The 72,089-nt window shown below is 42.2% G+C and overlaps 2 protein-coding genes across 2 annotated transcripts; one reads left to right on the top strand and one right to left on the bottom strand.

Moving 5' to 3' along the window:
* Nucleotides 1-8,800: 8,800 nt before the first annotated feature.
* On the top strand, nt 8,801-25,638 carry onecut3a (one cut homeobox 3a; the record flags this gene model as incomplete). The annotated part of the gene is made up of 2 exons (XM_083969673.1): nt 8,801-9,839; nt 25,346-25,638. The coding sequence occupies 2 exons, from the start codon at nt 8,801-8,803 to the stop codon at nt 25,636-25,638; spliced, it is 1,332 nt and encodes a 443-aa protein (XP_083825799.1).
* An 895-nt stretch (nt 25,639-26,533) lies between these two features.
* On the bottom strand, nt 26,534-48,760 carry atp8b3 (ATPase phospholipid transporting 8B3; the record flags this gene model as incomplete). Its single annotated transcript, XM_083970092.1, has 30 exons — nt 26,534-26,690; nt 26,807-26,937; nt 33,026-33,187; nt 33,658-33,788; nt 34,033-34,171; nt 35,136-35,360; nt 36,216-36,299; nt 36,382-36,605; nt 36,727-36,913; nt 37,463-37,586; nt 37,691-37,766; nt 37,899-38,010; nt 38,331-38,498; nt 39,622-39,734; nt 39,838-40,026; nt 40,629-40,785; nt 40,901-40,932; nt 41,511-41,719; nt 41,818-42,011; nt 42,102-42,190; nt 43,258-43,416; nt 43,509-43,600; nt 43,939-44,009; nt 44,641-44,713; nt 45,983-45,993; nt 46,035-46,133; nt 47,090-47,203; nt 47,354-47,439; nt 47,909-47,973; nt 48,654-48,760. 30 exons carry the CDS (start codon nt 48,758-48,760, stop codon nt 26,534-26,536), a joined length of 3,780 nt encoding a protein of 1,259 aa, XP_083826218.1.
* Between the last annotated feature and the right edge of the window lie 23,329 nt (nt 48,761-72,089).

Raw genomic sequence — 72,089 nt, forward strand, 5'->3', positions numbered from 1 at the left:
AACATACTGTACTGCACATTTCTGAGTGGGAAAGCAATCATAGCTAGGGGAGGAAGGGAGAGGGGTCAATGGACCGATACTTGCTGATACTCACTGTGAGATGACAGTGAAAAGAAAAGGTAAGAGAGACTGGGATAGAAGTGGGTGCTAATTCCTACTTTTCAGTTTAAATAAAGATTGGAGCTGGATAAAAGCCATTTAGGGAGAAATCAGACAGGGCATGCTATGTAGGACAAGAGCTGACTGCAGGGAGGTGAGTGGTGGGATCGATACTCAGTCGATGCGCTCAACACCCAGCTCTGCACACGCACACGCACGTACACAAACACACACACACACACACAGTGGGGCATGTGGTATTGCCGGGCATCTGCATGTTTGCGTGTGTATGTGTGTGTGCGGAGCAGTGACTAATGGAGAAAGGCAAAGAGCCGGAGAGAAAGAGTGCATGCAATATACACTTAACTCTCTTTTGAGTGAGGGAATATTAAACACAGGCTGCTTGTGTGGACTGTAATTTGTAGTGATAAAAGTATTAAAGTAAAGCACTTGGACAAAGATGGAAGGGTGGACAGCTGCAGAGATGGATTTATTTTCGGAGGCACGATACAGTTAACAAAGATAGATGTTTCAAAAGAGCGTCTTCAGCCCAAACTGAAGCCCAAATACGACCGCAATCACTCTGCATTCTGTCCTCCCCTCCTCTCCTCTCTTTCTCTTTTTCTTCTTCCTCTCTCCCTCTTTCTTTTGCCTTCTCCCTCCCTCCTCCCCTTCTCCCTCTTGTTCTCCTCCCTTCCTCCCTTCCTTTCTCCCTCACTTTCTCTCTCTCTCTCTCTCTCTCTCTGTAGAATTGATCGACTATGTCTCCTCAATCCATCTCTCCCTCTGTCGCTTAGCAACGGGTGCTCTATCGGGTGTGGAGGGTGGGAGTTTCACTTGGGGAGGGGAAGAGTGTGTGTGTGGGGGGGGTGGGGGGATGGAAGAGGGGTAGCAGTGGTGGAGGGGAGGGGGGGGCATGTATTGGTGGGTGGGTGGTTGCTGGTGGTGGTTGGGTAAGGGGAGGTGGTGGGGGGGTGGGGACGGGGGGGGGGGGTGTTAAGCAAAAGCCAATTGTACTTGATTCCACATTTATTCTGACTGATGCATGTTTCACTTTCATATGGTGTGTGTGAGGTTTTTACTCCATCACTGATGAATATATATATAAAAAAAGATTTACAAGGTAGCAAAACGATACTGGCGGAGATATTTTTCACCATTTATTCCATCTAAAAAAAAAAACACACACACACACACACACACGGATACACACATCTGCAGTTGTAGCACACCAAAAACATGTTTGATATCAGAGCCAGGATGACTAGTAGTAGTAGGTCACACTGGCTCTGTTTTTGTGCATCTGAATGTTACAAATCCGAGCGAGCAGTCCATCACTTTCCCTGAAGCTGTGTCACTGTTTCATACAGTGAGCCGTCTCTGAAAATACAAAGGCACACTGGTGTGAGCCTGCACTATAAATTTATCTACGCCTCCTCTTTTCTGTCTCTACTGTGGACAAAAAAACAGGAGACGGGATTTAAAAAAAACTTCCAGGCTCATACTGGAAATATATTTTTTGGAGAACATCAGCACACCTGCTGAAGAATTTTTTTTTACATGTTATACTAACACCAGAAGCAACTGTGTTACTTTGGTGCAAAATTAATAGAATAAAAGCTGGGGAGCAACGTAAACCCCTCTGGCCATGAGAATTATTGTTGTGCAGGAACACACGGGTATAATTTGAAAGAAAAAGCTATTTAAACTGGTCTACATACAATCCCTGAATTAACATGCATAAGGGAATAAGAATAAGTGTTGTGCAAGAGGCATTGTTCTGTTTTTAAGACCGTATCCTTTTGATCTACACTTAATGTCTGATCCCCTTTGAGGAAGATGTGTAGGCTATTCTTTAAGCCTAATAAATCCAGCGTTAGCAGTACTTAAGAGGGGAAAAAGCTGTGTGGTTTAAACCAGGAGGGCAGGAGGAGAAGAACAATGAGTAATGCTCTTAACCAGCTTGTGAGATAACGCATACATATTACAATCTATAATCATTCTAATCTGCAATCTATGATGCAGAATAAATGTATACATATTACACACAGCCTATATAGGCCCATAGGCTAATATGCATCCACATTAGAAACTAATGATCACTTTAATCCAGTATAGAAATAAAAACGATGTGAGTGTATGTGGAAAATATTACATTGACAATAAACAGTATAGAACTACACACGCACATTTGGACCGTGTACATCAAATTATTTCAATATTTGTAAGCGTTCAGTTATAAATGAATTCCTATATACAATTCTGCAAACCAACACACACGCACGCACAATCGCTTTCTCTCTCACACACACTCCAGCATTTACCTCAACATCTATAGCTCACAACAATTACACTGCACTTATATCGTCAGTCAAACACAGACAGTCGATGGATTGTAAAAATGAATCCACAGCAGTTTCAGTTCATTTGCATCCCTTTACAGCTCCAGTCAATTCAGCCTCCATTCAATTTAAAAAGAGAGTTCTGTCAGATGTGTGTGTTATTTATCTATCCATCCGCACATCCACATACTATCTGTCCATCTTTCTATTGACATACACAATGTTCTGAACATACACAAATCTATTTATAGCCTAAACAACACAGCACACAAAAGTAAAAGCAAAATTCTGTCACTACTTATTTACAATACAACATGTACATGTACTACATTATGTAGGCTGTGTGTGTGTTTGTATGCACATACATAATACATATATTACATTCCTATATATATATATATGCACACACACACACACACACACACACACAAACACTCCCACATCCTCCAGCATCCTGCAGTCATGAATAAAATAAAATGAGTATTTGGTCATAAAGTGGTGGTCTTATTTTGGCAGCAGTGTTTTATGTCAGGTGCTATCCAGTGAAATGAAAACACATAAGGATGGAGAACACGGCACGAGGCTTCACAGGCCTGACTCTCAACTCTTATTTCTCTTATTTATCATTTTTGTTGACAACGCAACAAACACGGAGCCGTCTCATTAGCACTCTGAGGCCTTGCCAGCTTCAGCTGAGGTGTCCGAGAGAGACCGAAAAAAAGCTAAATTAATCCCTATAACATTTTGTAATCCAGCCCAATCGGATCGATAGTCTATTGAATGTGTTTGTGATTAGTAGCCTTATTGATTGCTGTGACATCATGTGAACGCACCTGAGTGATGGTTATTTTGCTAACAGCTTGTCACAGCCCAAATAAATCTGTGTGGGGGATCCAGTGACCTTTATGACAAAAAATGTACATATATATTTTTTTCAAATTGTTATTTTTTCAAATTACGTTTCTTTCCAATAAATGACAGCACACAGATAGACAGACGAGGAGCTCTGTTTGGAGACATTTGTCCTTTGATCAATTGGACGAATGGCAGAAAACTGAACCCAAACAGTTTTATGAAGGACACAGCTCCACGGGAAATAAATGTAAAATACGGTCAACTACAAGAATAAAAGCTGTTGCGACTATAATCTCTGTTTTATTTTATTTTATTATGAAACCCTGCTTTTTTCTTTTACAAAAGCAGTGTTTTTACAAGCTTTTCTTCAAGAGTGTTCTATATAAAATTTAGATCGGTCTTATTTAGATTTATTCTTTTAAAAAAAATCTATCAAGAAATATCTTACCGTATCGATTATTGATTAGTCTTCTGGTGGGCATGCCAGGCCTGCTTTGGCACCTGTTGTCCCTAAATATTTTTGGAGCCGATCCTCACACGTGGCCTGCTGTATTTAAGTGTCCATTTCTATATAAGTTGACTTTCATTTTGAGTGAAACCAAGAGCAGAGAGGAGGATGTGCGTCCAATTCTTTCTGCCAATCGATCAGACTGCGGATAGATCGATAAGGCACCAGGGCTATTGATCACCACGGTCCTCTATTGCTGGGCGCTTTCAAATGCAAATGTACCAAAATAATAATCTATGGCAACACACTAATTCCTTAACAAACTGCAGGCAAACGCTTTACAAACACAGCGACTCGATGTGCGTTATTTAGGCCTGTTAAACGTGGCTGCAGAGCTCTGGCTGTGAAACTAACTGTTGGAGCAGTGGGCTGCCGTTTAAAGATTTAACAGGACAAACATGTAACATTCAAAATGCAAGGAGATTGATTTGGCCTGTAGCCCACTGAAACTTAGGAAAAAATGTTTACAGGCAAAGCGGTGAGTTAAAAGGGTCTGGTGACAATAAAAAAGAATAAAATATGACTGTATTTAAAAGCTAAAAATACTATATATATAAATTGTTGTTTAAAAGCACAGACAAATACTCTTGTTCAGAAATAACTCAAGTTTTTGCTGTTTGTTGTTTTTGCTCAGTTGCAATTCATATAAGAATTATTAAGTTAATCTTTCTTTCTCCGTCAGTTAAACACACACACACACACACACACACACACACACACACACACACACACACACACACACACACACACACACACACACACACACACACACACACACACACACACACACACACACACTGAAGTGGACTGAATGAGTAGAGCCATAATCAAACAAAGCAGATGTTGTGGAGTATATTTCTCCCAACAAGGCCACATGAGTGTGTGTGTGTGTGTCTGTGTGTATTGGGATGAGAGCAGCAGCGCCCCATCCCGCTGACTTGCTCAGAGGCCTGATCAATGCGACATTACTAAACACTGCTACTTAACTTTTGCCAATAGCCAGATTCAAGTAAATATACTTTAGAATACATTAAGCGTGATGCATCAGCCACGGAGTCATTCAAGAAGTCATGAAAAGATTAGTCTGTCTCTATCGAGTGATTCCTGGGAAACAGACAGGCTTGCGGGAGAGTTGGCCCAGTAATACCTTTCATTACCGCCCTGTGTTTCATATTAATGAGATGAAATAAAAAACTGATTTTAAGTAAAGTATATATACAAGTTACATATGGGGTTTTGCTGCGAAATATGTTATTTATATGTTATATATGTGTTATTTATTTTTTATACAAGGAAATGTATTGCAATATAATAACTTATTATATTTAACAAAAAAGATACATCTAATAAAAGAACGATAAAGGAAATATACATTTAAATGTAGTGCACTGAGGTCAATTTAAAGATTCATGTTTAAGTTTTCAGCAGAGTGCTCTATGGTCATTTCCTGTCGGCCTATAATGAAACCGTTTGCTGAGACAGGTCAAACACATAACAGCAGAGACCTAACTTAGACCATTGGAGCTGAATGCATTTTTGGCGCTATTGATCCTTCAGAAATGCATTGAGCGCAGCTCCGGGTTCAACATTGATTAGTTGATCAGTAAACGACAGCAGTGCTTAAAGATAAAAAACAAACCAAAAAAACAAAAAGCTGTGGTGGCTTCACGAACTGTAGGCTTCTACCAAAGTCCTATAAAAACATGATATTAAAAACTTTTAGAAAAAAAGGGGGATTTTATGTTAACAAATGAATTAAAACACACAAAACACTGCTGCACGTTCTCTGCACTGTGTATGGGGTTGTGTGTGTGTGTGTGTGTGTGTGTGTGTGTGTGTGTGTGTGTGTGTGTGTGTGTGTGTGTGTGTGTGTGTGTGTGTGTGTGTGTGTGTGTGTGTGTGTGTGTGTGTGTGTGTATGTGTGTGTATGTAAAGTCGATGCCAACGTGCGTAGTGCTGAGGCCACCGCCTCGCCCGCTGTTATTAATATGAAATAAATCACCGGGTCTCTGCGGCATCGCCCCAGTCACACCGCAGATATCGACACAGTTAATATTTCATATTGTATTTGCCATAGGATATGCTTATTTAAGTATTCGAAAACAGTACATTAAAATACAAATTAAAACCGAGCTCTAGGCGGATACATGGATTTTTTCGGGGAGGGGGGGGTGGAAGGGGGAAGAAAATAGCTGGGTTTACTTTGCATCACAATTTTTTTTTTTTGGTTTGCTTTTGAACCAACTGGCCGAGCTGCATGAACACAAGAAAACAACATTGATTGGAAATAGGAAAAGTACAGTGATCAGCTCCACACGCCATGTTGACCCTACTGTTTTCAATCTGCGCAGAGTTTAACCTGACCTCGCGTGGCGGAGTGGAGCCCAATAAAATAATACAGGAGACATATAGAGTCAGAGGGGTGAGGGGTGAGGGGGGTTCTGTTATGAAGTTTACAAGTTCTTGGTAAAAGAATAAAACTTTTCAGCGCGTTGTTTTGGGTTGTAAACCCTGGTGAATTAGGAGCAAGGAGCGAGCAATGAAAGTTAACATCCATCACCACCGCGACCAATAAGCTGCTCTGGCCGGCTGGCTGAGCACAGATGACGGATTCGCTGCTGTGCGGGCTTCGGTAATTCATTTTCGATAGCAGTGGTTGCTGGGATCAATACAGGGACATTAACCCAAGCGGACACTGCTGTTCTCCTGATGGCACAAGCCAAAAGCCACCATCCCTCGTTGGCAATCAGCAAAGACACAGTTTTTAGGGTCATTATTTTCTATCTTTTTTTGAGGGGAGGGGGTGGGGGGTGAGGAGCTGTGTGCCAAGGCCATGATATCACAATTTATCAGTGAAGTTATGGATGGCCATGACCTCACTGTTGGTAAACACTGGTCAGGGAAATTATTTTATGCAATTTGCAAATGATTAGTGATGCCACTTCCTGGATTGTTGGACTATTTTTTTCCTCAGCTCCTGGTCGAAATCTTAATGGCCTCATTTTACATAACTTCGGTGTAAATGCCAAGGCTCTTCACTTGGTAACAATGTTCACATTAGTTCACAGAGCTACTAAAGGCCACACACACATACACGCCCCCTTCACACCTCACACTAAAGAATCACACACTTCAATGTGTCCAAACATGTTGAAAACACTTCACATGGGTGTTGATGTGTGTGTGTTTTACAGCTTCCTCATGTGTCACTTGTGTCTCAGCACATGTCACCCTTTAGACACACACACTCCTCCACAACCTGCCACAACACAACACAATCCCGTCATACAAAGGCATGGCTGCTATATTTTCTACAGAGACTGTCACGCTGTTTATTAAAACCAGTAGCTCATTCCAGTGATATTTATAGACAAAATAACATGAACACCTTATAAACTAAACTCACTATCATCACAAAACCAGTCCACTAAAACCCACAGTCTTATCTGTTAAAAAAGATGTTGGAGTATTGGTGCTGCTCCACATTATATTCATGAATTCTTAACATTGTGTCCACCCTGTAAAAAGTTGTATCTGGCATTCAAATAACAGGCCTTAACTCGGTATTAACAGGAGACTGAAGTCTATTCTGACAACTTCAATGACGCTTCACACATCCCTCAATTTCCACCAAACAAACGCAACTTATTATTAGTAAAATTATTATTATTGTTGTTGTTTACCCCTTTCACAAAATCCAGTCCCTCCGACTCATCGTGCTGCTATAGGTACCGACCTATCGATGCATCTCCTGATCCATACATACTCTGACAGTGATGGATTGCTGACCAGGATTGACGTCAGCGAGCAGCAAGTTTCATGCCGAAGTTTGGAAGGCATGAAGTATTAACTATGTGAGAGTTGATGTGTGTGAGAGTTTGATTTTCTCAGCCGGAGTCCAAGTCGTGAATGGAGGGTCGAAGCCCTTAGAAGCGATAATGAGATGAAATCAGGGGATTTATTCAGAAGCCTAATATTTTTTGAAGATTGAAAAAAAAAAAAAAAAAAATCAGTGATAGGAAAAAGGCTTAATGCAAGACAAAGACATTTGTCTGGTTTACTTTTCAGAAATTTGAAAAGATAGACGCAGATATAATTTCACTGGTATACTGGTAAGAAGTGTCAAAGGTCATCCACGCGGTGGAGCGTCATGTTTTAAACAACATCTAAAGAAATGGATATCTTCAAATTCAGTACTTATGCATCTTCAATTTTGCCCGTGTATAAGGATCGAAAACAATAAAAAGCGGAGGCTGTGAGTTATGACCTCCCCTTCAAGATCAGTTGTGGTTTTCTAATTACGCTCGTGGCCTGATGTGATACATGTCAATTAATATTTAACTTTCAACACAGACATCACATGCGTTGCTGGCGCCGTGTCAAAAGCTTTTATCAGAGAAAACAAGGAGTGAGGTCTTCTTATCCATCTGAGTGTAAACGTTGCACACGCTGCAGAGGATTGCATCTGTGTGGTTTATCTTCACAAGTGTCTAATGCAATCTTTTTTCAGGAATCCGAGGTTCAGTTTGCGACACGAACAACCCCATGACATAGGGGCCAGTGACGTCAGATTGGCCCTAGACAGAATGCGCGAGTGCGAGGATACACCTCGGGGGCGCGCACATGCGCACAGGCTCGGTCTCATCCTGACATGAGCGCGGGCACGTCAATATACACACAGAGAGCGGAGCAGAGCTTTGGGTATAGTGGAAGGTGCTCTACAGCGGAGGAAACCCAGGCAGGCGCAGACACCTTCACGCACTGAGCAGAGGTTTTTTCGGTTGGCAGTTTGTGTGGCGGCCGGGACCCGATCTTTTAAAACCATGCTGGATTGACTGCAGAGAGGCAACTACAATCAATGGCTCGGCTTTGAAATCGTTCAAAATTTATTGGAAAGGAGTGTGAGATAGAGCGACAGTGAGAGAGAGAGAGGGGGAGAGAAGCGAGGGAGAGAGCGAGAGTGGCGAGAGGGGTGGAAATAAAGATCCTTCCAACAATGGAGCTTACAATGGAAAACATTGGAAATCTGCACGGTGTGTCTCACTCCCACCAAACGAGCGACTTAATGAACTCCCCGCACGCGCGCCAGTCGTCGGCGTCGCATCGGAACTTGGTGTCGCACGGGCGGTCAGCCATGGTGTCCAGCATGGCCTCCATACTGGAGGGAGCGGGGGACTACCGCACAGACCACGCTCTGTCTGGCCCCCTGCATCCCGCTATGACCATGTCGTGCGACTCCGGGATGAGCCTGAGCAGCACCTACACCACGCTGACGCCGCTGCAACACCTGCCCCCCATATCCACCGTGTCGGAGAAATTTCACCACCCACACCCTCACGCTCACCATCATCCGGCGCATCAGCGACTCGCGGCCGGGAATGTCAGCGGCAGCTTCACCCTGATGAGGGACGACCGCAGCCTCGCCTCCATGGGTAACCTCTACGGCCACTACCCCAAAGACATGTCCGGCATGGGGCAGCCTCTGTCCCCTCTGTCTAACGGCCTTGGGACTTTGCACAGCTCCCAGCAGACTCTCAGCGCCTACGGTCCCGGAGCTCACCTCTCCAACGACAAGATGCTCTCCTCGGGGGGCTTCGAGTCCCACGCAGCCATGCTGTCCCGAGGCGAGGATCACCTGGCCCGGGGTCTCGGGGGCCACGGGGCCGGGCTCATGACATCGTTGAACGGCATGCACCATCACAGTCATCCGCACTCTCAGGCAAACGGGTCCATGCTGTCAGACCGGGACAGGCAGACGGTGGTGGGAGGCGGGCAGGGAGGTGGGTCGGGGCAGGTGGAGGAGATAAACACCAAGGAGGTGGCACAGCGAATAACGGCGGAGCTCAAGCGCTACAGCATCCCACAGGCCATCTTTGCTCAGAGGATCTTGTGCCGGTCCCAGGGAACCCTGTCTGACCTACTGCGGAATCCTAAACCGTGGAGTAAACTCAAGTCTGGCCGGGAGACGTTCAGGAGGATGTGGAAGTGGCTCCAGGAGCCCGAGTTCCAGCGGATGTCAGCGCTCAGGCTTGCAGGTGAGTGAGGAGACAGCTCCCAACCTGAGTGATGTGGAGGGATCAATTAGAAGTCAATGTGGCGAGACTGTCAATACCTGCTCAAACAGACATTACTAGAAGTTATTAGTCGATTGTATCGAGTAAAACTTCATCATGACAGTTGGGGTGTTAAATGTTGGGGGGAAATCTATATTTTGATTGATGCTACGATCCATGATAGTATAAACACACGCCGTGCAACACTGGAGGTGTGATAAACAAAAGAGCGGTGGCTTCTCTTAAAAGCAGAGCTGGTGCAAACGCAGACTGCACAGCTCGTATGACTGTTTTTACGCAGGTAGCAGAGCACTTTTACGCACGGATACAGCATGAACACACACACTCCTCTCCCTCTGGCTCACCCTCATCCTCTCTCTCACTCTCACACAAAAACAAAACACAGAGAGACACAGACCAAACAAAGGAAATTAAAGCAGGATGTGACCAAAAATCACAGCATCTTGCAGCGCTGTTACCCCAAAAGTAAAACACGTTTACACTTTGAGACAGCGCCCGCTCAAATACACAATTTTATTCTGTATCAGGCAAAACCTATTGTAATGCTTTGGCACTTGCCCTGTCAAAAAAGCGCGTCGTGGCAAACGAGGATCGTCTGAGGCCTGGCCAAAGAGTCGGAAGAGCATGACCTCCTATGGATCAATATTTCAGGTCCAGGGGTCCCCTTTCAGAGTAGCGTACTAATAAATGATCGATTTGGATCAGAAAGACAGAGACACAAACAGATGCGTCTTTGTCTGGCCTCAGTTGTCTCCTGTGCACTCTGGGATATCTCGTCTCCAAAGCCAGTCTAGATATCCAAACGGCATTTAGTGTGGTTCCTTTTGGACCCCACTCTTATACAAGTGGGGTCCAAAAGTCTGAGAGGTGTCAGACTTTGGACATCACTGCGTGTGTGTGTGTGTGTGTGTGTGTGTGTGTGTGTGTGTGTGTGTGTGTGTGTGTGTGTGTGTGTGTGTGTGTGTGTGTGTGTGTGTGTGTGTGTTTGGGGGTCATTTGGGTTGGGGGCTGGACATTCCTTCTGTTCAGCAAGAGGCAAAGTGTGTCACAGACTTTCCTTCCCTCCGTTTTAGCTTTGTGAATCTTCCTGATCCATCCTTTTGGTTTTTATTGCTAAAAGATTCAACCACTTACCGCTGTGGTTTGAGCCCACACCCCCTCCCCCTTTTAAATCCTTTAACACTTACAACCTGCTTAACAGAACGTAAATGAAAGCGCGAGACGTCGCAGTGGGGTTACAACAGATGAGAGTGAGAGGTCCCCTCTCATTGATGTTTGTTTAAAGGCCCTGTTTAGACGTGCTGCGCTTCCAAACGTCAATCAGCTCTTCTGTGTCGTATTTCAGCGCACAGTTCAATTAAGCAGATATAGTGGCATATTTTAGTTCCAGTCAATGCCCTATTGAAAAGCACTTAATGGCATGTAAATTGTTCCTTTGCGCATTTAGTGGGGTTCTGGTAAATAAAGATTTAAACACTCCACAATTGTCTCTTTAAGTGCCACTGCTGTTAAAGCTAATTGGGCTGTGGGGTTTTATATCTTCCACACTCGGCATCAGGATAAAACCCCCCAATTCAACTGACGTGGTGGAGTGGCACAGTCCTGTGCAGTGCACACCTACTGCATGTTTTCATGTGGTCAGGCCCAGGACAGCCTATATGTGTGAGCTGTGTGTACGTGCGTAATCTTTTCTTCTCTGTGGCTGTGGAATGGAAATACAGGGGGTGCAGACAGATGGTTTTATAAATGATTGTGTGAAAGTACATTTCATCATAACCCCCGAATTAATTTTTCTAGTTGAAGAGCAGATTTTGTCTTTTGTGTATGAACCTGCTGTCTCGGTAGGTTTGAGGGGAAATTCCAGTTTGGCTAAATGACAAATGACATGTATGTAAATGCACGGAGCAACATTTTACTTATTGCATTTTAAAATCACCATTATCCTGGATTCGCATGTGGGCTGAGAGTGGGAGTTTGGGGGGGGGCTGGGGGGGCTGAAAGTGAGGCTGGGCCATACTCGCTCGGCCACATCAATCAATAAATTCAAATTACTATTCCAAATTCATCACAGTCACACAAATCAATGCAGCTGCCCTGCTTAGCTAATGTGAAAATGCCAGTGTCTGCACACACACACGCGCGCGCACACACACGCACACACACAGGACAATCCACTCCTGAAACGAAAAACAGAGCAGAGACAGGCCTGTTTGGGGGGGAATGTGTGTCCTTCACGCTTAACATCTCCCAGTGCAACGAAGGGCAAAGACCCACATCCTTTCCCACCTATTGTTTTCTTCATATGCAGGACCATAACACCAAGGCCAGGCGAGCAGTCAGGCTTTTTATGCATATCCAGAGAGTCTTAAAGCACATCTATCAGTCGACTATAGTATTGAATAAAAAAGGCAGCTTCATTGTAAAGCTGCACAAGTAAGAAAGACGCGGGCAAAGTGAGGTTTGGGAGGCATTTAAAGATCGCATTAACGATGAAAACAATTCGTCTTTGCATCTGTGTTGAATTCCACACTCCATCTCAATGTATTTGGTTGGGTCAATACAGCCCTGATCGATAAGGATAGCCAGTGCATCTATCAATTATCCCGCCTCAGCACTCTCTCCCATTGGCCTCTCTCCCCTGGAGCAGAGAGGGGGAGACGGGAGCCGGAAAAGAGGGGAAAGAGGACAGCTGTTGTGGAAAGGACAGGCAGAGAGACAGACAGACAGGCAGAAAGACAGACAGAAAGAAAGAGCACTCCCTTTGCTGTAACCATGTTCTATGCACTCTGACTTATTGCTATTTGGGGTTATTCAAGTGATATTCACGCTTTTTTTCTGGACAGATGCTGCAGAAAACATTCTATTATATAAACTAAAACTATACCCCAGAAATGGCGCGTGTGTATACTGTCTCTCTCGTGGGCATGAAGCTTAACGCAGGGTGGAAGCAGAAAGCCTTTCACATGTCTAGATATGTCTTCTCTTGTCTTGACAGTGATGAGGTGCCATGGTATGAAAAAAAAAAAAAAAAAAAAAAAAAAAAGCGCAGTTGGTGCATTACCATTTGAATGGCCGGAGCACGTGCCAGGGTGCGTAGGTCAAGACCCACAGGACACGGAGGAAAAACATTGTAGGGAATGAGGGTGGGAGGCCTCTATTCATGTTTCAATGGACTACACGCAGTTTACACAGGCCTAATCCTGCAGCTATACCCCCCTCGGCACACCCCACCCCATCCACCAACCCCCATCACCGTCACGCTGCGCCCTTTTACCTTCATTTTCATAGGTGGCCTAATTATATTTTTGTTTGAGTTGACCGGTTGCCTATCTTATAGGTAATTTATTTTCAGGCTGAGGGTAATGATTAATGATTAAACGAGAGGTTTGATCGTACTTGGTTGCCTCAATCTAGTAAAAGTAGCATAATTTAGAAGACAGAATGCTTTACTGCAAATAAAATGGATTTGTTTAGCTGTAGGTTTTTACCAGGAGTTAATAACAGCTTTTTATTTCCCTCTGCACAGCATTAGTGTGAGGAAGCGTCTGGTTTTTATTCAGCGGGTCAGTTTGAGGGCACTGTCCATGGTGCTGAAACATCCGTCCGTCCACTCTGAACCGCAGGATCTCGTCTCTTGTTCTGAGGACAGTTCAAGGTGGTAAACCGGAGTTTTACCCAATACATAGTTAATAGCATTCTTGTAGGCCCTAAACACCATTATTTCATCCAACAGCTTCCACCCATCGATCAATATTACAATCCACAATCGCGTCAATCACACCCCTCCTGCATCCTGCTTTCCAGTCCAGCACGAAGCCAGCCGGGGGTTTCCATTTAAATCACATCTCCAGCTCCCTGGCTTGTTTGGGTTTTGCTAGTTTTTTGGGGGGCTGCTGAAATACAAGCCGAGGTCGTCCTTATTTTTGGGATGCTCACAACAAAATATCCTAAAGCAGCAACAACAGTCAGTAGTGATGCTCTTTTTTGGTCATTTGAGCCAGGATAATGGGTTTAATTGGATAGGGCATTAAGATGTGATTGATGCGGGATAATCTAAAACAGGATTTTTTTTCTTGAAGAGATGGCTTGATGTTAGCCTGCGAAATGATCGATTGGTACTTTAATAATTGATGTGTGAGGGGAAGATAGGGGGAGTAAACAGTGCAGCTGCGGTTTCAGAGCCTCGTTGTTCGTTAAGCACAGCAACGTGTGCTGTAAGTACTGACACACGCATGTACAAGCATCGCCTTTGAAATCCTCTGGTGGGAGAGCAACAGTCATTTTCTTGAGGTTATACCTCGAGGCTATTTTGCTTAAATCCCGGGTTCAGCATAGCTCATACCAGATGCAATGACATCTCGCGCCTTGCATCGTTATCTACAGCCCTGCGTGGAGAGGCAGGATGTATGTGGTGGAAGGGTAAACTCAATTAATGCAACTTTAAATTAGCATAAATCTTCATGTTGTGGGCTGACATTAATATTCATACACCCTGTAATAAGATCCATTTTGCTGTGTAGAAACGCACTCGAAGCTTCTCATCCTGCATGCCTGCATAGGACAATATCATAGCAGCATATACAGCCTGCATACGTGTCGCCTCCCCGTTTCTTCTCTCCTGTGTGTATGTGATCGGGATGTAGAGTGCGTCTGCGCCACATTGTTAAGGCCGATCTGGCGAGCCCTGAATCTATATCGATTTCCATTCCCCGGCCTCTCCTTTCCATCTCTGGAGCTGCGCCATGCAGCCATGCAACCCCCTCCATCTCCACCATGCAACACCATTTCTCCCATTAACAGCTCACCCTTCATAACACACAGCAGAATGACTAATGAGCGCGCGCTCTGCACTCACGCTGGCCTTGTTGCAACACCTCGCCGCGTGCCCTGGTCAAACACAGTCAAATGCTGACTTTTAGAAACAATCTGGGAGCTTTAGCAGCGCCTCTCTATTTCTGTGATGGAGCAGGATTAGCAGCATGAGACGACTTAAAGTTCACAGTCGTTTAACCCCCCTCTCGCTCATTATACGTCCCACCCACACGGCTCCATCCTGCACACAACTGCTCTGACCAAGTCGACCTTATTATTCAAAATAATGTAATTTTAATAGAAATCAGATTAGTCCGACTGGCTGAGGCAGGAGGCTGCACTGTCCTGTCCTCCACATCCTCTCTCTCACACACACACACACACACCTTGTTCTAATTCACACGGGGTGGGGAGGGAGGGGGGTATTGGGGAGGGCGCTTATAGCAATTAGAAATGCAGTAGAGGTCTGGACTCTGTACAGTCTCGAATACCGTCTCTTCTATTTTAGATGATCAATTCCTACGCTACTCCGTCGCCCCCTCGCCAAACCGGATCGATAGGAGAGAATGACCTTTAAATCAAATTGCTGGCAGAGTCGACTGAATGCACGCGGCTAGCATCAAAGGGTTAATGGCACCGCGTGCACCAACCACCCCCTCTTTCTAGGCAAAAAAAAATTACAAAGGGCCCAAAACCCTTAAGATAATCATAATTAAAATCTGATTATTCGTCGTTGCGCTCTGGAGTCAAATGGCTGCACAAACAGGGGGAGCTGAGATTTGGGTGAACGCTGCTTGGGTCTCTCTCTCTCTCTCTGTTTGTTTGTTAGGATAGATGGCTGATGAGAAGACAAATCAAACTGTGGCTTTTGACCCGCCACAGTGTCTGGTGGTTTACATAAGAGCCAGAGCAAGTGACGGTTCCAAAGAGCAGACTGTTGTGCAATTAAAATGTTGACCAGAGCCACATCAGCGCTGTGTCAGTAGAGCTCAGCCCGCTGTTATGTAACGACGGGATGCCCCCAAAAAACTGGGTCTGCTCCGTGCCACACCACTGCAGGGAGCCACTGGCTTCCCACAGATGATGAGTACAAATAGCAAATTCAACAATTAATTTGGCAACATCTTTTCCTCTCCTCATAATTTGAACAACTGATATGTCAGCACCCAGATAGACCTTGTGATGCAGGTATTCCTTCTCCCACGGATAAGTAACGGATTACTTTTTTTTTCTTTCGGATTGGGGGTTGGAGAGCGGTTCCAAGTCTGTGTCCATCGGGGCCGAGGCAGCAGCAGTGATACAGCGCTGTGTCCACACACACACTGGCCGCTTATCTGACGTCCTGACAGGCCATCGCTTATTAAAGGCCCGATAATGGCTTGTTTAATGCGTAGGCTAAAAACACAAGGACGCTGTCCACACGATTAAAGAGAAAAGAGGCCGCGGAGAGGTTTCTGTAACAGCAGGGACTTAGTTCATCTCATAATACATGTTAACATCCAATATTTCTCAGATGGAGACAAAATAATTCAGTTTATTTCTATTTATTTCTTACGCTGATGCACGTGTTGGTAAAAAGAAGCGGCCATATTTGGGGGCAATAAGAAGAAATACGCCATTGCAGGAAAAAAGAAAACGCCTATATATTTTCCATATTACTTTTTTTTTAAAGGCACTTCTTGAATAAAGAATAACTAAAGGATTAGGTGTTGTAGGAATTTGACGTTGTTACATCGTAGTGCGTAAAGTGTAAAGTATTTGCTTAAACGTGTAAAAATGACACTGTGGGAGAAAACACAGAAACGTTGAGATTGTGCTGGTGACAGATCGAGTCTCACGCCGGGGATTTTAGAAACGAGAGTCTGCAGATGGTTTGTATGGAGCCTCTGTACCTAAGTCTTTTTTACAGGGTCGATCACAACAAAACACACACACACACACACACACACACACACACACACACACACACACACACACACACACACACACACACACACACACACACACACACACACACACACACACACACACACAGATTATCGTACCCACAGATGCAACCCGAAACTCCGGTTGGCCAACCCCTCACAGATCAACAAAGGAACAAAACGACTGTGAAATCAATTGATGAATGAATCGATGTCAGCCCATACAGCCTTTGTATTACACGTTATTAAATCTAACGAACTGGCTGTGGGTTATTCTAAAATTATTAACCTATTTATTTGGAGCCGAAAATGCTGACTTATTGTTTCTGCAGTCATTTAGTCAGGATTTCTGAAAAACACGGCGGCAACCTGTGTGTGTGTGTGTGTGTGTGTGTGTGTGTGTGTGTGTGTGTGTGTGTGTGTGTGTGTGTGTGTGTGTGTGTGTGTGAGAGAGAGAGAGAGTTAATTACAACATTTTCCCAGAGTTTCAAGTAAAAAAAAAAGAAGAAAAAAGATTATTATTATTATTATTATCATCATCATCACTATTATGCTAGTATCATTACAGTAAGATAACTGGTGAAGTAGGCTTTATTCTTAATTATATATTATCTTCTTAAATAATTTAATTAATCGAAAAGATAATTCAAGACGTCCCATAAATAAATAAATAAATAAATAAATAAATAATCAATAATAGGAATCAGACAAAAAAACAAAAAACAACAATCTGACTTGCAAAAAAAGGCTCAAATGGAGTTTCGAGTAAACGCTAACTAGTGACTATAAACTATTTAAATTAAAGAACCCGTGCAATTTGCAACAGAATAATAAAAACACGACACTTTATTTATTTCAATCGAATATGCTGCGTTTTGCATTGGAGAAAATCGACCATATAAATGCAGTTAGCTCGGTGCAATAAGCGCCGGGTTAGAAATATTTGAGTTGACTCTCTCCACATGATTGAGTGTTAGAACTGTATTGGATTGAATCTCCAAAATTCCTGCATATTAAAAAGCTGTCTGTCTGTCTGTGTGTCTCCTCGCAGAGTCAACAGTATCGCCTGACTGCAGATCAGTTGGCTGATTCTCTAGCGAGAAATCAGGAGTAGCAGCAGAGGTGTCAGCTCAACACTTTGAGAGAATGAACATACATCTCCTGCCTTGTAACTTTTCGAAATCTGTGCGCCTCAATCTAAACAAGGAGGAGGGCAGTTGACCTGACTGACCTCGGTGTACCCGGCTAATCCCGCGAGATTTAAAAAGTTGATAATTAAAAAAAATAATAAAACCCAAAACATATTCTTTAAATATATAAATGCATATAGGTTTACATTCTTAGATTTGTTTTTTCAGGCACTTCAGCCTTTCTTTCTCTTTGTTTTTCGCCATCAATGCGCATCGGACCAATTTACGCAGCTTTAAAATGTGTGTGAACTCTCTTCAGTAAATTAAAAAGGAATTTAGAGGGAGTTTGGGTCCTGGCACCGGTCTCAGATCCGCAGGAAGCCCAGACATGCGAGTCTATTGACCGGTCAAAAAGCCTCTTCACCCACCGCTCTTCCACCAAACCCAAAATGCTATTTGTTTAAAAGTGAATCTATTATTTTAAATACATGATATAAATTATTTTAAAAGGTTTATGATGCGAATTTTTAAAAGTAGTTAATTTCTTGATTTGTCCCCCCTACACGTGGGCTTATTAACTGGTGATATTCATTTTTAAACAGTGAACTGAGATTCTGGCCATACTCGCCAAATATGAGCCACAATTCAGTCTTAATTTATCAAAGCAGGCAAAATGAATCTCCTAATAAATTCATACATTACAGAAGCGCGCGCGCACACACACTCACGCAGTCACACACACACACACGCAGTCACACACATACACACAGCGGTCCCACACCTGTTGTTGTGGGAAATGAGAGCATGGGCCTGCCTGCCTGTCTCTTCAAAATAAAGCATCATAATCATTACCTCTATCACGCATAACTGGTCAAAGCAATTATAAATAAAATCAATGATAATGGTGGGTAAGAGTATCACACTAACAATGGACCCACTCATACAAGTAAATAGCACATGCAGACCAAGGCTGCTATTAAACAGGCAAAAGAACGAATAATAATAATAATACTGCGGGTTACAATTCAGTGATACGTTTCTCTCAATCATGCGCTTAAATGGCTGAGTGCATTTAATTATCTAAAACCTCATAAGGCGCGTGATCATCACACACAGCAGCATTTACTGGTTATTGAGTTTTTTTTTTCTTTAATACTGGTTGCTAATAACAGGTGGCGGTGAAAACAGAAAACAGAGCTAAATAAAATCATATGAATCATATTTCTCAGGTCCGTATTTTACGTAATCTGACGCAGCGCACACAATAGGACGTGTTAACTGACACACTTATTTCAAAATGCAAAAATATAAATTCCTGTGCATGCACAACTGTGATGTAGATGATGCAGCAAATTTAAAAATATATTTTTTTTTTAAATAAGAAAAAAAAGAGCACATGCAGCTGGAGTAAAATGTTGCAGCCAGAGTGTTGGAGGACCGAGGTGCCGTGTGGGCGAAGGAGTAACTGGGTTCAGGTTGAGTGTTATTGAAGTGCTGAAGAAGAAATGCCTCGCAGCTGAGTCGCTGGAGAAGGCAAACAAACAAATTGTGTCGCTTTATCAGTATATTAACACCAATTCTCACTCATTACATTAAGGAGTATTGAGCTGGAAGTGTTTTGGCCTGGCGAGGGAGAAAGAGAGAGAGGTAGAGAGGTAGAGAGGGGGGAGAGAGAGAGTTGGCACTGCCCTGCAGCCTGAATGGAATAAATGCCACGGTGAACAGGGAGAGGGGGCCGTGCCGACGCACGCGCTGCCATCAATCTTTAGGGCAACAGCCCATAACAGCATGGACGTTACTTAATAAATAGACCTGAAGCTTAAACATCAAATTGGCCAATCATGCTTCTTACAATATGGAGAAGAGAGCAACTACAAGCACACTGTATAGATTATTAGTGAGGACTGGACTGGACAGGACTGTGTGTGTGTGTGTGTGTGTGTGTGTGTGTGTGTGTGTGTGTGTGTGTGTGTGTGTGTGTGTGTGTGTAACGCGCCGAACCGTAACCGGTAAACATGTTTATTGGTAAATTAATTAAATCAACAGACTTTCACCTCGTCTTGCGTTACAGGGATCACAAACAGTGCCTCATGATTGGATTTCACACCGCGGGGGAGACTCTTTGAAAAACGAAGAGCAGTCGAGAGAGAGAGAGAGAGAGAGAGATAGAGAGAAAGTGAGGGGGAAAAAATCACAGATGCAGATGTGTAATGATGGTTTCATAGGCACAATATTAGGCGGTTTGACTTTCTCATTATGAGCAGGAAGGGCAGCGGTGATCAATAAATGATTAATGCTCAAGATGGACTCGCATCTGTGGGGACAGAGGAGTTACCCCCCACACACACCTTCCCCAACACACACACACACACACACACACACACACACACACACACACACACACACACACACACACACACACACACACACACACACACACACACACACACACACACACACACACCCCAAGACAGGCTGGATCCTATAGAGTCCGCGCAGGTGAATCAGGTGATGATCGTTTCCTCTTCAGCTTTTCTCTGATTTGAAATCCGCAGAGAAAGCTGGATCATCACATCACATCCTCCCTGCCTTGCTGCTGGTGTTCTCCATCCCCATCCATGAATCTCCTCTCCAGAATCCCCCCCCCCCCCCCCCCCCTCCTCTCCTCTCCTCTCTCTCTCCGAGGCATAATTAATTGGACGAACTGAATTTCACACACGAATTATTCACGAATCTATCGATCGATATTGAACACCCAGGGCCTTTCTCTTAACCTCGCTTGGTTTGTCGTGAAGCAAAGAATATTAATGTCATCAGTGGAAAAGAAATAGGCCCAAGTTCTACTGTTTTCATCCCAGCAGAAAAGCACAGGTTGATAGAAAGAGAAGGGAAAACATTACTCATTAAAGGAATTTGATATGAGACAAGAAGTCCAGGAGCACAAGTATCAATGCTGTAGATTATATTCATCGTGGGGTGTAATATCACAGTAATATCAGGATAATAATGCAGCAGATTAAGATGTATGTTAACTAAAGCAGTAAAGCCACAGATGAATATGTCTTTGTTGGCCAGTCTTTGTATGTGTGTGAGGAGCCTGAGGGATCCATTCAAAGTAGGTCAGCTCCTGTTCACGGCTCCATATAGCGGGTTATAGAAATCACATCTCTCTCTGGCCGTGCAGCAGCGGGGTGCACACCTCACACAACACTCCGCTCCAAACCGGGATCTCTGCTCTGGTCGGGGCTGCTCTTTGTGCATGAGTTTATGTCCGTCTCTCTGCTCGGTGCCTACTGTAGCTCTAAAAGCTGCAATGATCGATTTTTTTTTCTTTTCTACGCTGAGCTTGGTTCAGTAATCAGGGCCCCCTTCCTCACCGATCGATCGATATTGATTACTAAATCCAGCGCCTGTAGCAAAGGCAGCGCACTACGGCGCCCCGTGCAGCCGGGCCACGGCGAGAGCGACACCTGCCGATCGAAACGGCACAAAGCAAGCGGTCGATGAGGTGGCAGGACGTGACTCGCCGGCATAAAGATGTGGACAAGAGAAACTGCCTGGGACCCTCTGAGCTCGTCGAGGAGCCTAGGAGGAGAAACACTCCTCCCAGACTCACTTTTATGTGCTTAAATATTACATTTATACATCTATTTTTCTCTCTCTTAATTTCCACGGCGGTTAAAAGAGAATAAAGTCCTAAAAATGCCACTTAATCTTGACCAGCAGTTCGTTTCCCAAGCATTTCCTCCACAGATTTCTTGACTTCTTAAAACAAATCCATTCATAGATTTCAGAAGATCCCCCTTTCTGTAGCCAGAGAGACCCATGTGGATTTTACCGTCTGAAATGCACAGTGACAGTGAGACTGTTCATGAAAGGGAGAATATTTTCTAGTTTAAAGAAAGTAAATAAAATTAACATAATAACAAGAGAGACTATTAAATGCAAACACTGGACATTTTAAGGTGTAACGCCATGTTATACCTTGGAATGTCCAAACTCCTGTATGTGTGTGTGTGTGTGTGTGTGTGTGTGTGTGTGTGTGTGTGTGTGTGTGTGTGTGTGTGTGTGTGTGTGTGTGTGTTAGTGTGTGTACCTGTGTGCAAGGTCACTCATCTGGATGCAAAAGTCACACTGAAGTGAGGTATCCAGGTCGACCAGAAGCTGCAGAAAATAAATGGAAAGTTAAGTTGGACATTGAGATAGAAATTCATCCATATCTATAATAATATTGACTGTATTAATCTGGCAGGAAAAACAGCAGAAGCTGTTTTAAAGGCTGTGTCCAATATTTAAAAAAAAAACTCTGTAAACTAAGACATTATATGTCATAAAAAGTATTTTTACATTTTAGAATAAATTGAAACTGTCTGGATTTGGGGAATTTATGGCCCATGTTTATTTTGAGGATTCAGTAAATGTATTTTATTATTTATTTATTTATTTATTCATAATCATTATTATGGTTTATCATTTTGCCAAAGATGCTCAATGATGAAGCAAAACGCCTGACAGAATAAGTACTTGCTGCTCCCTGTTGGACTTCAAACAGGCCTGGCAGAGCCCTGATGAGGGTTTAAGCTCAATGTCCCGCTGAGAAACGAATCCTCTTTCACACAAGTTGAACCCAGAGGGGACGGTGTGTCTCTGCTGAGCAGTGACTTTTCTGTGGTCACTGTGGAGCTCTGATCCACTGCAAGTCTTTAAATGTTTTGATAAGTCCAGCATCCTCCCGTCTGCCAACATAAACTGCCTGAAACTTCAAACAGTGATCTGTAAACAAGGGTTTTCTCCCGTGTGAAATTTTGGTATTGTTCAGTAAATGATAAATGTTTGATTGGCTTTGTTGTTGAAGAAATCGTTTGGAAATGGCTATTCCTCCACCAAGGCTGTACATTCCCACATCTCATAACTACTGTACAGTGCTATCTATTTTTGTCTTGGATGGAGATGTTCTGATTTTTTTTTTTTTTTTTTTTTTACTGGTAGCCAGTTTCACTTAAGGTGATAATAAAAACTAGAGTATTTAATTTTGCTTTGGAACAGCTCATTAGAAAATGAGAAAATTAACCTGTAGTTTAGTGTCGCTTTTTAACCACTGGGGAGAACAGTGGTTTAATTTTCAATTTACCTGATCTAATTCAATCTCCACTCACTTCGGCATGGAGAACCAATGATGATAAAAAAACACAATAACACCAACTACAGCAATATATTATGTATGTGTGTCATGATTAGAACAACTCCGAGTAATTTAAGAAGCATGCATAGTTGAATGTTTGTCAAACACTGTATGAAAAAGTCAGATATCTCCATGAGGCGGGGGGAGGGGGGTTCAAAGAAGCTGTCATATTGATGAATGACAGATAAATCAATTTTCCTCTAAATCTATCATATGAGTCGGCCCGCCAGCATTTATCCCTGGAATTACTGGGTGACATTTAGTTTGGTTTGTAGTTATAGGTTCATCAGGACACACAGATGCCGAGGGTTTAAAAAGTGCCTCTGATGTCATTATACTTGGAGCGACTTCGTTAAAGAAAAAGACGACAACAGATGCAGGGGAAGTTTGGATTCTGGGGAACGCTGGGCCTCATCGGTGCCAACGATTTCCTCACAAAAGCTTTATGTGGATTCTTGTGGCTTTAATGGTCTTGTCCTGTAGCGTCTGACCTGCTGAGACTTAACTCACTGTGACACTGAATAGTCTCAGCAAACCATAAAATGACATCACCATCCTCCTCCTCCTTCTCATCCTCATGACTACCCTTAATATTATAATAAATCACCGTATAACACACTATATGATGATATAGATACAAGCGTGCGTTTGTACAATTTTGTATGTGGCATATTAGCGTGTGCGTGATGTATACATATATACATATATATATATATATATATAGCTGCAGTGTTGATGTGGAATATGAATATGATGGATAGGCCTGTGTGCAGGTTAGACATCTGTAGTAAACAGATTGGACTGCAATGGCTGATCAATGGGCTCTGTTCCACTGTAATTAGACACACAGCGCCACTGCTTGGCTCCAGCCACTTCAGCATAATCACAGCCCCCCCCCCCCAACACACACACACCCACACCCACACACATACACACGAAGAACACAAGAGGAGAAAGAAGAAGAAATTCTGTCCTTACATGAATCAAGACACACACACACAGTGTGGGAGTGAGACATTATTGAAGGCAACTATGAAAGTATCAGACAATACCAACGGCAGCAGGTGGAGACCCCACAGGGATGGCATCTCTCTCTCTCTCTCTCTCTCTCTCTCTCTCTCCAATTTGCTCTCATTTTATTGAGACAGTAGGGAGGCTGAGAGGGACACACAGCCCGTTCTGGCAGGATTCGATCCTCAGCCAGCAGGGGAACATGTGGCTGCAGAGGTGGTGCCTTAACCTTCCACCACCACCACCACCTCCTCCTCCTCCTCCTCCTCCTACAACACCATCTCTGGGTGCCGTTTCTTGCCTTTTTACCCTGAACCTGTCAGCTGCCCTCCACTCGTCTCCTACAAATACTTTGAGTTACAACACACTTACCCACAATACAACACTCTATTAACTATTAATTTCTGTGTTCGCTGCTTACAACCCCACCACCCCCACGGACCCCCTCCCTAACGTAAAAGAGTACACTCGGTGTGTTTTCTTTTGAAAATTGCCCAGTGTATGGGAAGGGGCTCATAGCAGCCGGTGCATGCACCTCTTGAGTGTTTGGGTTTGAGGAGGGAGGGGGGGGGGTTGAGTGGGTTATAAATACCCTCTCAGAGCTCAATAGAGTGGGCTCCAGTGGGCTCTGTTTGAAGTAGCAGACTGTAGACCTGCTGGGGGGGATTCTGACCTCAGTCCCTACAGAGAACCCCCAATTCCTACAGCAAAGTCGGTCAATATCTCTCTTTCTCCTTCACTTGCCGCCCCTCCCTCCTCTTCTCAGCTCTTCTCTTTGGGTCTTACACTCTCACACACTCACACACACACACACACACACTTGATCTCACTCCTCCACCTTTTCTGTTCTTTTCTCTCCAAGCTTTTCTTTCCCTGCGTTGGTTCCTCCTTCCTTCCTCCTTTCTTTCTCTCTCTCTCTCTCATTTCCGAACACACACAAAATGCTTACTTTTGTGCAACAGTCACTCAGTCCCCCATTGCGACTCAAACTGCATTAATATTGAATCAAACAGCAGTGTCTCCAGCTAGCAGGCAACAGCCAGTCCCCCCTCACCCTCCCCACCCCATCTTTCTCTCACCGCAGGCTGGCTCCCTGTCTGCACTCTGCAGGATGGAAGGAATATTCCCACTGGGCAGGAGGCATGGATTAGCTTTAAATCAACTTTAATATGGCAATAGAGATGGAGCTGTAGAATCACTGCTGCATCTCTGATGTATAAACTAAGTTTTGTGTTTAAGTGTTGGATAATGATATATTTAGTTATTTTACCTCCCTCCACATCTAAACTTTCTTATTTAATCATGAGAATAATCACTTTTGTATATTTACCTTGCTTTGTGTTCTCTTTCCCCTCTTTGCCTCCCACTCTTATCTCCATCCCTCCCACCGCTGCCATCCACACCAAGCCTGCAAGCGCAAAGAGCAGGAGCAACACAAGGACCGCAACACGGCGCCCAAGAAACAGCGCCTGGTCTTCACTGACCTGCAGCGACGCACGCTCATCGCCATCTTCAAGGAGAACAAGCGTCCATCCAAGGAAATGCAGATCACCATTTCCCAGCAGCTCGGACTGGAGCTCAGCACCGTCAGCAACTTCTTCATGAATGCTCGCCGCCGCTGCGTCGACCGCTGGCACGATGACCACGGTGCCAGCCCCGGGCAGCCAGGCACATCCGCCACCACCTTCTCCAAGGCCTGAGAGGAGGAGAGGACCTTCAGAGGGCCGGGGAACCAGGTTGGAACAACAGGCAACATGGGAAATTGGCTGTGAAACCTGTCTATAACAACCCTACCTACATCCTGGGCCGTCTGAATGTGTCCTCTGCCTGAAAATCCTTTGTGCCATGCAATCATCTTTTTTGTCAGTCAGAATTTCAAGCTCTCACCTGAAACAAACAAAATCTAAAAAAAAGGTGAAACAGTGAAGTCAGGCTCACTCTGCATTTCTCACATGAGGACAATCATTAATCTGTCTTTTTTTGAAAGAAAATCATTTTTACAGCATCTGACAAAGAGACACCAAAGATTTGACGTTTTTGTTGGACGGTATCCGAGTTATGCTTCACCACCCAAGTAACCACTGATTCCAGTTTTTTTTTCTTCTTCTCCCAACTCACCTCCTTTGTGTCTGCCTCTTTACTCTCTCTCACACCCCCTCTACGCCGGCACACGGAAGCAACAAGGGCGAAAGAACGGCAATAAATCTGACAACAGAACAGCACATAGCCTTATTATCCAAGCCCCATCCTGCACACACAAGGCCGTCATAAAGAAAACAACGCAGCCTATGAAAAAAACAACAAGGCTTTCCAATTCTCTGCTTCTACCTCCCCCCCTCCTCCTGTAGTCTCCTTCATTCCTCGGCCAAAGGTATTCCCTGATGGCCAGCCATTTCAGAGAGCAGCTCAGCCTGATCATACGGCAAACTAATGAATTGAAAAATTAATCAATGCAGACAGAGAGAGCGGGGCCTTGACCCCTCCTGAAGGTGAAACGCAAGACGCTCGGCAGTAGATACTCAGGTCTTCCAGGCCCAGGTCTATATTTTTTGCACAGATGTTGGAGGCCTGTAGGGAGACATGTCATTGTTACTCTTAGCCTGAGCCGAGAGTCTGTGTTTCTCCGACCAACAGGAGAGGCGGGTGAGATGTCTGGACATGCTCTTTGTTCTGCTGGGAGCTTTTCCTCTGATCAATAACTGAGAACCAAGCGACAACAACACGCTCGGGCATCCAGCCAACTACATTACAGCTGCATATGAAAAAATCAGAAAGCGAGAGGAGCACATGGAACCCAGTGGAGATGGGGACACAAAGGCCTCACTACTACCACAGCAGCAGCAGCAGCAGCAGCAGCAGCAGCAGCACACCTCTCTCACTCCCCTGTCCTGTCTGCGCTGACAGAGCCACAGTGCCCCCTGCTGTTGATAGCAGAGACCTGTGTCCAGCAGAGCGAGGGGGTTCAGAGCGGAGGAGAGGGAGGGAAGAGCCACTAGATGCTGAGGAGAAGTCATGGCACAACACATTCAGGCCCTCACAGCTCTTTGAAGGCAGATCAATAGCTAACCATTATCCTATTGTTGTTCCTCATCCAACCAGCACTGGTGAAGCCGGAGGAGGGGGATGGTTAAACTGAACGCTGAAAACACAGGGATTTAGCAAAAGGCAGGGATTCACTTAACCAATCCGAAATCTTGTAGTATCTGCAAAATACAAACAGAAATTACACAAAGGGGGGATAGAAGAGTACAACGGTAACAGCAAAATATGACAGACAGGCTTACTATAGGACAGACACTTTTGAGGTGCAGTGAAGGTTTCATTTAGATTATTTTGGGAGGCTTCACATTTGAGCAAATCCTTCGTCCATTTTTCCATCCCATCTGTTTGCAAAAAAAAAAGAAAAAAAAGAAGCTTTCAACAGATGTGATTCAAAGTAAATCTCCTGGTCACTCCCACACAAGGGTTGTCAGTAGCTAACCACCACACTCAGCTGATAAAATGCTACAATAATTAGTGCCAATGCTTACTGCCTTAATGCGAATCAGAGAATATGGTACTAGGGTTCACACACAGCTACAGTGCGCCCCACTGATGACGGGCGGTGTGTGCCATAGCCAACCAACAATCAGCTTTTATCTGAATTAAAATATACTTTTTTAGTAAAAAAGAAGAAAAAGAGAGTCAGATTTTAAGGCATACAATAACCAACCTCAAACGACAAAGATACCACACACATACACGCACACACACACAGACACAGAGACACAGACACAGAGTATGTGTTACCAACAAAAAGAAAATGTCTCCAACACATCACTGGACACATTTCGAAGCAGAAGAAAATATCTGTCATTCTATCTTTGGTTCTCTACCTCCTCTTCCCTCTAATCCCATTGCCCCCCTCTCTTTCTCTCTTCCTCTCTATATTGATGCGGGTATTTAATTAGTACCATAGACACAAAGTTTCTATTTCTTGTTACTATTGTGCTCTGTTGTGCATAAGTAAGGCACCTTGTTGATAAATCAAAAACAAAAAAGGATGGACTTTTTAAAAGGAAAGAAAGAGGGATGCAAGGACCGAGGCCAATGAAGGACGTTTTTCCTTTTTTTTTTGGCATTCTATGTGAATATAGACTCGGAGGAGACATTTACCGTGAGAGAGAGAGAGAAAAAAAAGAAAAAAACAGGGAGCTGCTGAAGAGAAGAATAAATGACGGACGCTTTCTCTCTTTTGGCATTTCATGTCAGAACTGTGGTACTCTCAGCCCCCTTTAAGCTGAGCCCCAAGAATGGGGTCAAACGGAGGGGGACAAAACAATGACCTCCAAATGTCCTGGCTGATTCAGTGTGTTTCATTGGAGGGTGTGTGGGGGTTAAAGCTCGGGACTCAATAGTTATCTGTATGGTCTTAAGATGCAACTGTAGCATTTCCAACAATGTAGTTAGATTAGCGGTGCAGATTAGATAAGAGATGGTCATTGTATAGGAGTTGATCGGGAGGTACCGACTAACTTCACGTTGCTGTAAGCAGTGAGTTAAGGTCGCCAAAGGGAAGAAGAGCTAACATTGATTTGTGGTATACAGTTCAGTGAGAATAGGTAAATAGCTAGATTCAGCTCTAGGTATTAGGCTGACAAAATGGCATTTGTTTGTAGTGAGAACCAATGTGGCTACCTCACTAAGCTGAGTGGTTTGTGAAACCGCCACTAATACCAAAGATACTGCAGCCTACCGGTCCCAAGCTGCCTAGGGGGACAAAATAAAATGAAAAAAATGAAAAAATAAAAAATAAAAACAGAGCCCCCCCTCTTTGCCCAAAACTGTTACAGACACAGATACAGACACAAACACATAGATACATGTTTCCACTAACAGCGCAGTCAGACTGCATCGTGCCACATAGGAGGTGGCTGCCTTGCAGACAGAGTTGAGTGCCTTTTCCCTTCAACCACGGGTGGGACTGCACTGGACACACACATGTATACACACGTACACACACACACACACACACACACACACACACACACATACACAGCCAGGGAGGTGCATGCATAAAGCTGCACACACATTTACAAACATGCACTCACACACAGACAATGCACCCATAATTGGATGGACAGAAAAGGGGGGCAAAAGAGAGGGACGCAGAGTGGGGGCTGTGTCAGCATTTTCTCCCATATTGACTTTCCATCTTGATACACTAGAATACAAGCACTTTATCATGTAGAAAGTCTATAAAACATTTTCTATACACTATTTATTTGAAACAAAATTATATGTTACTCTTTAATCTGTCAGTCTTTGTTTCTGTATCGTTGATCTTCTAGTAGCTCACAGCATTTTTGTGTTTCTTCTTTTTTCTTCCCCCTCTGCCCCGTGTGCTTCTACTCTCAGCCACTTTACCTCTCTCACATCAGAGATATTTTTGTGTAACAGAGAAAGAGGGGAGTAAAAAGGCAGAGGCTCTAAGCGCTCGGAGGGCTGTAGTTATAAAATCTTACCACTAAATGTCTCTCTCTCTCTCTCTCCACTGCGTGCAAGCACAGAGGCTGCACTAGAGAAGTGTGGAGGACTCACTGACAGTTTATAGACACAAAAATCTCTCCTCCCTCCACCTTGTCTGTCCAGTCGACCTCTCCCCCTGGCTAGTGCTAAGACTCGGTAGGCGTGTGTTGACAATTAATTCTGAAATACCTCAAAAACCTTTCATGTAAACTTTATGTAATTTAAACTGAAAATAATACTGCTAATGATAACAATGATTATGAAACTATGATACTATGATAGTTAGTTTTGGAACTTGTGACTTGAAGCTTTATACTGTTAAATTCCTTTTATTTGTTTGCTCATTTTTCTCGTACGTTCTCTTTGTTTGTTTTTGCTACGGCATGTACTTACTGTTTTCATAAAGGAAAAGACATTGTGAATGTTTCTGTGGAGGGTAACATGAGAAAAGAAGAGACAGAAGAGAAGGCTAGAATAGAGAGAGAGGGGCAAGAGCTACTCACTTCAGATGTTTAGTTCAAAGCTCTTTCATAGGCAGGTACATTTAAAGGAAAAAAAAAAGAAAAAAAGAAAAAAAAAGAAATGATAAAAATATGATTTGGGCTGAATTTTAAACCAAAAAAATTTGATGTTAAACCAAAGGAGGAATAACCTTTTACTCATTGTTAGCTTTCTTCTGCCTTTAAGTTGTCTTTTCTCTGAAAAAAAAAACAAAAAAAAAAACAATTTCACAGTTACTTTTGAAGGTTCCTGGGTGTGTTCAAGTGCTCCTGATGTTCTTAGAATATTAAAGACCAGCACCTCCTATTGAAAAGAAGGTGCGCTTTTTTCTTTTGTGCATGGATATTGTATAACTGTATAGAAACCAACAGGAATGACCTGTGATTTTGTGGGGAGAGGAGGAGGAGGATGGAAAGACTTGGGAGTGGGTGGAGAAAGGGTGGGGGATATTTTGGTAATCAAAACAAAACAAAAAAAGGGTGGGAGGATTTGGGTTTAGGCGTTGGAAGGGTCCTTGTTTTTAGATTTTCCGTCACTGTTGGATTCACTGGTTGTGTGCATGTGTTGTTGCAACCCTTCCCCTTTCCCCATGTTTCTTTGATGTATATAAATCCAGACAGTAGGGGGCAGTGTGTGCTGGGGGAGGTCAAACTCCTCTCCTCCCAATCAATAGCATTCAATCTTCATTCCTCAGCTTGTGGTCCTCACTCGGGTCCTGAAATGTGTGTCTTGCTTTTCCAAAGACAGGCTGTTTACTTGGAGTTAATCAGAGGGACACACACAGGCCCGAGCGGCCTTGAATATACCTGTATGTCTGTCTACATGCTTTTCTTCAATCTGTGTATGTGTGTTCATTTGTACCTACGTGGAAGACAACGTGTTTTCTTTTTTATGTTCCTTTAATATGGGTTGCAATATTTGTCATGCGAAAATTTGAAACCATTTCTTACTGACTGACCGACCAACCAACCATAGTACCATTTGGCAACTGATCATCCCACCAGAAATGTCGTCAGCATTTGCTGTCAAACAGCATATGTGTGTGTGTGTGTCGTTTCACTGTGGGATCGAATAGGTTGCCGGTGGGGCTGATGTAGACACCCCCAGTCGCACTGTGCTCTCCCTCTTCTGTTACCTGTTAATCAATCAGAACCAAGTGTCTTTGTGATGGTAGAAGACAATCAGTTTCAAAACAAGAAAAAAGGTAGAGAGAGGTGCAGGCCAGTGGGAAGGAGGAAGGGCAGGATGTTTGAACAAAATCAAGGGAAAAGAGGTTGTCTGAATTGTGACGAGCTGTAGTGCCCCACTGCCAAACGACTGCCCCACCCCGCCCCATCCCGCCGCCTGTCACTCCGACTCCTACGCATCCATCTTTCACTCCATCACAGCCAAATCTGACTGTAGAATTCGAGCTCGACGTGGTACACGACACTCCAAAATTAAAACTCATCCGACCTTTTAAATTCACTCCCTCCTCATCCCCCTGTCACTCTTCACCCTCCTGCCGATCGTAGTGCAATGCAGGAGTACCGAAGGAAAAGAGAGCTGTGGTGCAAAGACCATATTTCCCATCACCTGCCACATTTTCCTGCTAATCTAATGATGATGTAACCAGCCGCGAGGAATAAAAATGGCTCCGGCTGGTGGCTTTTGCACAGAGAACTATGCAAACACCTGACCCCCCCAATCTTAATCGTTGCTGCTGGGTCAGAGTGTACAACCCTCAACCCCCACACCTCCCCCTGACATTTAGACACTCATATTTTATCCTCCATGACCCTATCCCCTGTCTCCGACCCCTGTCCCCCGACTCCCCATGAGCCTACGGCAGGCAGAGCATCCCCAGTCACTCAGGGTACAGTTGTGAGTGGCTGGGGAGAGAGGAGCACTACAGCGACCACGTTTCACTAGACTGATGTCGTATAGCTTTACATGAATGCCCCAAACTGCCACTGACATCAAAATGGAGTCCATGTTGACGTTTGCAAGCCGATCCTCCCCCGCTCATGGCTCCATTGTTTTACAATGTTTGAATGTCTTTGTCCCCAGAGCCAAGGAAGGGCCACAATCAATGCAAAGACTCTTACATTGTACTTAAGTTTACAAAGTCGTCCGGAGACGGTGGCTTATATTGCACTCGGACAGACGAACAGACACACAAACAGACACAGGCACATGCTGGAGAGGGTGAGTCTGCCTTTTGAGAGTGTTTGCTGAAACCAAAGATGAAATCAGAGGTATGACAATCTGGCTACCAAACCTAGAAGACAATGTTTAGCTCTCTGGGCTGCTCTACGGGTCCTGTGATTTACCGGCCATGTGGACATTCCACCTATTGCACTTAAACACACACATAACATACACACACTCTCTGACACCACACACACACACACATACGCACACACACACACACACCGCCACCGACACGAGGGATACACCCACTTACGACATCTGGTCAGAAAACCTCTTTTCCCTCCTCCCACTGCAGAAGCCGGAGAGCCTGTGGAGGACTTTTAGTTTCACTCTAGCTGAGACTTTTGAGAAGGAAAAAAATCTGAGTAATAACTGTTACAGAAAAATAAAAACTTAAAAGGATAATATGGGTAAAATTGCGTGTTTTGAAATAAATTAACAAATAAAACAATTGTAAAACAAAGCGCTGCTGTCAGTTTATTGTGTTTGGTTTGATCTTTAAAGGGAATCCCCATGTGACCCCAGCAGATGGAAATTAGATTTTTACCACCACAGATTTATACAACAAAGAGTAGAGATGTTCATACAGAGGTAAATTGTCTATACAAAAGCAATAAAATAGATTTGTGGTACATAATGTATTTTGTACATTATAGTATTTACTATAATTGGAAAATAGTAGCTGCATAAAGTGCTGGCTCCACTAACAACTACAAAAACAAGAAAAATTCTCAAAATATAATCTTTTAATTCACCATTTGGATTCGATGCTGCACATATGATCCATATCCTATTAAAACTCAGTTAAGTGCCATTCAGGGGGATATTATTGTCCGTTGTGTGAATTTGGCCTTGTAAGTCTGTGGGGTTGCAATTCGCAGTCACCTTCTCATCCACCGGTGCTGCTGTGCTGCGGATGCAGGTCCCAGAGGTGATAAGACGTCCAGGCCCGGCATCCTGAGACACGGCATAAGAGGAACGGCGGAGAGACGACCCTCTCGTAAACTTCGACCTCAGCACCACGGGATGATGGGACACACTGTGGACCTACATCACAGGCAGGTGCGAGTGTCATCAGTGACCATTTACACATTGCAAATGTTTACACTTTAGGGAAATGCAGCCTCAGTAACTTGGTCTACAGCAAACAACCTCACAAGGCCTGGTTCACAAACTCAGTCATTTTACATAAAAATGTTAAAAAAAAACAAAAAAAAAAAAAAGGAAAATTCATATTGAGATATACTACACTACACAACCCCAGAATTATAACGGAGAAAAATACTGAAAATAATATGCAACAAGTGGTAACACCTGCGTGAGGCTGCATTTTGTTTGGAGACTTCTAAGTTTTCAGTAGTTTGGGAAAAAAAAGCTGTGATGGATCAATAACCTGCTGTAAGCTTAGCTGTCACAAATTTCAATGGATATCTTTGCCAACATCCACTGATACTCTACCTATTCCCCTTATTGTCTCAATTGACTTTTTCTTCTGTTTTTCCATTCAGTTGTCTCACCTTGTGTTTGGCTTGGATGGTGAGGATGACATTGAGGGCATAAGCGGTCATTGAGGGCAAAACGGCCGTCCAAGCTGTGAGCAGAGCTGTGAGCCACACAACTGGATCGATGAAGGCCTTATCAGACACGCCTGACGAAAAGCACACACACAGAGCAATCAAACCCATTCACAGACACAGTGGCAGATCCTTCATTTCAAAGAAACCACATTAAATGATCATTGAAATGGACATTTCATGCTGTGGTCTATGTTTTTATCTGTCCTTTTGATAACGTTTTTTTCTCTCCATTTGAAGCAAATCCAGCAGTTCGTGCAGTACTGGGATGTTAAAATGGCCACAGCCAGAAGGCCTGTGATCAGTAGAGACGTGTACCAATAAAGATGTAGTCGCTGGGTGATCTCTGAAACAAGCGGGCGTTGTGTGTGATCCTGGTGAAGATGAAGAACAGCAGCACAGAGACACACACAGCTGCAATATTGAACTTTGTCCAGTGTCTGGTCATCAGCGTGATCTGTCAGAAAAACATCAACACTGTCAGCAAGGCACATGTGGACCAATCAGAAAGCTTGTGGGTAAAAACACATTTCTTTCATGTTAGCCATGTTCAATGTTTTTTTTTTATATTTTGCAAACTTCTTTTTGATAATAAATTAAGAAAAATGTTACAATACAATTCATGACTTTTCTGTATTTGCAAATCTCACTAGAGCTTCAGCAGACTCCAGCCAATTACAATGACCAACACACACACATACACAACTCAGGTAAATATTAGATTAAGATTGAACAACAGAAACAACTGAGCAAACCAACAGCCTGTGTAATTAATGACTTTTCACATTACATATATATTGTTACCATAGGCATTATGTATAGCTCCTACTATAATGTGGCCTCTTAAAATGAAGAGAACAGACACAGCCGTCACCCTCTGTCCCAGATTGGCCTTATGATTAGCAACGTCTGACAGATTCCTCCTATATTTACTCTTCAGGTTACCACACCATGTTGTGACAGTGTATGAGCTTTTGTTGTTCACCATCTAATACCTCATAAACACACAGACAAATCATCTTGACATCAACCACAGACACAGAGCAACTAATCACACACAATTCAATCATTCAAGTTGTCATGATGATCAGCCTTACTTTGGTTAATCCAGCTACTGTTTAAAAGAGTATATCATTTCTAAACAGTTTGTTGGCTTTTGAAACTCCCTCAACATAGTCAACACAACAGTTTTTTTAAAAATAATATTTTTGTGGTTATATGTACACACAGTATATATGATTATTTTGTGTTAAGCTTTTTTGCTTTTCATTTTGTCACATGTACAGATGCGTCAATTACACATGATGTAATAAACTATAATTTAATAATAAAATTACATTTAATGATATAGTTAGCATCATTATTACATTTAAACTTTTGATGGTGTGGTTTTTCTTTGAATGAAAAAATGTGATCCTGACCTCAATTGTGGCGACAAACATGGCCGCCATGGAAACAGTGACTGCCATGGTCTGGAGGTCAAAATCTGTGTTGTAGAAAGCCCCAAGTGGGATGAAGAAGAGAACGAACGACGTGTAGACAGCGTACAGGAGTGACAAGGAAAGTATCAGAGGACTGGAGAGCTCCTGTTTCTGTCCACACTTGTACAGCTCAGGCCACTTCAGGCTGCTTTCTGCACTCACATCCTACAACACAAAGAGGCAGCCTGAAGAGTTTGATGATACATATATACTGTATATACACACAGCGCGGAAAATAAGTATTGAATGCGTCAACATTATTCTCAGAAAATATATTTCTAATAGAGCTATTGACATTTTCACCAGATGTCGGCAACAACCCAAATAATGCACATATACAAAGAAATCCAAACATTTATGTCCATAAATCAAGTTATGTGTAACAAAGTGAAATGACACAGGGAACAAGAATTGAACACAAGAAGAAAGGGAGGTGCAAAAAGGTATGGAAAGCCAAGAAAGCAGCTGGAGTCTGTCAGTATTTAGAAAGTAAATCCTGTCCCCTATCAGTGCAAAGTAATATCTGCTGGTTTAGTCCAAATTGACGCCTATGAAAAGGTTTCTCATCACCAAGGTGTCACACAAGAGGCATCTAATGATGGGTAAAAGTAAAGAGCTCTCTCAAGACCTTCAGAAACTGATTTTGCAGAACATACTGATGGCATTGGTTACAGACGTGTCTCAATGCACTGTTTTATCCGTTAGTGCCATTATCCACCAGAACTGAAAAGAACATCATTTCACCATAAACTGGCCACAACCAGGTGCTCTTCACAAGATTTCTGACAGAGTCAAAAGAAACTAAGAAGAGTTGTCCAAGAGCCAAAGAGCTTTAGACAGACCTGGAATCAGCAGATACAGTTGTAAAAAAAAAAAAAAAAAAAAAAAAAAAGAGTAATGCACTCATCCGACATGGCATCTATGCATGCTCATGCAAGTCTATTGACGCGTTCAATACTTATTTTCCCAGCTGTATGCATGCATATATGTATATGATTAATCAAAAAATCTTTGTCTCACCTGTTCAAAGAAGGCCAAACACATAACAGGGCTCGCTGTGTAGAAGACTGTGTAGAAAGCGATGAACCATGTCTCATACATAGACTGCAAGTGAGAAGCAGACAATGAAGATATTTTCTCTGTGTTCATCGTCCTTTCATTATATGATTTAAAACAAATAGCTAACCTGAGCACTGAAGCCATTGAATAAACCAAACCATATGTGCACAAGAGCAAAGCCACAGGTCTTAAACAGGAAGTAGCGCAGGAACAGGGAAATGCGCCTGTATGACCAGCGCCCATGAATCAGCAGCAGCCTCTGCAGAAACCTGAACTGGGACAATGCAAAGTCTGCGTTCTGCACTGCTTGTCCTCCCTCCACCCCTGCCAATCCTACACCGACATGAGCCGCTGGTGGACAATGGTAAGGAAAGAAAACATCAACACAGACAGCAGTGATCGGCAGTTTGTCTGCAGTTTAGCGCAACGACCAAATATTTTCTCTGTCTTGTTTCCATGCCGTTTGACTTACTCTTGATCATGTTTACATCATTGGCACCATCCCCGATGGACATGGTGATAGAACTGGTGTGTTTCCTGACCAATGAGACGATGGCAGCCTTCTGTCCAGGTGTTACACGGCAGCACAGCACCGACTGACACTGTTTAGCCAGGTGCATGAATGCAGTCCCCCATTCTGGTCTCTGGTCAAACTCTGCCTGGGGTACGACATCATCATCAAGCAGCTCAGTTTGTGACATATTTGTATTAAATCATTTTTTAATACCTTTAAAGGGAATTTAGAGGAGTTGCCATTGTTGTTTTGGGTATTGTTTGTCTCTTTTTAAGATGGAAGTTTACCACTCAAAAGATGTTCTTCATTTGGCCTGTGTGGTAGTGATTGTATCAGATTTGACTGTCAATCATACTCTACATATTACATTAGACTTTGTTTCAAAGGTTACTTAGCTATGTTATGTCACTTTTTTCCACCAGAGCCACCACTTCAAACCAGAATGTGAAAACACAAAATCTGTTCATAAATTGGAAGGCGTCATCATGCCCTTCAAATCTGGTGTATGTTTATTAACAAAGAAAATAAAAAAAAATTGATGATGCCTAAAATCATTATGCTTAAAATGACCTCTCAAGTGTCTGATAGAAATGACACAGCTTTTCTTGAGTCATTTGCAAACTACATGACAGCAGGTATTTGGCCATGTAAAAACTTAATGAGCAATCAATTCACTGTAGAGTCCAGAGTTTACCAGCTCAGGTCCAGTGAGGACCACAGCAGTCTTTGCTCTTGCCGTCTCCATGTCTACAGCCCACAGCTCTGTCTGTCTGGCCTTGAAGAAACTGACCACTGGGTCTGGGGCCTGGAGTATCTCTCTGCCGGGGCAAACACACAAAGATCAATGAGATGGTATGTGTGTGTGTGTGTGTGTGTGTGTGTGTGTGTGTGTGTGTGTGTGTGTATTTTTATCATTGCTAACCTCAGCTCCTGCCATTCCAGTAATCTGGTATCAGGATCCAGCAGTTTGCAAGAATAGCCGATATTCACTGCAGTCTCTAGAAGCGCAAAGGAGAACGGAGCAGGGTGGAGAAGACAAACAGCTCTGTGAGATTTTGTTTTCATGTAGCTTTATCTCAGCATTCAAAATGTTGTCATCCCCCCCTTCCTGCTGCAGTATGCCACAATACCTTTTTTGTCCCCAGTCAATACCCATACTTTAATCCCAGCCTGTTGAAGAAGAGCAATAGTCTCAGGTACACCTTCCTGAAGCCGGTCCTCAATAGCCGTCACCCCCAGAAGCTACAGAGCATGATAGTTAGCATTTGATTTATTTGGCAGTAACATAATAGAAAGGAATACAACAAGATAATGATGAAATGATAGTCAACATGACAAAACACAGTATTTTACCAACAATACAGGGATTCAATTTTCTTCTAAAGTTACTGCTTGCTCTTGTATAAAACTTAATTCAGGGAAACACATAGTGCAAAAATCCTTAAGCATAAGCTTGATTTAAAAGGATTGTATGTGCTGGTGTTCAAGTCAATGATCTGCCACAGAAGTCCAAATGCAGGATTGACAATAAACACATAAAATCACGCTGAGGAGAAGCCCACCTGCAGGTCTCTCTCCATCTGGTCATACAGCTTTTCCAGCAGTGCATCACGGTCACAGGTCGCCATGGCAGCAGACTGGGCCATAGTTTTACTCCATTGCTCCCATGATGCCTCAGGGACGGATCGAACCGCAACACACAAAGTCCTCAGACAGGCCTGAGCAAACAGCTGCCAGAAGATAAGTTAACACGTTATTTGTCAGGTTGCACATTATTTACTGAGTGATCTTTCAGGCAGAAGTGAAGGGTCAGCAGAGAAAATATGAGACAAACATTTAAGTCCTGCATGCAAGCCCCAACAAGTCTCATTAGGACCAAACCTGAGATAACTGGCCTGGATCTGTCTTTTTCAGTTTTTTTCTCATAACTCACACTCTCAAATTGAGGACATAGTTGAAAACTGTTGTAGAACCACTGTAAACAACTGATACACAGCAGTTGTGTCCTATTTGCAATTTGCCTAGCGTCGGCAGATTTCAACCCCTTATCTGTTCGCTCCTATTCGGGCTTACATACAGTATATACAGCATTTTAATACAGGAAAATTGGCATCGAGCTTTCAAGTTTTTCACTTCCATTTTGTTGTTGTCAGACAACAGAAGGAGTTTTAAATACTAGTAGGACTTCATGTTCACGTCCGACAGATTGCCTGATTTTATAACAGCAATGTTGTCTGACAAAATCATCAAACAAATGAGTTAAAGATTAAGACTGTGCTGTGATTTTGGTTATATTACTTACAAAATTATCACATAGAGTTTGGAGCTTAAAAATATCTCTACTGTATATCATATATATGTCACACATACTGTATTTTGGGCATCTAAAGTGTATATACTCAAAAAGTGACCAGGGCCTTTCTTCACTTTGGCTGCAGATGCAGGTAACAAGTCCTTATTTGAGGTCGGTCTCTGTAGCTATTTTAGTAAGCTTCTGTCAATCTACTGTTTTATTAAAAGTTCAATTTCCAGTTCAAATTCCACAAAAAAACAAACCATTTACTTTTAAACAAGGCTTTTATTGCTGTGCTTGCAGTAAGTGTTTTTTCTCATTTGCAGTTGCTAGTGTTTTTGTTGTATACATGCTGTTCAGGTCTGCTTGTTTCTTCAGCAGTTACCTGTGCAACAAGAGGTGAAGCCCCCTGCAATTTATTGTAGACTAAATGCTGAAATGGAAACCAAAATATCCTGACATTATAATATTTTAATACATAATATATGACATAGAAATTGTCTGCTTAGTTGGTGTACTTTGCAGCACATACTACTAGTTCAATAGAAACTTTACTTCACCTCAAGGGCTCCTTCTGTCCTTTCCTGATATGCACAGTCCCTCTGCAGTCTCTCCAAGATCACTATGTCCGCCCCTTTACAATACAGCTTTAACCCACCCTCTGGCTCCCGAACTGGAAGACAACACAAAACCAATATAAATAAATGTATATAGTAAAAGACAGTGATAGAGTGTATTTGTAACAGAGACTATAAGGCTGAAGTTGTCACTCTCACCCAGTACAGACATACGTCTCCTCTTGCTGGTAAAATCCAGCAGTGCGAGCAACTGATATTGTCGTGTAACACCAAGTTCAGAGACAATGACAAAGTCTCTTGTCCTGGAAAGAAAGACCCAGCCCAGCTCCCTGGCTGCACCAACGAGAGCTTCCTCATCTGGGGATGCAGCCTGGTAAACTGGCGCCTCTGGAGGAATGCAGTCAAGGTGCAAGTAAACATGGTGTAATCCAAACATGATGCACTGTGCCACATTTTTATGTATCGGAAACGATCATTAGGTGCATAAATATAATGCAAAACTAAACCATGTACACCCATCAACTTGGCACTGGTGTATATGCATATACAACTTCTGTACATTAATAAGAATATGTTAAGTAATATGGGCAAAAAACATTTTTTCTAACTTCATGTGATTGTTTGTGTTTTTGTCCATTTATGTCATGTGTTCACATTCTGTTTTATCATGTTTTGTTGTTGTTGTGTGGACTTGAGGAATCCTAACAAAGAATAAGGTAAACTTACAGATGTTTAAAGCTCAGTGACAAAAAAAGAACTAACAAAATACATCTTCCATTCAGTGAATAATCTATTAATTGTGGCGCCACCATCAGGCCAGTCTATGTAATACAAAAACATAACAAAAAAAAAAGAATCACATATCACAATATCATCAAATATCAGACCAGTACGGGCAGCTATTGACTAAGATCTGACATTTATCAGGTGGCAGATAACAGCTCACTTAATGTGGTCTGAATCTAAAACCCACACAAACAGAAGCTCACCTTTCTTCCACTCTGCCATGACAGTGTGACACAAAGACAGTGCTGTGAGGAACTGCCTGGTAAGTGGACACTGCTGTCCTCTGAGTTTCTCCACCAGGCTGGGAGCCGACATGAACAGACCACCGCAGGAGAATGTATTCCAGCTCAAGTCCATGGGCTGTGGGAAAAAGGTGAGTGAAACTGAGTAACAGCAAAAAAAAGAAGATGTAAAAACAGGCATAAAGAGATGAAGAAGATTAGATAAAATCTTAGAATTAGTAATATTATGTTACCTCTACGTCCTCTGCCCTGACTGATGCCTCACCTGTGAATGTAGAAAAAATTAATCAGATGTGAAAAGCATGAAAGAAAGAAAGAAAGAAAGAAAGAAAGAAAGGGGTGTGAAGCAGGAAATGGCTCAGACGTACGACATATGGTTGATGAGACCCTGACAAGGTTTCAATTACAGTTAGTCTTCTGTGGGCAGAGCGGGTGTTAAATATTTAGTAGATGGACTCGTGGCTGTTGGAAATGAGCATGTTAAGTGTCTCCTGTTGTCCGTCTCTTGAGGAATGAATGAGTTGATGTGATGTTGCCTCCCCTGAGTGATCTTTGTTCCACTGTAAGCTGCTGAGCAAAGTTTGCTCACCGCTCATTAAGAACCCATGACTCATAAAATGTCAAAAAATAATGTGGTGATTAGTCAGTACACTGTGTGCGGCTGTGCACAGTGTCCTGACTGTGGAGCATGGGGCCAGATAGAGTATTTGTTTCGTCCTGGCTATGGTTTGGATTTTTCTTCCAAGCAGGACAATTAAAATATCAGATAGAAAATTTACTTTGTTATTATAGACAGTTTTAGTTTTTTAATGTAAAGTGGAATGAGTGGCTGTTTATTGTTACCATAGATCTCTCCAGCAATGCAGCACTGTCGGAAGAGCAAACGGTTCTGAGTTAGTGTCCCAGTTTTGTCACTCAGGAGGTATCCCACTTGGCCGAGCTCCTCAGTCAATGAGGTATTCCTGGCTTGGGCTGGTTTGTCTGCCTGCTGCCAATACATCTCTATATCCCAGCCAATAAATCGGCTGTGGACCGTGTGGATCACCTCAAACCTGTGGACGTCACACCAGCAGGAAGTCATTATACACACAAACACAAGTGGGCTGATAACATGTATATTACAGAGTATAACATTGCGGAGGGGACTAACGTGATGTAGAGGGCTATGGGCATGGCCGGGCTAAGCAGGATGATGTAGCTCCAGAAGATGAGGAAACCGGTGTAGGCTGGATTGCCATCAACCACCAGAGGAGACAGAACCCACGTCTGGCTCATGACCTGGCTCGAAAACACGCCGCAGCCGATGGCAAGGAGCAGAGCCGTCAGCAGCACGGCCACGACTATCTAGAGATCCAGAATATGGACAAAACACAGTTTATAGTTACTCCGCTCTATGCCTCATGGTTTTCATCCCCCTGCCCTTTATTAACTCACCCCGATCACCACTCTGTTCAAAACTTTTTCCGTTTGCGTCCTCTTCACTCTCAGTTTCCCGCAGTTCCTCAGGATCTTCGTGTCCGCGCCTGGTACACAACAAACTGCTATTAGACGGTGGCCTGGCCGAGCAAGGAGGCCGTTCTGCAGCCAGAGGGCGAGAGTTCGAGCCCTCATGTCAGCGAGCATCTGCTTTTGTGCCCTTGAGCAAGATGCTGTAGCCCTACCAGCTCCGGGGGTGTCTGACCCCACTGCTGAGAGGTCGTGGGGGGACGAGCGAATTTCTCTTGCAGGGATCAATAAAGTATCACACTATGTTTTCCAGTGGTGTCTGAGATAGATTGCTGAAAGTGTGAAAATGACACAACTGAAAACGTGTGTCATATCTCCAAACTGTCCAAGAACAGGAAACTGATTCCAACTCAGTCCTACATTGACAATAATATGTCAAGCTCACTCTTATTTATTTTAAAGTAGGCTATGATAAGCGTGTGTGAGAAGGGTTAAGAGTTATAATCAGGCTAAACTGGGGTCAGACCAATAGACAGTCTCTGATGAATGGCATAAAACCCATCTCTGAAAGAATTTGATCTATTGATCTGCTTCACCAGAACTGAAAGGGTCATAACAGTGAGATCCATGACACCTCTGCCAGGTTCAGTAATATCCGATCAATGATCACTTAAAAGACAGAAGGAGCCTGTAATCTGCAAGACAGTAACCGACCCACTCCTGCAAGAGTTAAGTACTATCCATAATTAGCAGTATAATGTATTCCACATAATAAAATTCATCATTAGAGGAGGCCACAGTAGAGGGTGAAATGAGGGTAGGGGCCTAGAAACAAAACATTTTGTAATAATTAGGCGACGTCTACGGTAGCTCCAAGAGCTTAACACATGAAACCAAACCACCCACAACAAAACACATGCAAATACAAAACATGCTGCAAAAATAAACTATCGAGCTGCAAATTCGGGTTTATGTCCATCATGCTTTTTTTTAGTTTCAACTCAACAGGACAGATTGAGGACGTCTACCACTTTTATAAACAAAAACTGTGGCATCCTATCCCATATCCATCATTTCTCCGGCACAGAGAAATCTGCATTGACATCACGTTTGAAACTCAGTGCTCGTTCTACATGTACAGTACCAGTGAATATAGCGAGGCCATAAGCAAACTCTGTGTTGCGTAGGACAGTTCCTCTTAGGAGCATGTGTTCATTGTCCAACAGATGACTCTCTCCTTTCCAGTGCAGCTGGCCTCTGAAAGTGTACAGCCGATTGTTGGGTTCCTCACAGAGCACAACGCCTGTAAAATGAGAGGTGACATCTTCTTTTACTTTGGACTCCATTTGAAAATGAGCACATTTTGGAGTCTGCATTCTTAAAAGAAATCACTACCATCAAATGCAGCGAGGGCCTCCTCTGAGGGGTGAGAGGTCAGTTCTGTATGTGTAACACTGAGCGCCTGCCGGTACTTGAGGTTGGTCTCTCTGTGAGCAGAAAAGACACGACCAAAGTGCTGACGCATAAAACAGACATAGTTATTAAGAAGTAAAGTCAGTGTGCAAGTAAATGATCACCAAACTTCTGTATTCTTAATTTCATGGTCAATTAAAAAGCAAAATAAGGACATTTCCATAATGTTTAGTAATCTGAATAAACAATTAGAGCTTTTAGGTTAAAAACAACTCATAACTACTATTATTATTATGTATAATCCTCATTAAGCTAATATATACAATCATGTATGGTGTTCACAACATATCAGATGATGATTGAAGAATAAAGCATTGGGATATGCAAACATTAAGTTTACTGTGATTCTTACCCATCGATGTCAGCTGTCTCCACATAACACAAACTGTGAGGCTCAGAACTGCACAGAAGGAGAAGGTCCGCCTGCGAGGAATTAAGACAGACAGGTGGCTGAGTGTAAAGTTACTCTGAATACAAGCAGAGCTACAGAGCATTTATTTAAAGGTGTACAGAAATGGCCGTTTGTCCAGTTGTCACGAGCTGCAACACGAGTTTACCCGAGTAAGGAAAACGAATTTGATTGGTCGTTATCGAGCGGGCGGGATATTCAAAGCTTGGGGCGAGACCGAGCTCCGTGTGTGTGTGTGTGCGTGTCTCAGACGTTTGAATGACGGATTACGGATCCAATACCAGTGGCTGGTGAATCGAGTACAGGCTGACGTATAATCCGTGCGCCTGCATTATCCAATGCGAAAAAAAAAATACACACTTTCATCCCGGATTTACTCAAAAATAGAATTTTGCACAAAGTTTGGCCTACAACGTCTGAAAGATGAGTTATCACATTAATTTTATGACCCAAAGTGGGCTCAAATTCAATTTTCTTTTCTGTACACCTTTAAACAAAATTCAACTGCAGCATGCCAAAATGTTCAACTCAATACATGTGCTAATTTTACAGTGTAGTCCAACAAGTGTTGGATGATTGTTTAGACATGTTGCTTTCTTCAAAACAACTTTTAATTGTTCATGTGTTGTTGTTTTTTTATCTCACAGGGATGACTTGGTCTTTGTGGACACGCAGTATGTCTCCCACACGCAGGTCCTTCCACTGCGCCCTGCTGAAACTGAGACAGAGCAGATGAGCAGTAAGCATATTTAATAAGTAAGAGTATTTATTCTAGTGCTCTTGCAAGCATTTCCACAAATTATTAATTAGTCAATGAACTAACACTACACACAAAATGCCTACAGTGCATTTTAATAAAGTTCTGAATTACAGGGAGAAAGACAAACAGGCCTGTGTTTTAAATAATGATCAGTTAAGAAGCATCTTTTTGATCTTGAAGTAAACTCTCTGAGTTTACATATAAATATTCCAGTAGTTTTTACTTTAAAAACATGTCTGCAGGGCCCTTCAACTAAAAATATATCCGTAAATGCTAAAAAACAATGCACAATTATTTTTTTCTTGCCATTTTCTATTAGTTTACAGGACAAAGCACAACATAAGAAATTAACATTCTCAGAAACATGAATCTAAGGACATAAGACTGTCATCAAGAGTGGTAGTTGTTCCAAAAAGGTGCGGAAGATACTCGGTCTTCGCCCTGCTGTAATGCACAAGGGGGCCATCGAAGGATTCACTCATTCACACTTCATTAGAGCTTCATTAGAGGGCTGTTTCAAACGGGATCTGCACTGAGTCTTGAGAGAATAACCCACTGTCTTTGTCCTCACCTCTGGGAAATGAGTACGTCACAGGGTCGGGAGTTAATCCCAGAGTCACTGCGTCTCCTTGCCTGGGCCAGAGATTGAGAGAGAGGGTGGGGGGGTGAGAAAGACGGGCCGTAAAAGAGAATGAGAGGAGAGAGAGAGAGAGAGAGAGAGACAGATTGAGAAGCGTGACAAGGATGGAGGAAAAGAGTGATGGACAGGGAGCATGTGAGAGGGAGTGAGGGTGGCCATGAAAGGTTGAACAGGAGAGAGGAGAAAGGAGAAACGCCATTACCGGGGCTCTACAGTGACACCAGCTGGGAGATTTACACCCTCCACTAAATGATTAGTCAATAGAGAGGGGTCAAGCAAGCGTTTCACCCAGAGCTGTTAACGACCGTAACTCAGTGATGCACTTAACCAGAGAATTCTCCATGCAAAACACCACGCCTGCATTTAAAAGGAAAAGCTTTAATGATAGGAGAGAAAATTAATGCTACTGGGATGACTGGTTCTGTCAATGAGGAGAGGACAAGGAGTCAATGAGGACAACGAAGGAGAGAAAGGAGCGCATACATTCCTAGGTGCCAGGTGCATAAATGCATGCGTGAGGCCGGTCCATATATTTGTGTTTTAGATCATTTTGTGCATGAGTGTGTGCATTCATCGCTAAGGGATACCTTCCTTCCTCCTGACAAAAGGGAGCACAAAAGGAGTGACTGTTGGTCTCACCATGTCGGTGATGAGGTCTTTGATCCCTCTGACCGAGAGCACCATGAGCAGCGGGATTATAGTGATGTACCAGGGTATGGATGAGATGGCAGGGACACACTGGAAACATCATGCAAATATGGATACACAGAGAAAGAAGAGGAAATTTGATCACACGTGTGTACGCTGAACGCAAAAAGTGCTTCTACGAGTAATAAAAACTATGGCAAACAAACGTAACAGATGAAAGTTAGACATAAAGTTAGATTAATTAAGCCTAAAACAGATGTGGCATTACTTTTTTAAACTTAATTTTTAAAAAAGTAATGTCAGCCCAAATGAACTCATATTATGATCTCTTAGCAGAGGGATTCATGATGTCAGGGTTAAATGGCAAATCCATCCATTGGAACAAATTTTATTTGGTCAAGAACATTTGATGCCCTGGGGTGGCAACTGTGGCACCATAGGTTAGTTGAAGAGGTGGATAAGCAACTTTTGGGGGGATATTTACTGCATTATTGTTATCTTAACAGATAACTTCACAAATACCTTGCATTTATTGATTCATTTTATAATCAAATTTAACCTGCTCATTACGTCCACTTGGTTTAAGGTCTGCTAAGGCTATCTTAGCTTTAAAATCAGGGCCTAAAATATATTTATATTTGTAGACACCCTACACTACACTTATTTGTACACATTATACTGCTCTATCATGTTCCCACAATACTTATGCCACCTTTTTGTGTAGTTATTGTTCCCCTATGTAATTGTTTGTATGCTGTTTATGCTGATCTGGTTTCATTGATTGTTTATGTTGTCCCTTGCAGAGCAGAATCATAGGCATAAATTGGATTGCATCAGAATATAGGACAGCAACGTTATTCCTGGGACATCAGTGTTTACAGTCAGTCAGAAAGTCATATTTCCACTTTCAGACACGATAGTGCAGTACTTTGTTTTGTTCTCCTGGTTGTTCATTCTTCTGATGCTTATTTGAATAATGTTAACATTAGACAACAAAAACATGAAAAGGCAGAGTGAGGGAGGGAGGGAGGGAGTTTTCCTCTGACCTGCAACACCATCATGAGAAGGAAGTAGAGATTGGCCACTCGCTGGAACTGTTCAAACAGCGTCAGGGGCAAAAAAGTCAGGGGGGAGTACTTGTAACTGCGCACCTTATTGTCCTGACAACCAAAAAGAAGAGCAACACAGAGTGAGAGAGAGGCACGAGGGAAGCATCGTGTACGTTTCAACACATTTCTGAACACATCAGCATACAAATAGGTGTTAAGGTACCATGTGGAAGAAAGGAAGCTGACACAGAACGGACTCACCGCATATTGCCCCCAGCGGAAGCACAAAAAGGATTTCTCCTGTTTGTGGTAGTGGCGGTTGTTTGCCCTCACCTCCCATGAGAGGCCTGTCAGACACATGTTAGCCAGAGTCTTAGTCCAGCTCCATTTGCGCAAAGTGATTTAAGGTATCGTTTTCATCAGCAGGCAACAGATGGATACAGTATGTGCGTGCGCGTGCACTTCTGTGAGTGGGTGTTATTAATATGCGTATGCAGTGTACTGCTGTTAACCATATCTCAAAAGGATTCTTATAGCTGTCCCATACAAATCTAGTAGAAGGCTGATTCTAATAGCATCTCCTAAAGACACATGATACCCTGTAGGAGAAACTCACAGTCTGGGCATGCAGGTTGCAAGACATGAAACTGAAATTTCGTGTTAATGGATATAGATAATATTTAATTTAAAATCAAAAAATACTCCCAAACTCACTCCCCTCTGGACACATCTAAGTTAGATAGATAAGATAAAGTTCCAGTGGTGAGCAGGTGAAGAAAAATGGAAATAAAAGGATGGAGATCAACCGTGACATACCAGTTTCAACACTTTCCGTGGCCATGATGATGGGTGGACTCAGACGTTTGTAGACTTCTGTTAAGCTGCATGAGGGAGACAAGTGAGTGAGAGAGCTGCTTCTGTCCGCTTCTGATATACATGTATCAGTCTTGTAACTCATTACACCGTGTTACCATGCTTACATACAACATAGGTTATAAAAGGTTATAAATCACCAGGTGAAGCTGCACAAATTTTACCCGTTGTCTATAAATCACTTGATAACACAAACAAAAATACAAAAGGTGAATTTAAGGCAACACTTGGTTTGTTTTCTATATGATGAAATACCGAGAAATGGACCAGCTCCTCTGGATGAAACTCTGCTGGAAGCTGCATGAGCAATCCTGGTGAGAGAGAAGATCCAACCCTCTGTATCAAAGCTGCCAGAATTCAAACACAAAGTCATAGCAAATTAATCTGCACCAGAACAATCACAGTACATTTAACTTGTTGTTAAACTAACCTGTGGTTAATTATTGCCCAGACCACATCTGTCAACAATTTAAAAAAAAAACAGAGGCAAGTTGAAAATAATCATGGCAGCACAGAAATAAGCAACAAAAAGAGTCATGCATTTACCTGTACTGTTTCCCAGTACTGTACAGCTCTTGCAACCAGGTGACATAGCTGAGCCATCAATCCCGAAGCTCCACTGACCACAGCTAGAGATTAACATGGCTGTTTTCATAACCACTCATTCACTGCTTTTCATAACACACACCTGTTTCGTCCACCTCCTTTGTTTCTCTTTTTCCTGAACATGCCCTCGGCCCCGCCTTCCTCTTTCTCCCAGGTGAAGGCTCCAGTATCAGAGACTGTATTCCCCATGCACCTTACCTAAGGGAGAGAAAGGGGAGTGGAGGAGGGGCACCTAAACCAGCATATCAAATCGCTGCTTTGTTTTTCAAAGTTATTAACTGTAAAAACAGAAGAAGTTTTTAGTACCTGGGAGTAAACGACCAAAAACCATACCTTACAAGGCCCCTTCACATGCTTACTGGTTTAATGTTTTTTTACTAACCTAAATAACTTGAGTGTCCTAGAAACCCTCCATGACAGTAATGTGATGGTGCTTTTGCACCACAGCAACAGTGGGAGTATTAGTTTACAGGAATGTGAAAGCAGTAAAACTACCATACTGAGTTTCCATGGCCGAAACCATTTTGTTTCTCATACAATCTCTGTATGTATACATTTATCTAAATTATCAAAATAATTTGTACCCTATATAAAAATGACGCAAGACTATATTATTTAGATTAAACAGACCTTAAATAAGTACTGCTTGTGCACTTATTTTTTAGTTTGTGATGTGTGTGTCCAGTGTGATAAAACAAAATATCATTCTTACCCATAAGTGACCAAGTTATTTCAATCTTAGTTGAAAGTGATAGTAAGAATACGAATATCCCAAGTATGGATTGGTCTCTGGTGTCAGATTTATCATTTAACAACTAAATACTGACCCCCAATTTTTATAATTCAATTATAATTTAATCTTTTTTTTAATATGGCATCAAAAAGAACATGAATTACTTAGATTAAGAGGTAATTTCAGTAAATTAAGAAAACACTCATGAATGTGTGAGTTTTTTTTTTGTGTGTGTGTGTGTGTGTTTTTTTATATATAGATATACCTGATTTTATTTAAACTAAGATTTAACTTTGGGGTTGAGATTAGGCTAAGCATCACTCAGGTTTTGCAGTGCTTATTTAAAAGAGATAACCATTCCCCTTTCTCCATGAATCTAATGCCACCTGGTGGAGACAAGCAACCACTGCAGTTTAACCACCAGATGAAGGGAAAAGAAAGGTGAAATTATAAACAATAGCAGCTCTGAACAGAAGGCAGTTGACTGGATGTTCACTCAATGTCAGTTAAATGTACCATTTGTGGTTTCATATCTCTTTGGCTCATATCTCTTCCCTGTGTAAGTGAGGTCGTCCCCACAAAGGCCACGCATCAACACCTGAACGGGTGTGAATCTTGCGTCTTACATGTGTGTACGTGGATTTGTCTGCATATCTAGGGCGATCTTTCCTATCTATTTTTACAGCTGGGCTATGCATGTGAGTGGTTAGGGTGATGTGCGGGTGGTGTGGCATAGGTGCTCTCAGGCCTCCAGAAACAATGACAGCCAATAGGCCTGGCTTTTCCACCACAGTTTAACCGTTGCCCATCACGGCTGCAAAGCCTCTCAACCATGAACAACCATTATTAAGCCGTCTCTTATGAATACAGAGTTCTTGTAAAATCTTTACTTTGAAGGATCAAGCTAGTAGTCCAAGACAAAATGTCATCATTCTAAATTGAAGTGATCAAAAGTTTAGGGTGATATTCTGAAGAATAAAACTACAATCAGCTCATATAAATTAGATTCTTATGCACCACTTTGTTGTCTGATGCAATGATACAACTTATCTGTCCCCGTTAGTGGTGGTAAAATAAGTACATGGGAAGGGAGGAGCTGCCCACAATCATATTAGCAACACTTCTTATTTATTTCTACACCTTTAAGTTCTGAGAATTGACAAAGACGTCATATATTATAAGTAAAAGAAAGGTCTCATTTAGCTATGATTCTTATTCTTACCGCAGTTTCAGTAGCTAGTGAGAAGAATACAAGAAGTGAAGATGACAAGTTTAACTTCCTCATCTTTTGTTTAATACAAATGGAAAGATGAAAAAAAAACCTGTTAAACCTGAGGCAGCTGAAAAACAACACCACATGTCCACTGCAGCAACGAAGATACAACTTGACAGATGTGTGCAAGAAAAGTCATTTTTGGGTTGTTATTTCAAGAACGTAAACTGTGATTTCTAGATAAGCACTCTTTCTCTTGAAAGATAATTTAGAGCCACACAACAAAGCAGTTATGAGTGCACCAAGATGCAATTTTAAGTCAATGTCTTTTGCCAACTGTATCACAGTTAGTCTATCACTTTATAAAAGCCTCATGCTGATGATAAAAACCACAATTGTCAAGAACCAATCCAAAACAGACATGCTCGTTTTCACACTGTCAAAAATACAGGCCGAGTTTCCACTACGTCTTTAACGTGAGGATGTTTGTTCTCATCCTATTCTGTATCTCACAGGATCTTTGCAGTGCATGACCCTCAGACCGACCCTGTTATCAGACTAGTGTGAGAAAGCCCAGGGCTGTGGGAAGCTTCTCAGTTCTCTCTGCCTGTGCTATCTCAGGGACCTTCATTACTACTGTAAGGTTTTCATGTGAGACTGTACACAAGTGCAGCAATGAGGAGGTGATACCCCCCATGCTTGCTGAGGCTCAATTTCCTGTAAAAAGTGGTTAACAGCTCAGCCGAGTTAAGGAGCAGGAATCAGGCCAGCAGACATCCACCCCAACAATCACACAGAAGGCCTGCTTGAGAGGGCAGTGAAAGAAATACGGTCTGACATGACAGACAAACAAATGTTAAATAGGTTAAACCAAAGCAAAGCAGTGGTATTTCCAATTAAATGGGCTTAGAGTGCACAGAGGGGACAATAGCTTGTAAAAAGTAGAACATGGTAATGAGGTTTGGGTGGGGGTGTGTGTTTGTGTGTGAGGAGTGGGGGGTGACATAACAACATCAAAGTTCACAGACATAAACTGAGTCGACTAACCCCCAATGATGAGTCACCTGGTTATGTTGCTTTAGTGAAATGAGTAGGTGCACAAGGTGCAACTTGTCATTCAAGGCAAGACTGTGTGGTCCCGTGGAGAACAGACAAACAGTTTATGACACCTTCTTTTTCTCATTCGTACTCGCAGCAGCAAAGCCTATCAATATCTTAAGCACATCGTTAATACAGTGTGATTGAGCTGAATATGAGGAATATACCTCCAGTTTCTGAAGGAAAGCTGAGCAGTGAGCAATGGAAAAATACCACTGTGTGTTTGTAAAGAAAACCACTGTGATGCTAATTTCTGGGTTAACCCCCCCCAAAAAACAATGTCATCCCCGGAGCGCTCTTTGAAGTATTCAGTTTAACCTAAACCACATTTTTTTCTAAATCTGACCAAGTTGTTTTTGTGCCTTAAGCTTGTGAACTGCAACCCTTCCAGATGCCTAAGTGATACTATAACAAGAGATGAGACATTATAAGCAGTATATTTATATTTCCAGTATATTTCCTGTCTCCTACATGGGCGTGGTCACGATTGCTTGTTCATATAGAGACATCTGTGCATCGGCCATACCACTTTTCCGTGCAGGATTGCTGGAGCGTTGGAACTCACACACTCACACTTATGGGCAATTTTGAGTCACCAATTACCCCAGTGTGAATGTCTCTGGACTGTGGGAGGATTCCAGAGAGCCTGCAGCACTGTGGCACGCAATGTTGAAACATTACAATAAAGCAAAACACTACACTTTCATTACACCAACTCAGTACAAGATCATATCAGTCCAATATTCTCAGTTTTCTCTCCAAAAACAGTTCAGTAACAATAACAACAATAAATTGACTGTTACAAGAACTTTATGTCAGTTGTAACTTTTAGCTCATGGTCCCCCTAAACCAGTGGTTCCCAACCTTTTTTTGGCTCGTAACCCCATTTTGACATCACAAATTTCTGGCGATCACGTCATGTGCAGTCATGTGATTGCAGCGGTCAATCAAGATGTGTCAGCTCAGATATTTTTATATGCAGCATTTTATTTGAACTCGATTTATATTCAAGAAAGTGAAAGTATAGAATACAGTTGTTTAAGATTGTGTGTGGTGTTTTTAATCATAATTTTAAAAAGAATAGTAATAAGATTAAAACATATTTTTATCAGAATTCTTTTTATTTTTTATATATCAATTACTAGACATTTCAGGCGACCCCATTTAAATTCCAGACGACCCCAAGGTTGAAAAACACTGCCCTAAACTGTGATGGCAGCACCACTGCAGCAGTGACAGACAGAGAGGAGAGGAGAGATCTACATTGGGGAGTCTCATTGGAGTGTTTTTATTAAGACAGACATGTCTCGAATAAGAGGCTTGTGAAAAATCAATCCAATATTTAGTTTGCTAGCTATGGGCCGAAAGAATCGGCCAGTATCTATGATCTCCTTCACTGCTCCCAGTGGAATAATCAGAGTTGGACATGCCACTGACAGAGAAGTGGTAAAACACAAGTGACACCCAGAAAGTGACTTCTGACCTATTTCTGGTTTAATCGTGTTTTGGTTGTTGTTATAACGACAACAAAGGTCACAGTTCAACAGAATGGAATGAATGAATGAACATTATTTTCCACTTTGCCAAGAATAAAAACACCAATGTGCTGCACACCGCTTCAAGCCCACTACAACCCCCCTACTGGGTATAGCACATGACGTCAGAACTATGTATTAGTAGTCCCTTTAAACACACATGCTTCCTCCTCTTTGAATAGTAAATGCTCAGCTGAATAAGGAAACAACGTAGCCTTTAAGGAAAAAAAGACGCTCTAAATATGTGATGTGTTTTTACAAATTAACATAAAGAGGTATGTTGTGAAAGTCTTGAGAAAAGCCAATGCAAGGCTGGGTTTTCATCACTTCATGGGAATTGTTGACAATGAGAAAAACATAGAACAACGACCTCATCCTGAAAACTGATTCATGGGGGGAAGGTCCACTGTATCATACGTTGGGCAAGAAGCAGAGCTACATCTAACATGGCGTTAGTCATACGGGCTTTCATATCACCAAGGTGATTCCATACCAGATGTGTTTCCTTAACTGGAAACTGTTTTAAAACTAATAGGACATGCTGTTCTAGATCCATCCAGATGAAGAGAAATCACCTGCAACATGCAGTCAGGATGTGGGCGCTGCGCTGCCACACAATGAGAAAGTGGCACTGGTGAAAATTATGCAGGCCCACTGTGCCATACCACAGTGCTTTCTGAACATGTTCATTTGAGCAATGACAATGACTCATCTTCAAAAAGAGCAGACTGTTTGTCAGTACTGCGCAATACAGAAAGCAAAGCTGAATTACTAATATTTTGAAAAACATTTCAATCATGCATTCATCAATTTACCCATAACTGAATTATCTGACATTTGCTCTAGATGCCATAACGCTTTACGAAGACAAGTTCCTGTTACAACAACAGGCTGTGTTGTGTGTGTGGGTGTGGGTGTGGGTGTGTGTACTGTATGTGTGTGTATCAAGCACGGAGAACAATTAGTGGTTTAAATACAAATCTTGAGCAGGGGGTAAAGTTGGTAGTAGACTATAGGCTACTTCGTATTTTGTTGTATTTTGAATGTATCTAAAAACCACCAGCGTTGTAATAGGAACAAATTATTCTTTATGTTCAAAACCAGCACTCAATAAATACTGTGTTAATACAACAGGTGAAGGAAACAAACTTTTAAGCGTAATTATGATAATAAATTGTAATTAAAAAGGGCAATACTTTGCAATTAAGGGATGTGCAAACTTTTTGACACAAAAAGCTGTAAAACATGTCATGTCATTTAAATTATCGCTCAGCTGTCAATAGGTAATAAAAGAAAATTACAAAATTAAAGCAGCATGTGTGTGTTGGTCTTTCTTGTGGGTTGAGAACAGATGTTATAATAATGCATGATTGTCTGTCTTGGTCATAAGTAAAAAATATATTGTTGTGATGACATTCCTACTGGGAAACCATCAATAATTAAAGCAATGACTCCATTCATGTTTCATAAAGACATGCTCCTCGAGGTTGTTTCACTTTACCAAGATCTAAAACTACATCAAGTTATCATAAAGGGCAATGCAGGGATGGAATTCACTCACAAATTATAACGTACAACAAATAACATGCACTGTATGGTTAAAAAAAAAACACAAGAGCATTAACTAATTAGAATTGTTCAATTCAGTTAATTCATTTTCAATTAATGAGTCTAATTTTGTGTATAGATTAATGTGCATGCCATTTTGTATGATAATTATTTACTAGCTCTACTATTTACTAGTCCTTTTATTCAGTGGGAGCTTGGTTATTTCCTATGTGTTTGTTAAGTTGTTATTATGTGCAGTACAGTACAGTATTTGCCATGTACTGTCTTATGAATATTATTGTTTTGTGTTGAGTATTATTGCGAATATGTATGGCTGTATTATCAACATCAGATCTGTATAGACCCCAGGAAGAATAGCTGCTGCAAACCAATAGCTCATGGAGATCTAAATAAACAAACTAATAAGAAGTAGGAATCAATACAAGAATCTTATGTGTTAATGCCCCTTTAAAAATCTGGAGACTCTCGCTGAAAGAATAATCTGACTGTTAGAAGACTGTGGCCTCTGTGGTTACCGTGAGTCACATAGAAAAATCTGCTGGAGTTTTTTTTAATGCACAGAGAGCAGGTAGCTACTGCTCTGGACAGCCCCCACACTCAGCACACCATTGTAAGATCTTCTGCACAAACTGTACAAGACCACCCTTCTGCAGTGTAGTGTGGTTTTCCATTTTGGTGGGATTGCTTGGTGCAGGTGGATTTCTTGCCTGACAGTGTTTTTTTTTTTTTTTTAAATGACAGAATTTGAAACACAAGATGGCCAGGGTGAGAAAGGTACAGCGTGATCTTCTGATGGGCACTTCTTATATTGACCATTATATACCGAGCTTCCACAAAACTAAAGGGTGGAAAGGTTTGCAACTGATATTTCTGCTATGCAACAATGACAAGATTCCAGTTTGATGATGATCTGTGTGGTCAATGATTCAACAAAGGCAGTTAATGAGGGGGTGGGGACGGCCTCCAGTCAGCCACCCTACTGGTGTATCTTACCAACTTGACGTATATCTTACAACTTAAATGCTGAGGTTGGTCATCTTTGTGGGAGAGTGATTCTAGAGAAAAAAACATCTGGAATAGTTCACACTAGCATATTCCTGTCTCTAATGACAAAGTAAGGTGTGTGTGCCATTAACTCATTAGTTTAATGCCAACATAAACTGTGCTGCTTGGACAGAAGCATCATGGGCCAAGTTACAGGACAGAAGTCCACATGAGCAGGAGTTTTCCAGGTGTCCCAGGAAACCTTCTAAAACTGGGAAATGCAAGTCAAGAACATGGTGTACTGAAAATGTTACGTAGTGTACATGTTTTGATTTTTATCCATCTCCTAATACCATAAGGTCTGATCAATCCCAAATTCAGTTTGAAAACAATCTATAATAAGAGACGAGAACAAGGAGTCCTAAAACAGACGGTCTGAACCCCAGAGCGCTATGACCTGGACATCAAAGGCACTAAGACGCACAGAGAAACTGTTCTCCACGATGCTTAAACACCCCCTATGCCAAGTGTGTACTTTCAAATCTTGCAATGCTACTACCAAAAACAATTGATTCTCTTTAAAAGTGTGGCTACCCCAAATGATGGTAGGTGCTATAAAGCTTCACAAGTGAGAACTGAAGAAGCCTCTTGGATGAGGGGTGAAACGTCTTCAAACAAGAGAAGTCCAGTTGCTTTTTTACTACAACTCCACAAGAATAAGATGACCTGGATGACTGAGAACCTTCACGGACATCTTACCCCAAATGCTGACTTGATTTAGGTACTTTCTGTTCATTGCACCGACAACCAATGACTGTATTATTAAGCATCCACACTTTTGCACAAACTGTATACTTACATAGACATTAGATTAGGCTGACAGATTAACAGAATTTCATAGGGGACATTAAATAGGTGCTATAAAGCTTCATAGCAGAGGCTATACTTAACAAGTGAGGAGAAAATAGAGGCGTGAGTTTCTATAATGAGCAGAAAACATGTTGAGAGCAACATATTTCAGTGTTTAGTGCTGCAAAGATGTTATTTCAAATTCAAACGTCCTTCTTAATTAAATACCTCTAAACTTCAATGACTTGAACAAACTGTATAGCCTTTGACTTGTGCGACAACTAGGTTTGTTTTGTTTTCTGTTTCTGTAAATTGCATAATTCACGTTTTAATTCACAACCCCATGTACATGTATGAGTAAAGCTCGGATGGGGTTGCATCAAGAAACCTTTGTAATGTGCTCTGACCGTGCGCACCGCTGTATAGGAATTTAAAAAGTAGGGCAGTGGATCCAAAGTGACTCATTTCGGTATCACCTGTTTGTTTGAACGTCACCACACTCTTCTCTCTTCTCAACACGAAGACACAACGCCATTGGCTGCGCGTTTACATTATATGCGTGCGCCGTCCAGCAGCTCGGCTCTCTTCAGCACCGCTGATTGTGATTGACAGGTTGGCGCAGCCGTCTCCCATCCACAGAAATATAGATAAAGCTGTCTGAGGCTGTAGGCTGCTGCGTGTTGCAGAGTTACATCAGAGCCGATTCACTCTTCAAGTCATCTAACAGGTGTCATCTTTTCACCGAGGTCAGTGCGGTGAGTTTTAACACTGTAACACTTAATAGTCACGAGTGTTAGGTTCTTTTTCTTTGATCAGTCTTTCCACGCTTTTCTTGCCGTTATCTGATGTTGTATTTTTAATAATCTTAACACGTGTATGCATGTACACATAGCCTACTTGAAAAACGAAAGACAACACCTCGCCGCTGTTCACCTTGTGGCTTCACTGTAATGAGTCTGGTGGGAGGATGCAGGTCCACCAGCAACTTCACAGTTGCGAGTACAAGCAAAAGCTGCATTCATTCAAAATTTCTCTCAGACAACAATGTATAAGTAGGCTATAGGTTAATATCGGCAAAAGGTTTTGAAAGTTAAAGTTTATTAACTTTTTTATTTTCTTAATCTGTCAAAGAGGAGCAGATGGTTCAAAAACCCAATTCTTAGAGACTGATAATTAATGTGGTTGGCTGATTTAGAGGCTTTTTGACTGAAACTTTGATTTACTTTCCCAGCCCTGTGACATGTCCACCCCGAGGAGCCCTGGCGGCGCAGGGGCCGCTGCTCCCTGCCAGCCATCCTCGTCGGTGGAGAGCAGCGGCCTCAGCGAGTCTGACCCTGACCCCAGGCATCTGCTTCCCGTGACCAGGCCCTCCCTGCTGGCTCGACGTCTCCTGCGTTTACGCACCTGCAGAGGCCACGTCGGCCCCGCTACGCGCCGCAAGAGGGAGATGATCCCCGCCAACAGGAAAGATTCAACCTACTGGGATAAGCGCCGCAAGAACAACGAGGCAGCGAAGCGGTCCAGGGAGAAAAGGAGGCTGAATGACCTGATGATGGAGGGTCAGCTGCTGGCGCTGAGTGAGGAGAACGCGCAGCTGCGGGCTCATGTGCTCAGTTTGCAGTATCACAGCAGTCTGTGCGCAGAAATGAGCAAAGCCGCTTCTCCTGGGGCAACATCCACTCCGTCTGTTGTAGCTTCCACCTTGTCCTTTCCTAGAGGTGCTCACACCCCAGCTCTCTTCCAGGCAGGACACTGGGGGAGTACCAGGGGCCCGTCGGCTTCTATCCTGGGTGTGAGGCCCCAGGAAACAGCCAGTCACCACCACTTTGACGCAAATATCAATTGTTTTGGCTCAACGAAAGGTGCTGGGGGGTTAAACCCACTGAGTGGCGCACAGCAAGGCATCCTTCCTCTCCCCGGGGCTTGTGTCATCTCTCCCCGGTCAGCTCTGGAGGGTTTGAGGTCAGCAGAGGCAGACGTGGATGCCCAGCGACATGTCTCATCCAGCGATGACATCCCAAACTCCACCGACGAGTCCTCGCGCCATGCCTCTTCCATCCGCGCGTTTGTGCCCACACCTGACACACTCCACCAGGCCCCGTCCACACTGGTGTACGCACCGCAGAATTGGCTGCTGCCGCACCTGAGTCACCCGGCAGTGTGTAATAATCTTCTGCTGCCCTGGCGATCCTCCTACCTGCCACCACCCGCCGTCTATCCCGGCCTGCCTCTCTACATCCACGAGAGACAGGGCCAGGGTCTCGTGTCGGAGGCAGACATTCAGAGGGGGCTCAGGAGCCGCTTCAGCAGTGCGCCCGCGGGACTGTCTCAGCTCGGGGTGAACCTCAGCTCCGATGGACGCTGACAGGACAATTTCACTGTCAAAACCATTATTGCAAAGAGTTTTAAAAAAATAATAATAGCGTACTGTGTTTTTATTATTATCATGTTTCAGTTAGTGGGGGTAAAAGTCTACTGCTGTTTGTATTGTTAATACATAAGATGCTTTATAAGCGAATAACAAAAATACAGCATGCAAATGCATGTCAATTTGTTATTAGACCATAACAATAAGTGCCTTATTTTATATATTAACAGGATATATTTTCTGAAACATAAAATGCACTGTGCACTGTGAATTTACTGTGATTTTCTGGTATCAAACGTGTTTCTAATGAAATGGCTATATATATACACACATATATATGCACACAGTGACCGGTACTGTCCACTATGCCTTATAAACAAAGTGACCTATATTTCTTGATTTTACAAATGATTGTAAAGTTATAAATGCAGCCTTGTTAATTGTGATACAAAAAGACACTCTTACTATGTCGTGAATTGGGGTATCAGAGACGTAATTTACATTGTTGGTGGATTCGATTGATCTGATTGTGGGTTGGTTTTGCTTGATGATTTTTATGTTAACCGTTTAAACTGCGGTGAGATAAACAGTGAAACTGGGTGCTTGCTGACCTGGTATTTCCCTTTCATCCCCACTGCGTGATTTCCCAGCACACTTTGATTCAATGGAAAATCAAACGTTGAAATGTTGTTTTTTCTCGTGTTTAATCTCCTCGTGCATTGCTTCTGCAGATGCAATAGACCCTTGATGGTTAAACTGCTCTTTGGTGCTGAACTATTTGTTACAGGAAGGAATATTAAACGATAATTAAAAAACAACAACACATTAACTAAATGTGTGCATCTGTTGTAATTTGAGATAAAGGTTTACGTGTACAACCAAAGGCATATCATTAAACAAAGGCTTGGGAAATAAGAGTTTATCATTTTAAACATAAAAGCCATTTTAAAATATTCTAGATTACTTACAATTTCGACCCATTAAGCAAGGCCCAAGTCTTTCATTTTACCTTGACCTAGTGTTCATTTTTAAGGCTTAGGCTATATAAACAAATACATGTGGACAGGAGGCTGCATGCATCTGACTTCAATAGATAGTGTTCAGAGCTTTAACTCGTTTATGCACTGCCGAGAAAGTCCATTTCGACCCGTACGATAACTAGGCTTAAATAAAAACACTGGTTATGAAATATTACAAATCAAGTAGATTTTCATTTCCTTATTAGGGACAGTTTCCTCTTTTAATGACACTTGTAAACGTCTCAAAGATCCGCTTCTTGGGGCTGGACAGCCCCTCTGCATGTTGCTTTGTGTTTATTGCATTCTTACAAGGAAAAAATGGCCGAATTATTTCTCCATGTCCTCGTTTCATCTTGAACAAAACTCTGCAGGGCATCACAATAGTCTCACACGGCAGTGCGTGTACCTGAAGACAGCAGCAGAGGGCGCTACAACACAAATAATGTGGCAAATGACAAATATATAATATAATATTTATGTAGTTGAGAGAGAGGTTTTTAAATATTATTACTAGTATACATTTCAGCAGGGTTAAACAGGCAACTAAACGGAAAGTATATAGATCCAATAGCTTTATACAATGTCACTTATTTTCATTTTATGTGCCTCTTGCATATTTTTAACCCTGATAAAAAGGAAGTGATAAAAAAAATTCAAAGTTACTGAAATATATCAAGGTTACAAATGAACTGATCTTAATTTGAAAATCAATATTAAAATTAAATAATGCTTCGTTTTTGCCATCAGCCAAAATCAAACTACCAGCTTGAGTGATAGAGTTCATGAATATGCACTTTGCTTAATGTCAGATCAGATGATGTTACATTTAAATGTTTACGTAATGTAGTTTCTCATTTCGACAACACAGCTTTGTCATTTACTCCAATCCCACATAAAGAGCTTACAGTTTGATTGAAAATTAAGTCACATACAGATTTCTTTGCAAAATGCTAGAGCTGAAAAGTTGAGCATTGAACTGAGTTTTCTTGGCCATACAACAACTCTTAACTATTCTCCTTGACTTTTTTCAACATTTACAGCTTCAACGCATCATAACAGGAAGCAAAAACGTTACTTGTGTGTGTGTGACAACTACATCTATACATAGAAATGGTGGTTGAGGTAAAGTTTCTCGTCGTGTCAGACACGCGCAAAAATTCCTATTGCAAAGTTAATTTGTATTTTTCACAGCATGACAAGTGGCCCTTTAGCAAGCAGAGTGAAAGCAGAATAATCAGAATATCATATTTGCAGACATGTAGTAGCAACTTCGACGCTGATAAGTGAGGAACACTTCTCTTTTTCTGCGAATCTGATGTGCTAAAGATTTATTTATTACTCATGCAGAAACATTTCCATCACTTCAGTTCACTCTGTAACGACAAATAACACTTATCTTTTGCCCGGATATTGTGGCTTAGTCTCTTGTACTACTACTGTTTCTATGGCTAATGCTACTACTCATGCTACAGTACGCCTAAGTATTTCAGGAAAGCATCAGGTAAGTTGTTTGGATGACATTTATAATTAATACTACACATAGCACAGTACAATCTAACCACAGCTTAGCAAAACAACAGTAATACAACTCGAGGACAAAAAGACAAAAAGCATGTATTTACATAAACAATGACTTCACTTCAAGTGGCACAATTGTAGAGTTTCTTTAGCAATTTCAATTATTGTCGTTCTCATATCATAACACATAAAATATGTCTGTTTGAAACTGACAGAAGTGTCACAAAGGGGAGACCACTATGTGGGAAAGCCACGAACACAACCACACTAGATGTGATGAGGGGGGGCAGACAGACATGTGACAACAGAGGTGGACAGTCAGAGTCAGAGACAGGAAAGCAACACCTAAAGAGTGAGAGCAAGAAAAGAAGTAGAGGTGAGAGGGCAGGACTGAAAGCAGCAACATGTTATGAGCCCCCCTCCTGCTTATAATCGCATAAGACAGTCTCACAGGAGAGTTCAGTGCTTCAAGTTGTAAATTAATAGCCGGTGAGAACAAGATATCTGTGAATTAGGTCGTTCGCACCCCGGCGGCAGCGGACTTTTTGCACACAACCGTTGAAGGTAAGGCCTGAGAGCTTATTTTAACACATATGGCGGTTTTGACCGATGTGTAACAGCAGGTGGACTCAGAGAAGAAAATGATTGTTGTGGTGTTAAGTGACCAAAGGATAATGGTTTAATACACACGTGCTACTATTGTGTTGTGCTTTGACACTGACAATCAGCGCAGTAAAATTTGTTTTGTTTTTTGGGGGTCATTTTTTTTAATTTGTTGCCAAAATACACAACTTTAGACCAATATTCACATTTTCCATATCATCAAAAAAGACAGTCTTTATTTTCTTTCTTTCTTTTTTTTTTTTTTTTACATTACCTAAATATTTCACTGTTATATTTGACAAGAATAGTTTGAGGAAGGGGAAGTGTCACTACCTTTTAAATATCTGAAAATACTTTCTTACTACGATGACAGATTTGAACATGGCGTGTTTCTATAACATGGCACAATTTATAATTCAATTTTGATCATTTGTCATAAAATCTCAGAGTGATATTCATGTTGTTGTCTGATTACGGTCACATTTTACAGAAGTAGAAAAGATACGGTATCTCAGTTAAGCCGACATCTTGGTGCACTGTGACTCCAATGGTCTTTAAGCATTGTTTTGAACTACACCATTGACATTGGATATTTTGAGACATCATCCGAGATCATCTAAACTCTATGGAAATTACCGCACATCCTGATCATCCAAAAAGAAGTATATTTTTGTTCTCATTTTAAGTATATTATTAATGTTTGGTTGGTTCACATTTTTCGGTATGGGTTGTAATGTAGGTACTCCAAACCAGAAGTATAGCAATTCCTCTGTAAAGCTGATTGGTGACTAATTTAGCTTTTGTTGCTGTTGTTTCAGTGACATATTCATATAAATGTATCAGAATCTGTGAGGCTGCTACTGCTGCTGGTGTTTAAGATTAAATTGTACTTTAAGTAATTTGTCTCTTTTTTTAATAAATATATCAGAATCTGTGAGGCTGCTACAGTACTGCTGCTGGATTTTAAGATTAAATTGTACTTTAAGTAATTCGTCTTAAAAAAAACTATTCTAGATGTATGTGAAGCTGAAGATATTTCATGAACACATTTTAGAATGTAGATATTTGTGAAAAGAAATGGAGTCGCACGCTCGTAGCCTCGATGTACAAAAAAACGTGTTTAATATGTAGAGAAAATGACCCTGAAGAAGACCTCCTGGTCCAAACGTCGGTTCCTTTTTCGCTACTTTATATTAAATACGGTTTTTTGTACATCGAGGCTACGAGTGTGCGACTCCATTTCTTTTCACTATTTTTGTTCCTGCTGTCAGCACCTCCCCAACGCTGGTGTGCGCTCCCACCCAATATCTTCGTAATGTAAATATTTAACACTTAAATCTGAAAAAAACAAACACAACAAAAAAAAATACTGAAACTGTGGTCCCCAGCCACTGGGCCATGGACTCATACCAGGCAGAAGCAAATTTGCCACTGGGCTGCACATAAAGGATGAACTGCTTATTCATTTATTTTTTCATTGGTGAACTACAACAATTAGCTACTTGATAATGGGATAATTAGACACTATTGTCCCTGGGAAATTTGTCTTTCTTAAACTGGTCTATGTTGCAAAAAATGGTGTGGCTGCTCTAGTATAACCTAAAGCATTGCTGAACATTTTAAGTGTTATTATCTGGCCATTACCATGCACAGGTGTTTCTATTCTCCTGATCTATGAGTGAGAATTATCAACGAGAAAGATGCATTTTTACTTATTGTACATCTGGGGCTTGATTGCACAACACTTATGAAGTAGCAAGTCATAACATAAGCTTAAGTAAATGTTGTTTAAATGGATTTTAGCCTTTCTGAAATTCCACAAACCATTATAGATAAGTTATATAAAATCTCAAGAGCTTTCAATGTGTTATATCTCATGTGGATAGGACAAATTGAGACGAGGTTTTACAAAAAACGGAAGAAATCACCCCGACACATAATGTGACAATCAAGATTACTAGATTTTAACACTGATGTAAGACAAATTAAATCGAAGATATTTTCTTCATCCATTGTTCATCTGTCAACAACACCGCTTCATTGGCTAAGTACCATGTTCTCTGTAGAGGGGTCAAACTATTATATTAGTTTCCTCTTGCGATGGTAGGCTACTGAGTAAACTTTTATAGGATGGCGCCGAGAGCTACTTGCAGCGCCCTTCAAGGAATGTACACGTTAACAGACAATTTGAGCCAAGAACTGTGGCAAATTCTTAATTCCCCCAAGAGGGCATGAATTCACTCTAACTTCCCTGATGGCAGTTTAGAAGAGTACATTGAGGTATGGACTGGCCGAGGGTAGTTATTTTTACAGTGGCTGGCAGGGTTCACACAGCAAGACAACAGCAGATGGTAGAATATGAGAAAACAGACAGACACCAAAAGAAGAAGTTCCTTGCTGAAAAGCAGGCTGGCTATAATTAGTCAATAAGAAACAGGTGCAAATGTGCAGCAGAGTAGTGAGCGGGCTTGGCCTCAAGAGAGATTTCACTCAGGAACCCTCTCTCTTTTTTTATTTTCTCTTTCTCTGTCTCCCTGTATGATTGTTGTTTTCTGTCTTCCTGCTGTTGCTTTTCTGAGTATCCTACGCTTAGTCTTTGCATCACACACCAGTATGCAGGTGTGCGTGCTCTCATACGTGCATACGAGGGTCTATGTGCTCACTGGGCACAGGCTTGAATATTTTTAACCTCATGTGCGTTCTCTCACCACCACACTGGGTGTATGGCCTCTTTGAAACTTGTTTTGAAGCTTCGGGCTCAGGCTGACTGGCACATCAAACCATGACTCTAAGATCAGAGCGTATGCTGAGGAGATGCCTAAAGTGTGAATGACAAAAACAAAAAGGAGTACTCGCAGCTAAACTGGACAACTGAAGTTATGGTTTGCACTCAAGTCCCTCATGTGTGAAATCCTGAGTGACAGTTTAATCTGCCTTGCAAAGTTTGCAAGTCTTTTTTGTCATTAAAGTGTTTATTTATTTTTCTAAAGTTTGCAAGTCTATGATATGATGCCTGAAATTATTTTATAAGCAACGGTGCTGTCTGCAAGACATAGGGTGTGAAGGAAACATCAGTGAGTTAAAATACACAAGTGTGAGCTTATAGTGGTGTCTCTTTCTGCCTATGATCGCATGTGCAGCCTGGACTACTGTGGTTTCAATACAATTTTCATCCTTCTAGCACAGCTTCCCATGAAACCACCCACGCAAATGAAAGAAAATGTATCAAAAGCCACTAGCATTCCTCCCATGCTGGTTATTCAAAGCATTTTCCCGACTGATTTTACCTTGAGCCTTATGCAGTGAAACTGAAAACACCCTCAGCGGCTACCTTTTTGTTCCCCTGAATGCAAAAGAATGAAGTGAAGCAAGTAGATAAAAGACATGGAGAAGGGGAAGTGGTGATTTGGGTAGACATTTTGATCAAAGCAGAGGGTGGGGTCGATAAAGTGAGAAACATATAACATAGTTAGACTCAAACTGGACCATAAAATGGGTTCCTTTGTATATCTGAATTTAATCCTTCCATCATCATGTAATCTGTCTTTCCATGATTTCTCTCTGACAAGCTCAATTAACCACCTCTCCCCTTAAACTGTGACAACTTTGCATCTTCTGCTCCTTCATTTTCAGCTCTGGTGGGTGAGGGCACATCTCATATCGGTAAAAAGAGCCCACAGAGCAGGAGATCGCTGGTTTGACCCCGGACTCAGTCAATCTGTCACTGCAGGCCAGTCCCCCATCCTTGCTCCCTATATCCTATTTGTCTTCACTACTACTGCCAGGAAAGGCATAAAATAGCCATAATACAAAAAGAGAGAGGTTCCTTATAATTTACTTTGCGTTCTCAATTTATGATCATTTATACAGCACAGTGCCATACAAATATCATTCTAGTGCCAACAAATCTAGCAAATTAACTTTGTGTTTATCTGTTAGCAGAGCAGAGCAGTGCAATGGTTACATGACTGTATCTACACGCACTGAATGTAATAAATGAAAGAATATAATAGCACACGTTTGCTTCAACACATTGGTCCACATTCTTCTTTGCCGACTCAATGTTTCCCGTCACAGTTTCTGATGTGGTCTAGACAGGTAGGAGGTGAGGTTGGGTCAGGAAGGGGGGCCTCAGTGTTGGGGGTGTGAGTGCAACTTGCACTTCTGTTTTGTCTCTTCCCCAAACACTGAAAATATGATCAGTGATATTGTTCATAAACACAGCATGGTGCTGAAAAATGTAATCACTGTGTAATATCAACACAATATTTCTGTCCTATCTCTGTCTGGACATAGAGCTCTAGGATTGTTTAACAAAGAATTAGCTGAAGACATTGCACTTAAAATATTCACCATCATTACTTTCACCTGCATTTACACCTGGTATATCCATGTTATCTTAGTATTAATCAAGCGTAACAGATTATCTTTTGTAGCGAATCAACATTGGTTTATACTATGATATCTGAATATTACATAAGAGACTATGCTTTTGTTCATACTGCCCAGAATCTCTACAGATGGAGAGAAAGAGATCTGTCGGACAGGGAAGAGTGGCTGAACAGAATAGGAGCCTTCATGGTTCGCCTTGATACATATACCATCGTAGTGTTACAGACTGAGAAACAACAGGCCATCATGCAAGGCAAAAAACCCACAGTCACCAACTAAGCAGCTATGTCAGTCTTACTTCACCACAGAGAAGAGTACAAGCATCTGAATTCATCAAAAAGAAAAGATTCTACTCTGCATCAATAAATAACATCTGTTGACTGAACCACTGTCAATAGGAAAATCTTCAACATATATACGTAGCCACAGCACACACATAGCAGCACACACACACAAAGCAAATGTTCATTTGCATTACCCTGTGCATTTGTCAGTGTGTTTTGTCAAAAAAAGAGAAGCGTGCGGATCATCTTGGTGGGGCCCTTGGTGACTGCGTGGTCCTCCCTGCTCCCCACTACAACCCTATCGTATTTTACTCATGACATTTAAAGCAGAAGTAAGCGGAATATTTTCTGTTAATATAAGTCTTAAATAGTTATATCTTCCGACGGCAATCACTTACATAGAGTGTTTGGTCCGAAACACAAGTCTGTCAGTCACTCTGCTCTGCTGTAATCCGAGGAGAAAACTTCTTGTATACTTCCTTGTATCCTACAAGCTTTATCTAATGAGGAGAGAGAACGGCATGAAGGGCTGCGTGTGCAGCCAAGGGATGCGCGTGAATGTGGTGGCGTAGGGACGAGGACCTATAGATCCATGACGAGGGCGGGGGCTGCTAACTCCATCGGCTGACAAGAACGACCGGATCGCTTACTTCTGCTTTAACACCAACTTTGTTCTTGCAGGTTTGCTTTGTGCAAACTTTTCAACATTAAAATTAACTAATATTGACTTTCAGAACTTTTTTTGTTCTGGGGACAGCTGTGGGCTTTCAATAACTGGGAACAAACCAGCAGCAGTCCCACGAACTAAAACCATAAAAAAAATATTACTGTGCTTCTAGCAAAGACAAATCAACCTACAGTCAGACAGGGTAAAACATAAATCAGTCAAGGTTACCATTACACAACAAGTAAGTACACGTATTACTCACCCAGTAAGACAAGACCAACAACCTTCCTCTCTCCTCTTGATTTCAGGTGTCTGTTGGCTGTTACTCATTCTTCATCTACCATGGAGTCCCTGTCGTTACCCTTTCACGGAGGCCATGCTCTGGAAGTGGACGACGAACCGGTCTGTAAGGGACACCGTCGGAAGAGGGAGTTCATACCTGAAGAGAAGAAGGATGCCCTCTACTGGGAGAAACGCCGCAAGAACAACGAGGCAGCCAAGAGGTCACGTGAGAAGAGAAGGATGAATGACTATGTGCTGGAGAGTCATCTCATGGCCATGAAAGAAGAAAATGCCAGGCTTAGTGCTGAATTAATGGCAGTCAAGCTCCACTTCGGGCTGGTTCACCCTGCAGCATACGCCGCTCACCAGAGCACCCAACTGCAGCACCATGTTCACAGTGGCACCCCACCTATCCCCGCCAGCGGCCCTCACCAGCAGTACCTGCAGAGGGATTACTACTGGCGTGGTAGAGACTCTCCTGTTATGCCAAGCCACCAGCCGTCTCACCCTCTTCTCATTCCTGCATACGCTCTCCATACCATGAGAGGCTACCCGTACCTAAACGCATCTGGTGGCGCAAGCACTGGCCTCATGACTCCCCTTGGTCTCCTGCCCACACATGCATCGCTCCACCCTGGAGCTTCTCTACTGAAGCCCATTCCCACGAGAGCTGCCTCAGATGAGGAGGAGGAGCAGCAGGTCCCGGGGATTCTGCCCCCGTCATCCTCTGCCCGACCTTCCAAAATCATCAGGAGAGCAGAAAGGATAATCTCCCCACCAAGACAATGTACCTCTGACTGACTGTCCAACACACAGGGGTTCGTCTACTGTACTGTTGGATTGATTGAGTAAAAAAAACCAAATAGTTCATCTGTCCCACGTCCTGTAAAAAGTCCTGCTTACACCTTAAAGGTACATTGTGTAACTTCTTCTGTTATCTATTCACGTAAATCGATTATTTCGTTCAAAAGTACGTTTTTCATTCATCAATAATTACCCCCATCAACAAACTGAAGTGTTCCGGTAAGCTCTGAATTAGCCGTTCATATCATTCATATATTGGAGCGGGTAAGCTCGGTGGTAGCTGCCATGTCGTGTCGCCATGTTTTTACGTTCAGTGGCAGCGTGACGGTAGGAAACCACGGAAATTCACCGGAGCTGTCGGCTCAGGTCGAGGTGGCGTCTGTGAAAAGTCACCGCGGTGCAGTGAGGACTGTGAGGACAGGTGCAGTCGGAAAAACGGCCGTCGGTAACAAACCAGATGTCATTTTAGTCACAGAAGTCGAGAGAAAGCCGGTAAAACGTGGGTCAGGTAAACAATACGACATTGCCATGACTATTGTCATGTGTTTTGTTTTGCCTCGTGCTGACGGACCACTTGTATAAAGGCTTGTTTATGCCGTTACCTGCAGCGGCTGCCGATTTCACGTGAATGCAGCATGAAAAATACGACTGAGTTGCTTGTGATCTACAACCGCACCGCTAGATGGGAGTAATTCTTACACAATGTACCTTTAACTTTAAGAGCTTATCACTGTGAACTGATGGCACATTTTGCATTCAAAACGTATGTTCTCAGCATATGAGGTGTTTAAACTTTGCTTACTGTATGACAGAAGAGAAAGACAGTTCTATGTTGAATGTTGATCATTCACACCGGCGCACCACATGAGGAATATATTCCCCCACTGATGCCAGCTAAGTTAGTGTTTGAATAATGTACAAGCTCACAGCAATCCAGCTCTGGGGCTCCTCCAGCTCCTGTCTGTGTGCTGTCAAAGTCGAACACATGTTTAGATGTGGGTTGTGAATAAGTACTGACTCATCTTGATCTAAGCCCCCCATTCTCACTTACTGTAAGAGGACTATTAATTATTCTACCACATCAAACAGCCAATACATGATTGTTAATGTTAATTAGAAATGTGACTTAAATTAAATCAAATGTCAGCTGGTTTAATATGAATGGATAAGAATTACTTGGTGCTAATGTAATGTATATCTAACTAGTTGTGACTATAGGTTAATGCAGAATTTCCTCATACAGTGAAAGGAGGCTGAAAACACATGTAACTCAAAATAAAAACGATTTAGATTTTAAGATAAACTTGTGAACATCAAATGATTTGATCTGGGAGATGACATGGTCAGAACAAGGTGCAACACCTTCCAAATGGAAACAGTGAAGTGTGATACGTGTATTTATTTGGTTTCCTGTGTGGGTGGACAGACATCTTCCATCATTCTGTGTCGGTCTGCACCTGCCAAATCTATAAATAAGCTTTGGGGCAACATAATGTTGAATAATATTACACACAAAAATGAGACAATTATATTCAAGTGTTGTCATGGGGTTTTAAATTATTGTGTTTTTACAGGTTTGAAACTGTGACTCACAGAAATCCAAAAATACTCAATTTTTCCTCCAAAACTGCTTCACCAAATAGGGAAAGGATAAAGTCCATGTCCAAATACAGAGCCCAACTCCAACAATGCTGAAGGTTTATGGCCTTCAGCACTCAACATTTTAACTGTCTGACCACAGAGAAAAGTAAAACTTTTGGACTAGATTAGAAACAGCAGCTAACTGCTCTCCTCCTGTGTTCTCAAGTTAGCACTACCCCAGGCTGCTGCAGGTTGCTAGCATTTTGCTCCAAAACACTGATGACAACATTGCTGCTGGCCAGGCAAAAAGCCAGACGCACTGGCTCAAAGACAAACTCAAAGAAACAGTGATGAGGGCCAACAGGAACAAGACAGCAGCTCACTACTGAGTAGGCCTAATGACATACATGTAACACTATTTATTTCTTTATGAGGAGACATGCAATCATGTATCAGCTTCTGTGGATAAGATTGTTAAAAAGGGCAAATAAAACTGTAAAAAGCAGGTATGTAAAATTGTCCACAATCCAGCTAAAATGGAGACAAAGCTATGGTTATAAACTATTCAATTTTATGACATATGGCACATTTGCCTATAAATATGAATCCCACTAAATTCCCTGTTGTTTCTTCTGTCCAATCTCCCGAGACACTTAGTAATTTACACTAAACATCTCTACTACAACTTCTTAAAAGCAATTTAGCGACTGACAAGGGGAAAACTGAGAGCAATAAATTGTAGCCTACCTAACAACCAATTATGAGCTAGTAAATTCTTTCTCAGTACCTTTAATAGTCACCACACCGTTTTCAGTGAAAACAGAATGAATTTGTGTTGTTTTGAGGGTTACCCAAGGCACTGAGTAGCTATTACACAGGTGAGCGTTCTAACACTGGTGAACTGTTAACTTACCTGAAGCAGTGGGAGGGATAACTAGCCTACTGTGTCAACTGTTGTGTGGCAGAGCTTCTGTACTTACACTACCTCATGTTGCTTTGTTGTTTGTTTTTTCTCCTCCGAAGTTAAGTAAAAACAGCTGCCCACAGAGACTTGTGCTGACCTCTGAAGAGACATCGGATCTATGTCATATGACTGTAGCTATATAAAAAAAAGTATCTCGCTCTAAAACATACAGCTCCGCCATTTTTTTCCCGGTTGCACTTACCTTTCCCGCGCGAGCCCAGGTGGAAGGACGTCGTGCCTCAAACAGCGTCAAACAGAAGAGTCGTCGTCAGTGCTGCGATAAAACGAGGCTCCGCCCGCATCGCCCCGCACCGCGCCGTGGCCAAACGCAGAGCAGAAGACCGAGATGTTTGTGTTTTGATGCCCAGCTGCGTGAAGTTGTAGGATCTTAAACAGGGTTATCATATTTGTCGTTCGCAGTGGGCACTGGACTCGTAAAGGCACCTGGCATAGGTTAAATAAAATCCAAACCAATTTGCACTGCTGCAGGGATAATTTCTTCCTGCCTGGTTTATCTACGACTTTCTCACCTGGTTTTTTCCTCGCTGGTTAATGAATCTCTGCCCTAATAATGTCATTCTTCCTAGGCTATTCTTTAGTCACTCAGGCTATCCCTGCTCCTAACAACTTGATGGGGATCCGTGTGTGATGATTAGTCTGTTGGGACATAATTATATTCATAGGACTCTTCCCATTGTGGGGTTAGTAACTTTGATGTGATTGTAATATGCTGTAACTACATAGTGTTTCCAAACATTTCTGTGATCCCCTGGTTGTGTGAGCTACATCATCATAATTTGTAATAATGAGAAAATATTATTTGCTATTATCTTGTTTTGAAAGGCCAACTAAGCCGAGACAACTTGTTTTTAGAATTGGACTCTTTCAACTAAAGTTTATTTATACTGTGTAATTTATCATGTAGCCTAAGACACTCCTGACTCTATAGGCAACACTGGGTTAGAGAGTAGTAGCCTATTAAGATCCCTATTTAAAAACAGGCTTGTGCTGACTGATCTTGGTGCCTTACATCTGATACCTATAACTGCAACAGG

The sequence above is a fragment of the Trachurus trachurus genome, assembly GCF_905171665.1.
Source record: "Trachurus trachurus genome assembly, chromosome: 4".
Lineage (NCBI taxonomy): Eukaryota > Metazoa > Chordata > Actinopteri > Carangiformes > Carangidae > Trachurus > Trachurus trachurus.